The 72,089-nt window shown below is 35.4% G+C and overlaps 4 protein-coding genes across 5 annotated transcripts; 3 read left to right on the forward strand and 1 right to left on the reverse strand.

Moving 5' to 3' along the window:
- Positions 1-6,628: 6,628 nt before the first annotated feature.
- Positions 6,629-19,071, reverse strand: LOC129256837 (YY1-associated factor 2-like). The gene is made up of 4 exons (XM_054895030.2): positions 18,971-19,071; positions 13,891-14,016; positions 11,425-11,547; positions 6,629-8,150 (listed from the first exon to the last, which is right to left on the reverse strand). Exons 1-4 carry the CDS (start codon positions 19,069-19,071, stop codon positions 7,976-7,978), a joined length of 525 nt encoding a protein of 174 aa, XP_054751005.2. The 3' UTR covers positions 6,629-7,975.
- A 12,050-nt stretch (positions 19,072-31,121) lies between these two features.
- Positions 31,122-36,691, forward strand: LOC129256168 (uncharacterized). Its single transcript, XM_054894434.2, has 7 exons — positions 31,122-31,241; positions 32,480-32,620; positions 33,272-33,436; positions 34,289-34,396; positions 34,790-34,845; positions 35,283-35,390; positions 35,714-36,691. The coding sequence occupies exons 1-7, from the start codon at positions 31,122-31,124 to the stop codon at positions 36,651-36,653; spliced, it is 1,638 nt and encodes a 545-aa protein (XP_054750409.2). The 3' UTR covers positions 36,654-36,691.
- Positions 36,692-38,799: 2,108 nt separating this feature from the next.
- LOC129256836 (uncharacterized) lies at positions 38,800-45,858 on the forward strand. 2 transcript variants are annotated; one of them, XM_054895029.2, is made up of 2 exons: positions 38,800-39,061; positions 41,223-45,858. In XM_054895029.2, exon 2 carries the CDS (start codon positions 41,368-41,370, stop codon positions 42,505-42,507), a length of 1,140 nt encoding a protein of 379 aa, XP_054751004.2. In that variant the 5' UTR covers positions 38,800-39,061; positions 41,223-41,367; the 3' UTR covers positions 42,508-45,858. The 2 variants fall into 2 exon arrangements, with proteins under 2 accessions (XP_054751004.2, XP_054751003.2); XM_054895028.2 differs by lacking the exon at positions 38,800-39,061 and adding an exon at positions 40,735-40,872.
- Positions 45,859-50,248: 4,390 nt separating this feature from the next.
- Positions 50,249-50,686, forward strand: LOC129255431 (dynein light chain Tctex-type 5-like). The gene has a single exon (XM_054893784.2). The coding sequence runs from the start codon at positions 50,249-50,251 to the stop codon at positions 50,684-50,686; it is 438 nt and encodes a 145-aa protein (XP_054749759.2).
- The last annotated feature ends 21,403 nt before the right edge of the window (positions 50,687-72,089 follow it).

The raw sequence follows: 72,089 nt of genomic DNA on the forward strand, positions 1-72,089 counted from the left end.
GCATGCGTGTAAGCGTGATAGTGAAGCTAAATAATGATTCCAAACCCCAGGCATCCAGAAGTCTACTTCCTTGCAGTCAGGAATTTCCAAGATTCAATCCTAATCTTCGCCTTCCTTATTCCGCTCGTCCTCTTTTTTTATCTTCTCATCTGCCTTCACTATCTCTGTTTTACCATCTTCCATTATTTTTTATCCACTTATTCTCTCTGATATTTCAGTTTTTATCATTTGTCATTACTCACTTATTCTACCCCATTTGTCTTCCTTTTCTACTTCACCGCTCTTCTACTTTCCGTGTCCGTTCCCTAGGCTTCTACTCTCTATTCTTTTTCTGTATCTGGGTTTACACTTTACCTTTCCTTTGCCCCTCAGCAAAATAAATTCATAAGCAATAGTTTTTCAATCTGTTTTCAGCTTCATGCCCTCATACTGATGATTCATTTTCATTTTATCTATTACTATAGATGGATTGTTATTAATTGAACTGTATCATTGGATTAGTGTAGATTTTTTTTACGCACAACTTTCATTGATGTAGCTATGGACAACTTTTAATAGTATTCATTTTTTGGAACACAGATATTTGTCAATACCTTTAAAATTTTATAACATACATATCATGTAAATGCTTTTTTTCCCATCATAATCACCACCACCATTATAATTTTTATTATCATCATCATCATCACCATCATCATCATCACCATATAAACTGAAATTACTCATTAAAGAATGTGAAAAAAATCGGTGGGGATGATATGCACGAGTTTTGAACATTTTATTCCAATGCTTCACAGATACATATACACTTGTCCAAAATATGAACTGTATAAAAACAGGACAAACGTGACAGGTATGTTATCATGCGTTTTTTTTCTTCTTCATATAAGCATAGATCTAATGGTGAAGAGCAGGCTTCATTCAAATCAGAAAAGATCTCCATAATTATAGATAGAGGAAGAAAACCGGAATATTAGGCTACGAAATTTGCAGAAAATAAACATTAAAATACGTTGATGTAAATGTATAAGTAAGGAACGCGCAGGAAAAACATCAAGAAAATACAATGAAAACAGTGAAGTTTTGAGATAGAAAATTTATAAGCTCTTAGTAGATCAATATTCACAAGGAAACCAATCTAGAAAAAAGTTGTTTTTAAAAGGGAAGAAAAGGGAAAATTACAGAAGCAGAAAGGTGAAAGTTTGAAAGAAATGAAACACGAGCGAGTCACAATTTTTAAGTTGTTTTTAAGAAGTTGTAATCATTATACCCATGGAGATATCAAATTGACTCCATTGATTTAATTGTGATGTAGGGTAAGGGCAACTAATTCATTTGCACTAATGCATGAAATAGCTAAATTGTCATGGTTTAATAGTTTTCCTCTATTACATTTTTCTTGGATGAAGGCATATAATAAAATATAGGCCCCATATGAAAATTGAAGAGTTTTTAAATGTTAAAGTTTATGAATACAAATTCAAATACAGTGTATGCAATAAGTTCCTAGGTTAAATCATATTTGTGTGCATGTAATTTGCTCTGCCTGAGCAAACTTTTATGTGCATTGACAAATTATCAGAATGATAAGTAGGCAAATAAAAAAAAAACCTTTGAATTCTACTTCTTGTATCCCTATAGACCTTGTACAGGGACCATTCAGTTCCAGTAGGCAATGTATGTACTGTATGTATTACTTTTTAGACACATATTGTAATTTGAAATATGGAAGGATGGAACTGGTGACAATATCTACCTCAAGTGTTACCATTAAGTGTTACTGTACTAATACTGAATTGGTCAGGCTATTCAGGAAGAGGTAATTAGTTACCTAAAGAAAAATCAGAACCCAAAAGGCAGTGTCCAATCCATTACGATTTAAACATTAAAAAAAAACTTTATTACCCCCCCAAAAAAAAAATATACATGTCCCAGAAAATGACAAGATACAATGTTGTGAATTCTGTGGTTTATGAGAGACAGAGAAGAGAAAAGATACTAACATGGTGACCATGCCTCGTTAGAGGGCTTTCATGATTACAGATCACATTTAAATAATTTCATACAGAATTCAATTGATTACATGATTTCAATTATTAAAAATACTACTCTGCACATATTTCATAACAAACTCAATATAACAAACATTTAACAAACATACATACATATTCAGATGTCATCGGTATTGGTCATAACTTTGATAGAAAATGATACCCTTGAAACGACAGCTTGTGCAAAAACACAAAAATAAAAGAAATAGATAAACGAAAGTTTGAGAAAATTGAATGAATAATAAGAAAGTAAGCATTTGAAGTTTAGATCATTATTAAAATGTAGATCCTCCTATTGGCAACATGACAAAGATGAGTGACGTCACATGTGAACAACTTCCCCATTATTTTTTTTATATTTTTCACTAAAACTGCAATATCACATCTATCAGTAGATCATGTATTCTTTCTATAGGAGGGCATGTAATGCAGATTTTCAAGCAATACATTATGGATAAAGAGTTTGTATCACCATAAGAGCAAAAATAGACAATTTTGGGGTATTCTATAGTCCATCAATGGGAAAGTTGTTCACATGTGACATCACAAATATTTGTCACATTGCTAATTGGAGGATCTCCATAGTATTAGTGATCGCAATATTCAAATGCTCATAACTTTCGCATTATTTGTCCGATTTTCCTCAAACATGCTTTGATCTAATTCTTTGTTTTTTCAGTTTCCACAAAAGCCAAGTTGTTCCAAAGGTTTCCTTCCCCTTTAAGTATTTTTTTCAACAATAAAAACTAAAATGTTGGCAATGTTAGTCTCGATCAGACCCTTTATAAATTTGTCTTACATTTCTTTTCTATAATAAACATTATTTCTATTGATTTTCAGTGGAGACTTCTACATTTGTGAAACTGTACAACTCAAGAACATCAAATGGTCTGGAAATAGGTTCAGCTCCTACGTTAACCCAAGTTCATCATATGAAATTACTTTGAACGAGCAAAAATAAAAAAAGGACTCCCATTTTATGAATGTCAAACTAATCAGGATATATTGTACATGTATGCTCTTACTAAATACAACAGTTACTGTTATAAAATTTAAAAATATTGAAGAGAAACCTTACACTTTGAAAATTAAATTGACAACTAGCAATGCCACTTAGTCCTCCATTTACTTTTCATTCTATATATAAACCAAAAATATATCAAGCTTCATTAAGAGTAAAATAAAAAAGCAGGCTGGAAATTACATGGTATTCCTGCAGTCATCTTGCTTTTGAGCAAAGTGATGTCATTTTGATGGTTGCAGCAAAACACAAATTATCAAATGTATACCAAAAATTGAGGCATACATGTACATGTTGACCTTTCATCAAACAAAATTCATGACCCAAATGTTTCACATACAAAAAAAATAAACTTCAAAGCTTTTCTACAAGGGAAGTACAAAATCTTGCAGACAATTGAAGTGTTTGTGTATAATTTTTTTTTAAATGTGGGGGGGGGGGGGGGTATGGAGCAGCATAAACAAAACACAAATGTTCAGAAAGCAATTGATATCAAAATATCAGGACAGTACCAGAGCCGTGGTTCTGACTCTCGCCTTGTAAACAGACGGTTGTGTGTTCGAATCCCACTGCGGTCTAGCGCCCTTTGGCAAGGCGTTAATCCACACTTTGCCACTCTCAACCCAGGTGCTAAATGGTCACCCGGTAGGATGCAAAAGTTTTTGTGTGTTAGACTTTGCCAGCACCATTATGAGGCCGCGATAAATGCAAGGAATGCTCCCCAGGGTGTGGAAATTATGCACTTTCCATGCAGCATTGAAATGAATCCAATGAACGGGGTAATAATATGCTGTAAAGTGCTTCGAGCCGTTATGGGAAAAGTGCTGTATAAAAACTAGTTATTATTATTACCAGAAACATTTGCCCACAATCATAATATAGGTGTATTAAAAACATCTATAGTGATAGTCCTGAAAAAAGATTAAACAATGACGACTAGTGTTGATCTCTAAATAAAAATAAAATTTTACAAGAATTGAATATTTGACGAACAAGATATAGTTCGTTCTCATCTAAAGTGTGATCAATGACGTTATTGTGCAAATTAATCATTTGATTTTACTATCAAACTTGCCTCTTAACCTTTGACATAAAAGAACATAACCATCATAGAGTAGCTATTATTCAAGATGAGTGATAACCCTCTGACATTTGTGAACCTGGAAGTCAAAGATCATCACTCATACTCAAAATTAACTTCAATCATATCAACACACTTGAAACAAGCAAAATGAATCAGCAGCAGGCAGTCTAGCAAATTTAGTTATTTACAGCACAAAATAATTCTATATTATATACAAATAAAGAAATATTCATAGTCACAGATGCTCAAATGGATGGTTTAAATGGTATATTAAGTAAAAGTAATTGCAATATTAAAAAAATGAATTACTTTTCACACTAAATCTCATCATATGCATAACATTCAAAATCAAGAAGAACACACATGCATTGAAATGCACATAACTGAACAAAATAGCAAAAAGTATATACAATATAAAAATTCTTTCATAACATGTCATTAGCTAACAGCATTAGTGCAATTCTTTCTACTTATGTATTTCAAGGAATGTAATCAAACTCTCTACAAAATGTTTATCATTTGTACTCATTCTAATGATTTTTAGGTGTAACAGACTGTTCTGTGTATTGAAACAATAAAATTGTCACAAATATCTCTGAAAACGTTCATAAGTTAAATTTCCCAAAGTATGCATTACAAAATTTCATGGCTTCATGACATGCTTAATAGAATTAAAGCAAGATTTGAACCTGTCTTTTCTTTTTAAATTTTAAAGCAATCTGTTAACATGTTATGCCTCTCAGGATCATGTGTACTGCCTTTAACTCCAAGATGAAAGAAAAGCATCTCCCCACTGGATACATCTTTCAGGGGGGGGGGAGCAAAGAGGTAACAATAAAGTGATAATATAGTAATGAAATATGGTGATAATATAGTAATAAAATTTGTATGCATGGCAAAGGAGGGGTTTCTTCTATTACACATTTAATCTGTGCAATTGAACTTGACTAAAATACAGAAAGCAGATATCATGTTAATGTAGAACCATCATCAGCCCCCCCCCCAAAAAAAAAGAGAGAAAAATACATATACATCTAGACAGACCAGAATATATGAAATATATCTTAACTAAAAATCAACTGGCAATTTTTTTTCTTAAAACTATTAACTGATATTGCAAATTTATTTTCAAACAAGATTTGTGAAACAGGCCCAAGATGAGAGCATTTCCTTATAATTTACTTTTACTTTTTTGAAGGGTGGGGGAGGCAGCAAACAAAACTGAAATATTCTATTTTAAAGAAGCTGTCGCAGCTGGACATTTACCTTTTGTTAATAATACAAACAGATTTATTGATTGAAATTAATTTCATGCTTTAAAGTGAATTCAAATGAATCCAGATTCATTGTTATTCAACTTTTCATTTACTTACCACCTCAGAGTTATGATCATTCTACTAATGTTTACATTTTTGTCTATGTTATGTCATAAAATGTCTTTATATTGTTACAGGGCCCTGTTGGAGACCAACATATTGGTGAAAGGCCTTCCCTGTTTTTTTCTTTTACAGTTGAATTAAGAAGGGGGTGAGTTTCCATAAATATAGGTTCTACACACAATATATAGTATACATAAGTTGTTCAAACAGATAGCATGTCACAAAAATCCCCTGCCTTCTCGATATTTTGCTTTGAAAGTCTATGAAATTAGCCACCTGTCAGAGCCCGAGAGACGAGTGTACAGAAAAGTCACTCGGAGTGTGACGTCACCGGGGGGAATTTAGTATAAGAGGTGCCTGAATGTCATACAGAAATGCTATGCAGAGAGAGAAAGATATTTTACAATTTTTTTTCAAAGCAACTCGAATCAAACAAATAGGACTGATATGTACAAATCTTTACTTTCCCTGTATAAAAAACAGTATGAATAACCATCATGAACTCTTCAATAATGATGTAAGATAGCAAACAGTGAGTTATTGAATGATATTTTCACTATTTCTCATTTATTTTATCACGATGTTCAATCAAGTGAGTAGCTGGAAAGTAATTCCGGCGGATAGCTCAGCTCTCGCTCAGCGCGCGCTGAACGCATAATACTATACACACAACACCCAGGCATTGAGTGTACTGTTATGGTCTGGTGGCCGTGCAGCGATCCCCTGGCGTTTTTTCTTCTTTTCTTTTGTCTTTGACTCCACTTTTATATCGATATCCTCTGGATCATTTCCACTCATAGCTCATTCCACAGAACAATCTTGAACCAAACGTATTATTCTTTCTCGGCCTTCTGAGTTGTTTTCTATATTTAATTACGCTAGGGGTCACCGTCACACATACAAACGCAATTCGCAAGTGAGTTGAAGACAGAGAGATATACCGTATAGAATTATAGTAATTAGTATACATCTCTATGGTTGAAGACAACAAGGAAGGTATGCGGTACGGTAGCTCGACAGCTAGCTGCGCCGGAGCGGGCGGCCGGTCGGCACAAAGCAATTCTGCAACCAACTGTGTTTTTTTGCAAGAGCCGCGTCACACGCGGATAAATATGTCATAATAACACGTCTGCTACGTTATCGACTGGTGAGAAGATCTCGATCAAATTTCATATTATTCACCTTGAAATTATTCCTTTAGGGTCTATGGTATCATTCTGAGGGAATTTACATATTTGGAATAATAGTACGGCCACAAATATTTTAATCATTTCCTCTTTGCAAGTTCTATGGCTCGCAGATACAACTTCAACTGCAGTTATTCCATATGAAGGCGTACGTGCATAGTACACAAAGCGGCACTGCCTTGTTTACTACACCGGGACCGAATACCCCCCGGTGACGTCACACTCAAAGAACACCCGTCTCGGTAGGCATTGCAGGAGCGAACTCGGGGAAAATGGGTAGGGATAAATCGTTCAAATTCACTATTTTGAAAAAAGAAAATGGGGGTTCGAATCACCTCTTAGTGTTTGGGGGGTTGTAAGGTTGCTATTAATGTAAATATCTCAATATTTGGAATCGTCTTCTTAATTCAACTTTAATGAAATAAATTTAATAAACATTTTAAGTGTCACATAATGACCAGGTTACAAGCAAATACATTTTGTACTTAGTAAACCTGAATTGAAAAAAATCCTTATGGTATTAATCTCTTTTTTAAGTGTCTGTTATACATCAAATCAAATACTGTTTTACTTCTCGAAAGATACTAATATTTATCATAGACATAATCTTCCTAACAAAAACACCTTGATGCACAGTTATTTTTTTCATTTAGGGTGAAAGGTTAAATAATTTTTGGCAAGAGCTATTTTCTCCTCTTACATTATATACAATTTTCCCCCTTGAAGAGGAATATACACACATAACAGCATAGGATCTGACAATCACACGATAAACTTGATTTTAAGCTTTGAGAATTGACTATCATAAAGCAAGATCTAATCCTCCTAACTGTTTCAAAGATTATCATTCATTCAACTGCAGTGACTCTGACAGCATTTTGATATTGTGACATAAATCCTGATAAACTAACAATATTCAATTCTGAATTATCTACAAATACATAAGAATATAAAACTAGCTTCAGGCAGTGGCACTGGAATGTTCTGGACAGAAAAATGTTTTGAGGGTAGAGCCTTTGTTAAAATGCATTAGCTTGCCCCTCCAAACCTTTAGAGCATCCCATCCCAGTGCCACTAGTTTCAAGCAACAACAATGAGAATCCAGATGACATGTTTACAGCACCATACAAGCTACTTTTCCTTCAAAGTCCACCACTTCATCTCCATTCTTAATGCAGGTAAAGCAGCATATCAAAGTCATAATAACTCCCTTCAGTAGTTTTTTAACCTTTCAGTTACAAATGAATTCAGTCTTAGACTCCATTAATGTTGTTAGTTGTTTGATCTCCTGAAGAGGTATTATCATCTGATTCAGGTGAAACTCTTGTGTGAGCCTTTGCTCTATATTCTGTGATGATCACAGACACATCATTCACCACAACCTGAGTTGATATAGCACTACTTCGGTCAACATTTTTTAATCTTGGTCTGTAGTGAAAGAAAAGGAAGGAAAAAAAATCAATTAAAGAGTACACACAAAAAGAAGTAAAATAAAAAAGTACTAACATAAAAGGGACATGCATTTCAAATTCACTGAATATATGTACTTCTTGAAAATATCCATTGGAAGTAGCGGGTAGAGTACCTGAAGCAATATGTTCATGTAGCATTTTCAGCATCACTTAAGTAAAACTATTCAAGAATTACTCTAAATTCCGAATTCAATTTACACACTCAAGGTGAACCAATGATGCCGGACATTTTTCTTACACTACAGAGTTAAATTACCAGCTATACACATATCTCATTGAAGCCCAGTAGTGGCCTCATCAAGTGCTTCCCACTCTTAATATATCCACTCCTTATCGCATTGAGTCATATGACCAATAAGCCTTATTTTGAGATAGACAAGTAGCATGAAATGTAATTTGGAGCTGGAACATGAGCTTTAACACATGCATTCAGATTTAATACCATGATTCTTTTTTCCTTTACCCACTCCATTCAAATGCCCTAAGGCTAAAAAATATATATGTGAAATGTAGATCAAGTGGAGGGGGTGTCAGAGGAAGGAAAAAAAGAGTCATTATTGGTCATTGAATCATATTTGAATTATTGGGGAAAAATAAAGGAAAAAAAAAATGCCAATATTATATGAGAAAGAAGTAACTATACAACAATGAAATAAGAGGTATTGAGTACAGTCAAAATGATATTCAAACGTCATTTATCTGGCCGATAATCTATAGGTACGAGGAGAAAATTGAACATAACTATAATAATACATAGCATTTTGTGCTGATTATCTAGATGCCTATTCAATGGTGCACTTCATGTATATTGATGCATTGAGATGATGCATGATATTGATTAAGTCATTTTGTTTGTAAAAGATGGCAATAACAAGTGGAACACCTATGGGCAGTCTCGTTTGCATTTTTTAATTCAATATAGCACAATATAGCAGCAGTGCTGACTTTGAAAACAAGTTGCATGATTGAATAAAAAATAAGAGGAAAAAAACTCCATTCATTTGATAAAAAAATCTTTTTTAAATGACTCTGTATGCCAATGACCATCATCATGTTGACCAATAGCTGCATAAAATCTATAATAATGTTTTTATGTGCAGCAATGGCTTTATACAGGAGAAATTTGGAATTGGTTCAATGAAAATTATGAAATAACCAACAAAACCATCATAACCCCCCCCCCTCTCGAGTGCTTTTCTAGAAATCTTACATATCCAGACAAAGGAAATAATAGTTCAAAAACAAAACCGTATGTTAATGAACCATGAAACTTATCAAAACTTATAACAAGGTTATGCTCTTTTGGCACATTTCCTTTAGTTGAATTCCAAAATTGTCTTAAAAAGGAGAAAAAAAAAGTACAAACTACCGCTATAATGACATTCCCAGACAAAGCAAGTTAAATGATTGAACCCTTTGAAATGATTCATTCCATTGTACAAGTGCAAATTGAATTTCTTTGTCTGTAAAGTGGGAATGAGATAATTTTGCCAAAGATTCTGTCACATATTAAATAAAGATCACATGTGCACCATGCTGAATGCAAATTCTTGGTAAAAAATGTGTTATAATCACACTTCTAGCAAATAAAACCCAATAATAATTGACAATAAAACTTAATTCTATTGTTCCATGTAAGTGCATCTGAAGGGACATGCCTAACTATGAGTTACATGCTCTGAAAGAACTAGATAGCACTGGCATTATCAAATACAGTATTCATTGAATTAAATTATGTTCCGAGACATCTTCACCATGCATGCATAACACATTATTTCTTATGTGACCTAGAAAAAAAAACTGAAATGTGTATTTAATTTCCGGTTACCAATGCATTTATTTCTTCTTTTAAAGTGCGAACTACATGTACATGTGTAGTACAATTTTCTGGAGGACAGTGTAAGAACACTTGCACTCGTTAGTGACAAATGACATTGTCGTAAAAGACAATCTTCAAGTAAGGAATTATTTTGTTTATTTTTTTTCTTTCTTTATTGCGACCTTAACAGTTTTATTGAATAAAAAAAAGATTCACAACTTGAGATGAAATAGCTGTTCAAGATGTTGATCGTCAACCAATAAAACTGGCAAGAATTGAATGTGTGCCAATTCATAAAGGGGTGTCTGAAGTTGTTTGGACAGCACTTCTTGTATTAAACTTAAAAGGCAGAATGAATGTAGTTCACAACAACATGATCTATATAAAAAGTTGTGCTTCTAAAGCTGTGATATTTCCTGTCATGTCTGGATAAGTGGGGTTTAAATATAAATATATAAACATTATGAAAGATTTAGCAATGGATTTAGATAAGAAAAATTAAAGTGACAATTCATGCCAGGTTTTATCTCAACTTTTTAACCCATGATGATGTCCTAAAAAAATGAATGACTGCAATTTGCACTGCAATTTTTTTTGTTAGATAAATTGAAACATGACTACATATCACACTATATATAGTAAGAGATCCTGTTGAATGAAATATACATGTAAATGCTTGTAATCATACAGGAAAAGTGCTAATAATTAATCAGAGAAAATCACAATTTAACTTAAAAGCCTGAAAATGACAGAACTTGTAACCTCTATATACAACATGCATCTATAAAATAATATTTTTTTTTGCAAAATAACATACTGCTGCTACTTATAAAATTATACATTTTTTCAAATGAAAAACAATATTCACCATGTAGGAGTAACAGATTAAATGAGAACTCTGACTAACACAACAAAAGATGAGATAAGAGTATCAAGCACTGAAATATACATTTTGTAGGACATCCTCTGCTGGTATCAATTTGATTCAACATCTGAAGCCATGCAGCATTTCGGTCTTTTCGGATATCTTCAAGTGGTACGTTTAAGTATGAACTGGGACATTACTGACTGTGCGCATACAGGATATGAAGATCAGGCCATGTCTCCCGAATCATAACATGAAAACAAGGTACTTTGTAACAATATACATGTACCTTATCCATTACAAATACAACATTGCCACAAGTTAATATACATTTTACAGATTATTATTTGTCATTAAAAGTCAATACGGTGGATCATATAATTTCATCACTTATTCTCACATTTACAAACCAAAAAGGCATATATTATGTTACTTAGAGCTCTGCGAGATCACAGTTTCATAAAAAATAAAGTTCTTGAGGAAGGTTAAAGAAAATAATAAATTGTATGTGGGTTGATATTATCACAGCCCTGGGTAAAATATTACCTGTTTTTCCTTTGATTTAAACCTTGTTTTCTGAGGTGTTTGGGTTGGTGTAGACCAGTTCCAGGGGCCATGAATTGTTGGGCTCTCTGTTGAGCAACTACCTGTGCATTCAAACGTGGCTTACTAGAAAAAAAATGGAATGGTAGTAAGACACACTTTTAATAATAATAATACAAATATCCAGATCTTTTATAGTTCACATCAAGTCATTATCTAATATGTCTATGCACTTCCAAAGGGTCTAAGGATGTGATTACCCTGGTTTTAAATAACTGCCATCACCACCAATGGTACTACATAATGTTTACTTCATTCTATCAAGAGAGGAAAATCAATCTTCAGTATTAGGATATCAAAATACATTTTGTATTATACTGTAAGAATTATACAATATTTAGAGTTTTGCTAATTAGTAATAAGGAGAAGACTCTTCATCAAATCACAATAGGTGACAGAAATGGCAATTCAACATGTTCAGGGAAGAATCTTGTTTCACATTATAATGAGGAAAAAAAAAATCGCAATTCACATAACAAATACAAAAGAAATAGTGAGTGGGTGACACCATTGGTTCTACCATTTGCATATTTACCAGGATATAAATGTTTTGTATAATGAAGCAAAACTTTCAAATTAACTTTAAAAAATGTCAAGACTTTGCTACATTTACTATTTTACAACATCCAATTTTGATGACATTTTAAGTGTTAAATTTGTATGAATTTTCTCTTCCTATTGAAAATATTTTTTTTAGTGCTTTCACTCTTAACAAGAACAAACTTGAAAACCCATAAAATTAAATGATTACAATGTTTTAGAAAACAGTACAGCATTTGTTGTCTGCAAATTAGCCAATTATCACATTTAATCTAATTCTTTTATACCATATTACATGAAACATATTTATATATACAGTCTATCAAAGACTGTAAAGAATTTACATTCAATAATGTAGAACCTACTTTTGAAACAATTGATTGCACAAATGATTTGTTGATGAAACGTGTACAGTTGGCTGCCATCTGAATGACTAAATTTGAATTAATTGAACAGGTCTCATAATCTTGGAAGAAAAAAATTTGCGAAGTTGTTCTGTCAAAAATATTTCATTTCTTAGAAGTAAGAAATGTAGGCTCGAGATGTAATGGTCCACTAGTGATACATGTAGCTGGATAATAATGGTGACCCACTTGATATTTATCAATAACTGTTCTTTTTCTCTGTATTGTTCACACTAACCTAAGGGGGAAATGAGCGAGTTCCCTGCCAAGGGAAATTTAAATCCCTCCCAGGAAGCTGGGGTCTGGCTGACAACACACACAACAGGACACTGCCTTCCTCATTACCTTAACATGAACATAGAGGGCGACATTGATCTATCTACTTGTATCTAGAATTGATCACATCTACTTATTCACAAAGAAATTAAGCACAACTCAATAACTCTAAACACCCAATATTATTTATGTATGTTATTTGTTGTATATGGAAAGGGAAATCATTAGTCAAATATTAAGGTGCATAAGGCAGAACTCTACAATGTATCACAAGTGGAATGCCTCTGGCAGTCTTGCCTGCATTACGCGGTATATAGCAGCAGTGCTGACTTTGAAAATAGCTATTGAATAAATATTAACAAAATGAAACACTCATATGATAATAAAATACTATATCCATTGACCAAAAATGTCCTTTGACCATGATAATATGACCTAAAATAATCAGTCATACTTGATTATGTCTATGTTTTATGAACTACATGTGTAGATCCATGAACTTTCTAAGTTATGATGCCAATTGAATTTAACAAATAACCCCAACATGGCCAAAGTTTGACCTTGAATGACCAGGATGTTCAGGGATACTTAATTGCTCTTATGTCTGAGTTTCATGAACTAGATATGGATATCATGAAAAGCGCTATATAAGACTAAGTTATTATTATTATTAGATCCATAAAATTTCAAAGTTATGATGACATTTCCACAAATACCCCCAACATGGTCAAAGATTGTTGACCCTATAAAGTGACCTTTGACCTTGGTCATATGACCTGAAAATTAGGCAGGGTCTTCAATGATACACGATCACCCTTATACACATGTTTCATGGACTAGGTCCATATACTTTTTAAGTTATGACAACATTTCAAAAACTTAACCTTGGGTAAGATTTCGATATTGATCCCCCCAACATGGTCTAAGTTCATTGACCCTAAATGACGTTTGAACTTGGTCATGTGACCTGAAACCAAGGCAGGATGTTCAATAATACTTGATCACCCTTATGTCCAAGTTTAATGAACTATGTCCATACTATTTAAGTAATGATGTCATTTAAAAAACTTAACCTTAACAATGTTGTCGCCGCTGCCATCGCTGTCGGAAAAGCGGCGCCTATAGTCCCGCTCTGCTATGCAGGCGAGACAAAAACAAAGATATTTGGGAAATTATTAAACTTTCTTACCGAGTAGAAGTACCCTTTCTGACATCACACATCTCACATTTAAAAGCTTCTGATCTATTACGATAGGTGCAGACACTACAGTCCCAGTAGTTGGCTTCTGGAGAGCGAGACACTCGTTTCTGTCTCCTGACAAGATATGAAAAATACATACATTGTATACATCAGGGTGTAACAAGTGCCTGTTATCATGGCGGGGGGGGGGGGGGGGGGGGAGGAGTCATAAAGTCCAAATTTGCTGGAAAACTAAAATAGGCGGGAGTAAATCCTTTTGCTGGTTTTGAGAGGCAAGCTCCAAAAGGGTCCAAGGGATGGATCCCATAAGCATAAATTGCTTTCAAGTGCATTATGAATATCAAAATGTAGTTCACAAATTGCAAGTATCAAAATTTTAAAATTTTTCCCATGAACACATCAAATTTTCCCATCATAAAAGCAACAGGAAAAATAAAATAAAAACATACTTTTAGCACAGAATTAGACAGTGGTCTAACTTAAATCTGATTTCAGAATATGGGCCATAATCTCAGGAGGAACGTGTACCATCAATTAAAATAATATTGTTTCTGTTATACCTAGCAAAATGCTTAAAATCTGGACAAAACATAGGCCCATATTGGGTGACGCATTTAGCCATTAGAGCTTGCACTAATGGGGTAACCATCTGTGTCTGCGGATGGTTTTGTAGAAAAAAAAGGGGTCTCTGGAACTTAAAGGTCAAATCCACCCAAGAAAATGTTGATTTGAATAAATAGAGAAAAATCAAACTAGCATAATGCTGAAAATTTGATCAAAATTGGATGTAAAATAAGAAAGTTATGGCATTTTAAAGTTCCGCTTATTTTTCACAACAGTTATATGCACAACTTATTGACATGAAAATGAAAGAGTCGATGATGTCACTCACTCACTATTTCTTTTGTTTTTTATTGTCTGAATTATACAATTTTTCATTTTTTACAGATTTGACAACAAGGGCCAACTTGACTGACCCATATAGTATTAAAATAATGTTAATTCCACATGTTCAGGGAGGAATTAATCTTTGTTTCACTTGACAATGAGGTGAAAATTAGAATATTCAGTATTTCACACAATAAAATACAAAAGAAATAGTGAGTGGGTGATGTCATCAGTCTCCTCATTTGCATACCGACAAGGATGTTTATTTAACTGTTTTGTGAAATTAAGCAAAACTTTAAAATATCATAACTTTCTTATTTTACATCCAATTTTGATGAAATTTTCAGTGCTATGCTCGTTAGATTTTTCTCTTCTTATTCATATCAACTTTTTGTTAGGGTGGACTTGTCCTTCACACACAGATCTGGGCGTGGGGTTGCATGATCAGCCAATTAGCAGTCAGGGATTTTTCATATAACTTTTAACGGTAAATTTCATATAACTTTCTCTGTATCAATTCAATAAATGTGAGGTATAGCACTGCATTATTCGGGGCAAGTACAATATACTGGATTATATCCCGAGTGCAGGTTTGTTTCACCGAGGCCGAGGTGAAATAGACCTGCACGAGGGAAAATTTTATATTTGGAGTTCATATAGTCCAGTAATATTGTATGATAGCATGTTCACTATTTACCACAGTAAATTGTACAACGCCTACTTGACGTATGCAAGCGAATGGGAGGCTGAATCTCAAACATTCGTACCGTTGCACACGTACCATCCAAAATGTACCTTGCACGGGTCAGGAAAAGGTGACGTCACTATGAAAAGTAAGATTCAACGCATTGCATGCGCTTACATGTAGTAGTGCTGTTGTCGGGAACAAAAATCCATGTCGACATGTCGCTTAAAAATTAATCCCGACATCGACAATGTCGACATGAAAAAGGGACTGTAATTTAGCCTAGGCTCCCTAACAATCATTCGATCGTGGCACATAACACTCTCTCAATCAAATGTGTATTCACCTTGACACAGGTGATATTCCCACACTAGATCTACACAGGCTCAGTTCGGGAAAACATATTTTGACTAAGCTATAGTGAATTCACTTCCAAAATCACTGATTTAATCCACATTTATTCTGGAGAATCAAGTTTTTGTACCACAATCAGGTCTCACAAGCATTGCGCAATAACGCTCGGAGCTAATTTGAGAATCACCGATCGCAACAGTAATCATACACATGTGCTGCAAAGGCAAGCTCCTCAAATTGACAAAAAACAAGGCAAACGCCAAGCGTTGTCTCGCCTGCATATTGCAGTCATGAAGAGACTGCATGTCAAAACTACATGTATGCTATATGACTTAGATGGACCTCTGTTACGAGTTTGGCGATCCCACCTCGAAGCTATAGAAAGTTATTGTGTGTACAACACAGCAGTGCCAGTCATGGAAAGTTCATTGACCATTGACCTTAATCAAATTCAACTCACATTCGAACTTGACCTGCACCTTCAAGAGATGGACCTCCTGTTTGAATTTGGCAATCCTACCTCGAAGATATAAAAAGTTATTATGTGTACATCAAAGCACAGTGCTAGTCATGGAAAGTTCATTGACCTTTGACCTTAATCAAATTCAACTCACATTTGAACTTGACCTGCACCTTCAAAAGATGGACCTCTTGTATGAATTTGGCAATCCTAACTCGAAGATATAGAAAGTTATTGTGTGTACAGCACAGCACAGTGCTAGTCATGGAAAGTTCATTGACCTTTGACCTTATTCAAATTTGGCTCATATTCGAACTTGACCTGTACCTTCAAGAGATGGACGTCTGTTATGAATTTGGCGATCTCACCTCGAAGCTATAGAAAGTTATTGTGTGTACAACACAGCACAGTGCCAGTCATGGAAAGTTCATTGACCTTTGACCTTATTCAAATTCGACTCATATTCAAACTTGACCTGTGCCTTCAGGAGATGGACCTCTGGTATGAATTTGGTGATCCCACCTCGAAGATATAGAAAGTTATTATGTGTACAACACAGCACAGTGCCAGTCATGGAAAGTTCATTGACCTTTAACCTTATTCACATTCGATTAATATTCGAACTTGACCTGTGCCTTCAGGAGATGGACCTCTGGTATGAATTTGGTGATCCCACCTCGAAGATATAGAAAGTTATTATGTGTACAACACAGCACAGTGCCAGTCATGGAAAGTTCATTGACCTTTGACCTTATTCAAATTCGACTCATATTCAAACTTGACCTGTGCCTTCAGGAGATGGACCTCTGGTATGAATTTGATGTTCCCACCTCGAAGATATAGAAAGTTATTATGTGTACATCACAGCACAGTGCCAGTCATGGAAAGTTCATTGACCTTTGACCTTATTCCAATTTGACTCATATTCGAACTTGACCTGTGCCTTCAGGAGATGGACCTCTGTTATGAATTTGGTGATCCCACCTCGAAGCTATAGAAAGTTATTGGGTGTACAAAGTTATTATGTGTACAACACAGCACAGTGCCAGTCATGGAAAGTTCTTTGACCTTTGACCTTATTCCAATTTGACTCATATTCGAACTTGACCTGTGCCTTCAGGAGATGGACCTCTGGTATGAATTTGGTGATCCCACCTCGAAGCTATAGAAAGTTATTGGGTGTACAACACAATTGTTGACGACGACGACACTGACGCCGGAAATAGTGATACCTATGTCTCGCTCCGCTACGCAGGCGAGACAAAAATAATAAAAATTGATCGATAATTTCAGTACCACTTCTGTGGCGATCCGTGCAACGATCTCCAAACGAAGGAAGGTAAGTTTTCTGTGACTTCGTGAAATGAAGTAAGCGCTCAATTACGGCGGTCACAACTTTGACAAAAACACGTGTTTGCTGCTGCTCACGTCTATGTGAAAAATAAAACATTGAGGAGCAGCGTATTATCAAGCATGGTGAATAGTGATGGGTACGGAAATAAAAGGAAAGGGAAGGCTTGTACCCATCCACAATGCACGCACCGAATTGTCGCCAATTCAATGGCCCAGCTTTTTGTTTCAGTTCTTGCTAGTCCCCCAGTGTTGGATCGTACTGTGTCTGCACGCAGCTCGGAATGGCAGTGCAGAATAAGAAAACAGTCCCGAGCAAAGATTCCCTTATTCCATACATTTTTCTATAGTTACAATATTATATTTAGGCCTATCTCTAAAAATTTCAGAATAAGATCCCTGAATTTGTTTGTTTTAAACCTCACCATGATGGAACAAAGAAATTGATTAAAACATGCATCGCTATAATTAAGAAAGGTAATCTCTCTAATGCTCATTTTCTTAAGTGGAGGTTTATTTTTGGAACATTCTCTGTCTATACTCTTTATGCACTGTTGATGTTCTTTGACTACTTTTGGTCGTAACTCTCATGATTTATTTGTATTTTTTGTTGACTATGTTGTTATATTTTCAATAAATACTTAATTGAAAAAAATAAAGTCGCTCAAGCACGTACAAGATATATCACTGCCAATGAATATATCAAGCTAGTATCAACCTGTCTGTGAGTTTAACTGCTACTGAAACAATATTTTGTTTGCTTACAGGCGGGGTTGTCCCTAGATGTGTCTTATTCTGTTTCTGCTTTTATTGGGGGGGGGGGGCAGTTTAATGAGCTAAGTCTGATAGCCGAAGTATGTGTACACTCCTGAACATTTGATAATTGCATTTTGAATATATTATTTATTTACTTACTTAGGGGTTTGGTAAAGTGTCATGTACGTAATATTAAGGACATAAGGGGCATTAACCCGTTTTGAATAGGGGGGGAAAATAATTTTTTAATTTAAAAAAAATTGGTGCCCGCACAACCTTTTCACGCAAAGCAGGCCCAAAATATGGACAATTTTTTCGCTTTTTTTCCAAACATATTTGCATAGCATTTTGGTCTATATGAATAATTTTGAAAATGTAAAAATCAATCATAATCATATATGATAAGGACCCTCGGAAAGATTTTTAGTAGAGGTGCTGAAGTGCACTTGACATGACAAGCAAAAAAAAAAGGTTCACTACAAAATGAAGGTGATTTTGGTCCCGAGAAATTTGACAAGCAAAAAAAAAAGTAATTTTGCTTACATTTCTCAATTTTTCAACACCTACCGGAATACCTGGGGGTACTGCCTATATGGAGAATAATGACACACATGCACCTCCAGGAAAATCTTGAGGGTGCTGAAGCATCCCCGTTATCCCCGCTTCCCAGGGCCATGCTAATTTGTATACGATAAAACGTCTGACAAGTGCTTTTATGAAATGCTACCGATCTTAAATTCAACATAACAGCCAAGTAGGCCTGTAGTGAGAAAACTATAACCTTTACTTTAGCCACAACCCAGTGGCTGATCTACCCCAACCCCTTAATTGGGCTGCCAAGTAAAAAAAAAAAAAAAAAAAAAGTAATGACCTATTTTGGATCCTTGATTTTATGGTAAATTTTTTTTTAGTTTGCTTGTAATTCGGTACCAAAATAACCTTCATTTGGATAATCAGGGCTATTTGTTCCTCTTAAACATCGCCAGTCCACCCTCATTATCTTCCCTTCTCTCTTCCTGCTGTTTTTAAAGCATGTTCATAATTTTTTTTTCTCTCTCTGTAACAAATTGATGATACTAATGAGTTAAATTAAAGTATTTTCCCTTCATGTTCTCATCTTTATTTTGTCTTGTGTGCGTCTCTAATCTGCAATTTCGATATTACCATTTTTTATATCTATTGAATCAAAATATTGTACTATTGTATAATTTGTGTTTTCTTACTTGTCGAATATTAAAATGCAGGCCCTTTATATTTTGCAAGATGAAAATAAACCAAACTGAAACACGAACACTTTCTGCAGTATGCGGGACTACACTTTTTTTCAGTTTTTCCAAATGACATTCTAGAAAATTTGTCTCATTTACAGAAAAGTTGAGTATTTAACACCTAATGTGAAGTCTTTCCACATCATTTCCGTTGTATATTAATGCAGTTAAATGCAAAATAAACAGATATACTTCTGTTTCGTGTAAACTATTTCATGCAGCAAATGACATGAAATCGCACTCATTCGCATTGCAGATGAACGCTAAAGGGACTAGCAAGATGACGGAAGTCACGTGACTACGTACGATCGCGGGCAACACTTCTTCACGCACGATCAGCTTTCCCCTTCCTTTTATTTCCGTATGCATGTTACGCTCGCTTGACGCTAGCGAGCTGCATATATGGAGAAGTCTATCAAATGATCGTCGGGCTAGGATCCAGCACTGACGTATTTCTGCTGCCGCTCAGCTCGCAGGCATTCTTTCTTAATTCAATGCGCTGTTAAGCTGAATAAACCTTTTAATTGCGCCAATTACTGTGGATAAATGCTTCTAACTTTTCAGGTAAGCTTTACACTCGTGACTTGAGGCTAGACCCCTTTTTATTTCATGTTTACTTGTATATCGATGTGGGTGCGTGCCCCGGGGGGGGGGGGGGGCACTCAGTATATAATGCATAGTGGGTATGTGCCGCGGAGGGGACCCCCATTTTTACACTCAAATTTCCATTCCAGTACATAGCATTTTCATCTTATTGAGAAAAATAACTAAGAAAGCCGCTCCGAAGCATAGCATTTTCTCCTTATCGAGAGAAAAGAAATCCGCTCCAAACTTCCAAAGCTTCGCATATTTTTCGTTACGCCGTTCCGGTCGTATTGATCCGCCACAATGAGCTGCAATTTTGGTGAAAAGCGGCCGCAGAGCGCTGTCCAACCATCACCTCTGCACGAGCGCACCCGGCACCCGTGCTGCTGGGCTAGCTGCATACACGTATGCATGCTCCATAGGGATGCACACGCAGGCGACCAGTTCCAAGGACCCCCGTTTTCACAAACATTTGTAGTTCCGAAGCCCGTTCCTCGGACCCTCCTTTTTACAATAAGTCCGCTCCAAGACCCCCGGTTTTTGTCTCGCCCGCAGCACATACCTACCACGTTTTTGGTCGAGTACCCCCCCCCCCCCCCGGGTGCGTGCATGTCGACATGTCGGAAACATTGAAAATCCTTCGTTATGTTGACATCAATGTCGATTTGAGGCCTATCGACAACAGCACTAACATGTAGTAAATGCAGATGCACAGGGCTTTCTGGTTTAATGCCCATTGCCATCAATCAATATTCTCCCCATTCATTTAAGTTTTAACACAGGTTTTAACCTCCAAAAATCAAAAGTTATAATGTACATGAACAATATAACAATATAACTTTTTGAAGAGAGGTCATGTGGTACCAATCTAGCCAATCACAGCTCGTATTTTACAACCACTATTTACTATATAATATATATATATATATACATATATATATATAAGCCGATATTATGACTAATTTAGTCTCAAAGAGTAGGCCTACAGTGGATTTATTTTTCTGACTATGCAATTGGGAATTGCACACTCAAAATTTGATGGAATAAAACCATATTTTGGTATTATTCAACTTTTCCTACCTAATCTTTTTGATTTTATTATTAATATTATACAAATAATGCATGCAGCCGAGTGCGTTAGTGGAAATGCAGAGCACGCGAGGTTTCTTTAGATAGGTGCCGCACTGTGCACAAGCCACTGGCGGCGAGTGCCCAGTGTGCACCATCTGAAGAAACCGAGCTTTCTCTGCATTTACTTTTACGCACGACAGAGCAAGTGCATTATTTGTTTTATAAAATAGCAACACAGAAACAAATTCTTGAAAAGTTACAGTACAGTTTTGTTGGACTTCTCACAAGACTTCTACCGCACTGGTTTGCTTGAGTGTGCAATGTCAATTTTCGTTGCGCACCTTTTGCACTGCTGTGCAGTGCACCAAAAAAGTTGGATGTCATGTGATGCGTATTGGCCAATCGCGATGCTTGAAATAATACACCTATTTTATAATATTACTTATTCAGCATTTCAAAACAAAAAAAGAAATTGCAGAGCTAGCTAACGGCCCCCTTTTCGATCCCAGAATGTATTGCAGTTCTGATTAGCGATTATGAAATCAACATTGAGCCAAAATACAGCTGTTCCCGATCACTCACACGTATTGCGAGGTTAGTATTCTATACAAACCTCGCACCGTGTACGTGATTACAGTATGGATTTTAGAGTTGTCGGTAAACATCGCTTCATAACACGAATGTTAGCCAAAACTCATTCCGTTACTCACCAGGGCTTTTTCTGGTGAAAAGTGTTCCATTTTCAATTTTATTCATTGTATGCACAATTCCACCCATGGCTACATCTCTGCCGCCGACTACAGAATAATTGAAGGCACGGCGCATTCACCAAATAACGTTATTTTCCGAAAAATGAATACGAGGACTTACAGAATGAAGTCCTCCTACGAAACTTACCAAACGATGTGAAGTCAATTCCTCATAATTTGATGAATATCCCTCAAAATGCGTCATTTAAGCGTTGATTTTTCTTCTCGTTGACAAAATACGAAAGTCACCTTTCTAGCTCTCAAATTTTTCGTCTAATGAGCGACAGAGGGCGCGCGATTTATCTTCATATCAAAGACACTACAAGGGAAAGACTAGACACAAAAATTATCTTACATGTAAATCGATGCAAAGTCGGCAAAGTGTTCAATCTTTTTACAGTAAAGACTTTGGTGGAACGTTAATTGACAAACGAACGGTAGCACTTGCGGGCTTTGTTCAAGGTACATAGAATTTTCTATATTTTTTGTTTAATTTGTCATCGTTTTGAATATTTTCCAAAAAGTATTATCGTCAGCAAAAATAATAAAAAAGTACGTTTTTTAAGTTATTGCATTTATTGGGGTCTCTATTTTATCAAACAATTATTGGAATTGCGCATACAACGAATCATGAATCTAGTTAAAAAAAAACCACCAAGCTGAATTAAGGTTGTGAACTGTATTAGCGCCACCAACGATCTCCTTTTTATTTCCGTGGAAGAGACGTGTGAAGCCACTTTCCAGGCGGAGGTAAGCGATTTTGCTCTTTTTTGTGTCCTTTTAAATTAAAAAAATATGTTAAAAATTGAAAATGGAACGCTTTATACCATAAAAAGCCCTGGTGAGTAGCGGAATGGGATTCGGCTAACATCATTCACGTTATGAAGCGATGTTAACGACAACTCTAAAATCCACTACAAAAACACGATGGTTGTGCGAGGTTCGTATAGAATATAAACCTCGCAATAGTGTGAGTGGCACAATTCTAATGATTGTTTGATAAAATAGAGACACCAATAAATGCAATAACTTAAAAAACATACTTTTTATATTATTTTTGCTGACGATAATACTTTTTAGAAAATATTCAAAGCGATGACAAATTAAACAAAAAATATAGAAAATTCTACGTACCTTCAACGAAGCCCCGTAAGTGCTACCGTTCATTTGTCAATTAACGTTCCACCAACAGTAGAGGCGCACGGCCAATATGGGAGACTCTCTCCAATAGGGGAGACAATCTCCCACATTGGAGACTTGCTTTGCAAAAGGACAAAAGAAACAACACCAACAAAAGCATGATTTTTTCCACGTTAAATTTTGTATCACTGAGGTCAGAAGCCCATTTGTTTTGTGTGTGATTGACAACAAAATTCCTTATCAAAACAAAAGTAGACGGTAAATTTTTAAAGTAGAAGGTGAAAAGGGGTAATTTTTCATGAGGAATCTGCTTATCACATTTTTATTTGCCGCCAAGGTAATCCTTTTGCAGCAAATGTAAACAAAGGAAATTGGTCTCCAAAACTGGAGACTGTCTCTGAAATTGGATACCCAAATTCTTTACAAAAGTCTCTGATATTGGAGATAATCTCCCACAATGGAGACAGTCTCCAATATTGGCCTTGCACCTCTACTGACCAAAGTCTTTACAGTAAAAAGATTGGACATTTTGCCAACTTCGCGTAAAGCTTTGCATCGATTTCCGTGTTAAATAGTTTTTGTGCCTAGTCTTTCCCTTGTAGTGTCTTTGATATTAAGATAAATCGCGCGCCCTCGGCCCACTTTAGCTCATTGACATTAGTAGTATGGCAGTGTATCCTATTGCCGGACACCTTTATTTCAGTGCTTTAAAAATGACAACTAGAGGAAATACAATCAAGAAAAATTCACACTTGCTATTCCAAATATTCTGAAAATCATGAATATGGTAAAATTATTTTATATTTACCAACCATTTTCTTTGCATCGCACTTGCCGCATACCCCTCCACGAAAAACAGTTATTTTCGTGCGTGACAAATTACATCATGATTCCGGACGCGCGCCGGACAGGTAAAGATATTCTTGATTATAATGATGTTAGAACAAGTTTGTGTGATTTTTTCTTCTTATATCATATCATGAGTAAATTCTAAGTTTTTGTTTGCTGTTTTTATATCGATTCTGAGCAGATGTTGGTAATAAATTCGTGTTTGATAACTTATTTTATTTTTTCTTGTTAGCTGCATGTTTCATTGAACTTTCCAATATTATGCTCGTTCGTATCGTGACGCTCATCAAGTTCTATCGATGCGCTGCCGATCGTCGACGACTATACTCACGGTAAACCTCGCGCACGGGTACCTTGAGAACTAGCCGTCGACGATCACCCACAATACACCACACCTCATCATTCGATCGAAGGAGCGGACGAGATTGAAATTCGGCAGATCAGACCCATATTTCCGTTAGAAAATATATCAATTGTTAATGCAAAACTATGTTATTTGATATTTCAAGCATTTTCTGTCATTTTAGAGATAAATAAGGTAAAAGTTGGATTTTTTCGCCTTGTTTGCAATCCTGTTCTATGTATTGCTCTGTGAAATTGAATTGCGGAAGTCTTACGGTACGAAATTGTTTTCGAACGCAGTAATATGCGCGTCCGGAATCATAATAGTGTCCGGTAATACAAAGTCAATACGTGACTATATTATTAGACGAAAAATTTGGGAGATGGTAGCAGGGTCCGTATTTTGTCAACAAGAAGAAAAAATCAATGCTATTTGAGGGATATTCATCATATTAGGGGGAATTGACTTCACATCGTTTGGTAAGTTTCTTATAAGTACTTAGTTTTACAATTTTTTGGGGGAAATTCGCAGGAGTTTGATTCAATTTTCCTGTAGGCTGTAGTCTTTTGACTTTGTAGACGGCGGCAATAATCATGGACCCATGGGTGGTTCCCGATTGTTTGAAATATAAAAAAAAAACGGTGGGCATATATTGACCTTGAAAATGAAAAACTTGCTACGAGTATGACATTTGCGAACGATACTAGTGGGGAAATTGGCCCGAAGTCGGCCGGTGCGAAACTGCATTAGCGCCGAACTTGCCTCGGCTCGAGTACCTATCGGATACTGTACCTCGCGCCACGGTACGGGCAGGCGCAACGGACTGCTCCCCACTGCACAGAATTTAGATGAGAGATGGGGTCCTAATGCAGATACACGGCAGACAGGGGCCTCGACTCAAACTTTACCATTTCATCACTCCATTCAGGGCAAAATGTGAAAATAACCATGTACATACAACGGAAAATTATATTCAAATAAATACATTACCCTGAAGATGAACGTTTTCCCTCCATGACCACAATTTCTGGGCAAAAATTTTACCCAAATACAACGCTGGCTTCTGATTGAACTTTTGCCTTTTGGTGCTGTTTAACTAGCCTACATTTCAGCACCTGAGCATGTATTTTTTGTGTGGAAGAGTGCTGTGGGATTCTCGATAAACTGCTCAATAAAAGTTCTATGTTATAAAACGAATGTACATTTTATCATATTTTGGTCATGAATGGGGATAAGATTATAACTGTTGAACCATATTGACATTGTTTGACAATGTTTGTAATTTCTGTTTTATTCTGTAAATTGTATCCAGCACATGATAAATTTACAAATTTTTTTTTTTATGTGTGTGTGTATTTGAGTTTTGTCAGTTTTGTCTTCTTTCCTTGGTCTTGATGGCATCATGGACCTATGATGGCATCCGGTCAGAATTCGCACAGCTTTTAAAGTGAATTTAATAGCTTCTATTGATTTATTATTTTTTAAAATTAATTCTTGGTTAGGCCTATTCTATTTCAAAACCAAATATGTTTTAATTTATATAATATCGGAGAGGCTCGAGGGTGTTGAGAGGAATGGGGGAATGGGAGGGGGGAGGGAGGAGGGGGGGGGGGCGGGGAGGGGTCTGTAGAAAGGGCATTTGAGCTGCGTCATCCACTAACACGAATTCAAATGTTGTGTGAGTTTCTATTTTTATTGTCATTTTCAGGCAATTTTAAACATGAAAAACATCTCTGAAATTTAATTATTTTTTTAACGAAAATCTGCTTTTACATGCATATAGTCCTATACATGTCTCTCATTAAAGATGAGAAGATAATAAGCCTGTTCACGGTTGTAAACTGCGCACGAGCAGAAAAAGGTCATTTGAGATAAACCATGAAGGTGGCTTTCAAATTCACTGACATAGGCATTTGTGATTAGATGATTATTCATGTATTCCTTTCAAAATATTCATTTTATCACATCCAAGCTGAAGAGTAATAAATAGAGCCTTCATAATCACTGGTATTTGACAGTAGCCTAAACAATAGCCAAGATGTGCCAAAGGCAGACAATAAAACAGATTTCCAAACTTTATCCCTGATGTACTATTCTAGTCACCTGGTCTATACAATGCCTTTTGTTCTTAGAATTTGAATACTCTACCGGTAAAGCTTACGGAACATCTACATTTGAAAATGATAGTGCTTATCCTAATGAAAAATCACAAAGGTCATTTGAGAAAAGTTGATCATGAGCTAACCGTAAACTGGCTTATTATGAGTCCGGTCGTAGCTATGATCCCACACATTCATGATAAAGGCCTACACACTGGCACACTTCCTCCACTCCCTGAGTGATATTCCAGCACTGGAAGCTTGAATCGCTAAGTATATATGGGCCTAAAAATAGGCCTACATTGGCTTTCGCAACTATCGGTTATAATATACCTATCAAACACCTGTAGGTAAAGATCAGAAAAAAGTGTAACTGGACGTCTAATACTTGTAGGGATTCGAACGTCTGTCTGATTAAAAGTGATAGTTACAAAACCTTTTCACCACCATTATCTGTCACGTTTTTACGTTTTATTAGGCCTATAATCTTTTTTTTTTGGGGGGGGGGGTGCGCGCTACTCACATTTCTATCATTGTGTCAGAAACATCTGTCAGGAGCCATGATTTATCAACTGGTTTCTGTCCAATCAAATCAGTGATATGCCTATTTACACGATTCAAATAAATTATATTGTAAAATGGGCTAAATTCTGAGTGTTATTTTATCCCTGAGTAGCCAGTTAGGAAGCTACCAGCATGCCCCACATAACAGTTGTTATTACCATTTTCATATTTCAATGCTTCCGCGCCTAGCAAGAAGGCAGAAGGTCCCATCGGCCAGGGATCGATCACATGTCCTCCCGTTCATGAGGTGGGTGCTCTATCAGTGAACCACCATGCCCGGTGTTGAACACATGCAGAAATCCTACAACAATTAAAGTACTAATCTTAGTACTAGAGAATATGGTCATCATGGGTGTCCGGGGGGGGGGGGGGGTGACTGACACAAGTTTTGTTGTCTGTGAATGATTTTTTTTTAGTCACTTAGGGAGGGGGTCAGTAGCTTAGTGATTCTTAAATGTTTACGGTGCCAGACATGGCGCAAAGGGAAAAGGATTTATAAAAAAGGTTTAATTTCTACAAAAAGACTATAGGTACAAGATCAATAATGCTATAGCGCGAAGGGCGAGATGAGATTTAAAAAAAAGACCTGAAAATGAGCAATTTTAAGGAATTCATGTTGGTATTCATGGTTATTTCCCTTTAAGTTAATATACTCTCTTCTGAAATTCAATTATCGTTTCTTATGTATGTTCCTCACTTATTTCAAATCATGAATCGGGATAAAGAGTATACTATTAAACAAAACTGAAGTGCACATTCAAAAGGGTGGTATAATAAACGGGGCACCCGCCATGCGCTTGGTTGCAGAGAGGGGTAAATTTAAACAAGATAATGTCTTCTATAAAAACATGAAGATGATCATGTTATTCTGTTTCATCCTGGATTTTTTTCTTTCCCCATCTATCTGTTTCTAACAATATCTGGAAGGAATGGTTTCATTCAATAAGAATACAAATCACGAGATAAAATTGACGGCGGTTTTGCTTAATATAATAATTCTATACATGATCATCATGTACTCTCTCCTTAAGACCTTATGACCATGCTTGTCATATGATGATTCATCCTAAATATTGTGATGTTCGACTGTAAATTATTGGGGGGATATTAACACACGTCATTCCCCACCTTAAATAAGGGGGGGGGAGTGTGTATTTGAGTTTTGTCAGACGTGTATCAATCAGATATGATTATTTACGTCTGGGACCGACCTTTAACGTCACCATCCGAAAGACGTGACCAGGGCTCGAACCTCGAACCTCTGCATCAATTTGTAACTTCCCCACATAGCTTGGATTACAGGCGCACGCCACAACGCCCAGACTCCCCCCCCCCCCAGGGGGGGGGGGGAGTCATCTGCCCCCTCGTTTAATCAACAACAATGGTGGTTATGCGAAAGGTAAAGGTTTATCAAATCTGCATGTTGTCACATTAATTTTAGCCCGAGATGTCATTAGGCCTAAAATGTACTATTCATAGAGATGTATAGTTTTGTGACTGATTCATCCCCCCATGTTTGTCCGCACTTTGACCCTGTAGCAAATTGTAGTCAGAAATATAAGAATAAGATGTTATATTAGTAGACCTACTGCATGGCTGATGACCATCGATTATCGACGCTGGTGACGTGAGTGACGTAACAATCAAATTAAAGCGCAACGAAAACACATGCGCAGAACGTGCCGGGGGCGTGTCATAGGCATCATTAAAGTCTTTCATTGGCTTAAAGTTTTGACTACGTCATCGCATAGTCATGTGGGATCTGTTTGCAAGTGAAGTCGACTTGGCCATGACAACGATCTAGCCGGGCTCTCTATATAATATCTGCATGCACTTAGAAAAAGCAGTCAGAAACAAATCCATAGCAGATGAGTTGCATATTATGATAGAATGGATTATGCGGGTAAATATTTTTTCTTTTGATATTCATGAATCAGTAATTTGGTCAATGTTTGCTTTGCGAAAATGTTACCTAATTCCTTAGATGATTCGACTATAATATGGGTGTTGGTCTAACTAATATTGATGTTGTTGGTATTCTAAACCAGTGCAATAGGGCATAGGCCCATTCATTAAAACATTATTTTGTGTGTCTGAACAGGTTTATTTGAGGATGAAATTACAAAAAAATCAATTCAATTTTTTTTAATAAACATATATACATGCACCATGATAGTGTCTTATGTACCGTATGGGTACTAGTATTCAACCCGGCATAATTCAAAGATTTTGACATATTCCCCAAAATATTTAGAAATAGGGAATTTATCTTAATTTCATACCTTTGTTATTTCCAGGGTAATCTGTTGTCGGTATTTTCTTTGTCAATCTGTCGACTGTATGCGCGGAGGATCGAATTATGCGGCGATGGCCTTTTGCACTGAATGGCACTAGTATTCAACCTAGTGAGGATTGATAGCAAATCTCAAAAGGGTTTAGATTGCTAAATTAGATCTAGATCTATGTAAGTCTCTGGCTTTGACTAATTCCCTGTTTGGTCTCATCTCAAATGGTCTAGTCCATAGTCGGATGGGACAAGGGCAGATTGAGAGACAGGGCCATCTTTCATCGCTAGGTTGAATACTAGTGCCGACGGGTTGAATACTAGTACCAAAATCTGTCGCCGTATAATTCGATCGCCCGCGCACACAGTCAACTGGTTGAAGAAAAAAATAACGGAAAAAGAATAACCAGCATTTGCTCTTTGAAATAAGACGGGTCTGAAATTCAGGTAAATTCTATATTTCTATATATTTGAGGAAACTCTCCAAACGGGTTGAATACTAGTGCTCTTACGGTATGGTAGTTCTTTATGAATGAAAAGTGATGTAGGGTCTACCACTTTAGCTATGATTATTGTTTATAAGACTTTATTTTATCATACTTGTTATTAAAATTTCAGGGGCGCACATTACATGTAGGACTATTTGAATTAAATTTGACAAGAAACTAAACAATACCTCATGCAGTCTTATCCCCTTAAAAATGAAAAAAAAAAATCAATGAAATAAGCAGGCGCGGATCAAGCGGGGGGGGGGGGGGGTGGGGGTTGTGGTCCTAAAATTTGAAAATACCCCTTAAAATGAACGATTACCTTTTTCATTTCCTTGTAAATCTTTTGGGCAAACACGCATACCGTAAAAGTCCGACTATAGATCTACACCTGCAAAAAACAACAACACATTTTATGTAGTTTAGACATCATTCGTAAAATAACACACTGATTCATATTAACATTTACAGCACACCATTAGAACAGAAAAATGAAAACAGAATTTTAAGGTGTAATTATGGATGAAGTTTTGACCTGGAATCAACACATAACACCATGTTACAATGTGCGTTTCAAAAAGTATTGGGATAATTTCCAAGTTGAAATTTCTTCTTCCTCATAAAACTTTATTCTTATCATACAATCCTTTATTCAAGTATATCAACAATCAACTTCCTCCACCATTTGATAACATGTTTAGGTTTAACAGGTCTGTCTACTCCTACCCAACCCGCATATCTGGAAACATCCATCTCAATAACCCCAATTTATTAATAACCAATGAATCTATTTGACATTATGGTCCCGATATTTGGAACAATTTTCAAGACAATATTAAATCATGCTCAACAATATACTCCTTGAAAGCTAATCTTAAAAGTTAAAAGATACATTTTCCCATCTTATGCATCACACTCTTCAAATCAAAACCTCAACTGCTCCCTGCAGCACCTGCATCTGCATTGCACCCACTTGATCAATGTAGAAACACATGTACCTTTTACGAGGCCGCCATCATTATCAAGCCTAATCCATTGTAATCGCTCACGATGGCGGTCTTCTGCATTCCTCTAAATTATAATTTCGTTAAATGGACAATATGTTTGTTATTCATCTTAATTGCTTATGTTACGACCACAGTATTGTTGATTTGTTATATATTTACCATGTGTATTACCTCTGTATTAAAATCAAATCAAAGAGTACAAGTATATAGGGGCATACGTGGATAAATGCGAAAATATCTGTGGCAGAATAATGGCACATGATGTACAAATATTTCAGAATGGCTGAAACGAGAGAAACAAACACAAACGTACAGCAAACGGACTTGTCACCTTCAACAAAGAAACAGGTTTTTCTTTCAGAGGATGCCAGCGAAAATAGGCCTAGAGCAACAGAATCAGTAAGTACTCAACTGAAAACTGATTTATCGGTGGAAATACTAAAAGTTTTTATTTTATCAATCTTATGTCCTTGGCTTCTAATATCTTATTCGAGCCTGACCATAGCAGCGGCGAAATGAGTAAAAAAAATGAAGAGGCTGGCTATTAGTAGGCCTACGATGCATAATATCATGATATTTCAATGCAGTCAAGTAAGACCATAACATGACCGTCAAGTTGGGTATATATGCAATTATTTTGCTGAAAGTTGTTGTGTTGGGTGTCTACCTCAAGAATCCGACGAGTGCCACTTGGGCACCTTTGGGAATTTTTTAAAATTGACGTCATAGTGCAAGCCCACCTTTTTTACATGCCTCTTAAATATGACTTTCATATTTTACGACATAAACATGTCATGTTTGGTATCAAATTAAAGGTAGTAATAAAAAATCAAATGCAAATATATGGATCACTGTGAATTTAAATCACGCAAATATCAATTAAAGGTCATTTAAGGTCATAAAAGGTCAATTTGCATTACATATGTAAGTAATACATATAAAAAATAAGATTCCTCAAGATGACAAGGTCACACCCATCAGACTCTTAATATGCACACCCTCAACTTAACTTTAAGCAAAAAATGCATATAATACATAACTTGTTTGTATTCAAAACATGATATTTTCACCTTATATGTATTACTTACATTTGTAATGCAATTTGACCTTTTATGACCTTAAATGACCTTTAAATGACATTTGCGTAATTCAAATGCACATTGATTCATATATTTGCATTTGATGTTTCATTAGCTTTAATATGATATCAAACATGACATGTTTATTTCGTAAAATATGAAAGTCATATTTAAGAGGTATGTAAAAAGTGGGCGTGGCACCCGTCGGATTCTTGAAGTAGACACTCTATACTACAACTTTCAGCAAAAAAATGGATATATACCCAACGTGACGGTCATGCAATAATTTCATATCTACCCGACTAATAAGTATTTATTCTGTAATAACTTTGTCATGTAAAGATGATAATACAGCCAGATATTCAAAGAAATTCGGCATTAATTCTTCCCATAATTTAATTTTTATTTGCATTACTAAGATATACTCCACTTGTTGTGCCATTGCACATCATGGAAAATGCCTGAAATAGGGAGTGAGTGTTTGAGAGAGGGAATGACGAAGGGGGTGGGAATTGGGAACAGTTGAACTCTCTAGCTCTCTACTTTTCATTTGTATAGGACTACGCTAAATTAGTTGACGCGGTTCGAGAAATAGTACCTTGCCCACTTGACAGCAATGTCGATACTGTCATTTACCAATTACACACTACTTGGAGGAGACAAGAAGCTACTCGAATAGTCATGAAGAGGAAGCTCGATGTGAGTTCCATGAAGAAAGTTTTAAAAATAAAGACGATCGGAAGTAGTTGGTTTGCCAATCACGACTTTACTATATGCATGTGATTATATACTGGCTCCAAACTTCGCTTTCTTTATGAGTAAACTTTGGACTCAATGACTTTTTGCAAAATTATTTGAAATTATTTTCAACCATCTGAAAATTCAAAAAGATTAACAGAAACATTTACTTTTTATATGTAAAAACGGATAGCTCATAATAATCCTCGCTAGAGTTGTAACAACCCTTTGGTTGTTTTCATCTTCTTATTATACTTGGCATGCTTGGTGTTAGCAAAAGCTATGTATATTTTTAATGGAAATTCCAGGATGGCATCTTGCTGATTTAAGCACATTCTTTTTGGAAATATGTTTATGATATCAATAAATATATATATTTATGTCAATGATTAATGCTTGTATGCCGGAACAGTAGTGATCATTCACAAATGAATCTGTCCCTTATATCATTATTCCTAGACAAAACATACTATTGTACTCGATTCATTTCCTGTGTACACTAGACTTTTGTAATTTGTTTCTTTTCTAAAAGTTCTTTGGTATTTATACTTTTTGCCTACTTTGCTACCATTATTATCTGTGTATTTTGATGAAATATATATTTTTATGCAGAAGATCAAAGAGAAGCTTACGTCCAAAGGGAATTGTGCACATCATTGTGGTCTTGTCAATGAGAATGCAGCCCTTCGAAAGCAATATGGCGAGATAAACAAAAGATTCGAACAACTTTTACAAGACTATAGACGAGTTTTAAAGGAAAATAGTACCAATAATCAGGTAAGAAATATCATCATGGTAAATGTATTTACTCAATACTGGACTAAGGCAATGACAAATTTAGGGTGTCAGAGTCTTTTGCGAGCGAATAGAGCGAGTTAGCCCAAATCAACATATTGTACAAAATATACAATTATTTCCTTTCATACATTTGACCTCTAAAATCAAAATTGCCAGAAGGAAATTGATGGAAATGGTTGAAAAATACATTATAATGATAACAACATGTATCATCCTCATTAATATAGCGAACAGCGTCTATTGCCCCTGTCATAGGATCCTGGCATGCCCGCACACAATGTATGCACTCACTGGAGAGCAGTCCAATAAGAGTTGCTTGGCTTACTCCATATATGCTTTCGTTTCCACACCTGCGTGGAGAGTACATGGCAAGGTATGGATTTACTCCTTGCCAGAGGACGCTAGGCCTCGATAGGATTCGAATACACGACCCTCTGTTTACGAGTCAATAGTCAGAATCGCTACACCACGACGTGTCGTCGTGACGCTTCCACATTATGATGATTAGGCCGAAAATGCCACTTCTGAGATTTTTATTTATTTATTTTCTTTTGATTTATTTTTTAATTATTTATTTATTATTATTATTATTATTATTGTTATTATTATTTTTTTTTTTTGGGGGGGGGGCATCCAAGTCCCCATCAATAATTTCACTCCTCTCCCTTTAACGCTATCCCTTTTAGCCTAGGATTGTCAAAAATTGATTTTTTTTTTTTATTGAAGCACCAAACACAATATCTTGTTCTTCAAACGATTTCGAGGATATTATCTTCATGTACTTCTAGTGAGCATCTGTTTCTCCAGAAATGATATGTCACCATTTTACAGGTAGTACGTGAAGGAGAAGGGGAAAAGGATACCGACTCAGCTAATAATATAACCGATGTGAACAAACCATGTGGAGAGACAGTGGCAAGTTTAAAAGTCATCACCAAGGTGATTTTTAATCTCAAAGATTATTATAATGTAAAGTCAAGATATTTTTTTATATTACATTAACATTTGTTATTATCCAATGAGCTCTAGGATAAACATTGGTTTCACACACTTGCATGAAGTCAGTGATAAATCGTTAAAAATTAAAATATTATTATCGTGGGAGTGTTTATAAGTAAGTAAATACACACACACATATATATAATTGCATGATGAGTAAAGAAGATCTTTCTCAGAAAAAAATATGTACAGCTGCTATATAGTCTTCTCGGTATTTTACTTTGGACAAAAGGTTATTTTCTCGATGATATGGGATTACGAGGTATGCTTTGCTCTATTTATTTTCACTGTGTAGTTTCTCTTTTATACCGGTCACCGTCATTCTCTTCACAGGTTGACAACCATGATACTCACATAGGAAATCACAACACTGCTATCAAATCAGAGAGGTAAGAATCCTTTAATTAAATGTCATTTGTTTAGCACTGAAATTATCGCACCACATCAAAGTGCTTGATTAATTTGCATAAACCAACTTTCGACAGACACTTTCAATATATGTTTGTACAATAATTGGGAGAAATGAAAGAAAATTTTGTCTCTGTAAATTGAAAAACATTCAATAAAATCTTATTCGAATCGTTTTACCCATAATTGCATATTCCCCTTCTTAGAGTAATTCATCTTGTGGTTAATCTTTGACTGTGATTGAAACAAAATGGACAAACGACCTGTGATACACTATAAGAATTTTATTGCTTCTTTATTGCCTCAAAAGTTAATAAGGTTCTTGTGCATAGAACGAGATGCAGGGACACGGTTTATGCCCTTTCTTTTTTTGCATTTAGCAACTTAAAAAATCTATTTAAATTTGTATTTCACTCAGAAATTCAGATGAGCCTAATTGTAGAATAAGAGAAGAGCTAGCATGTCTTCATTTTGAGAACGATAACAACAAGATCATGGTGGATCGTCTGCGCCATATGCTTTCATCGTAAGTCTGATCTTTATATACTGTTTCCAATGATTCCAGATTGTCAAAAGATTTCGTTTCAATTTGTATGTATTGCTTGGTTTGATGAATCAAATAAATTCAAACTGCATAAATGCTTTTGTTCAACTGTGTTTACTCCATAGAGATGTATACTAATATACATCTCTATGGTTTACTCCTTAAAACCACTCACTTTCAATACATAAGTCTATTAAAACTATTTTACAAAAAAATGTCAAATGGAAGGTTCAGCGCTTGTGTTCCTTTATTGCTTGTTTGTAATTCTAAAGTCAGTATTACTCTTTTTAAAATTACCATTTCAGATTTCACAAGAATATAATTATCAGCAGTGGTACACTGCAAGTGTCTCCTATTTCGAAGACTGACCAAGCTGTTCTTGCCACTTTCGCGAAGATTCCAGTTAAGCGTCTTGATCCCAAAATGCTTCAACTCTGGAAGAACAAATCCAATGATACAGGGGAGGAAATCTTGATAGGCAAGGGTGCTTTCGGGAAGGTGAATCTCATGCGCTATATCCCAACAAACATGCCAGTTGCTGTCAAGATCCAAGAAAAGAAAAATCGTGGTATAAGTGAAGAAGAGATGAAGAACAAACTCATCTCTAGATCAATGAAGGAGGCAGTCATGCAACATGTGATGTCGGATAACCCTTCATTCCCTGGATTGCTTGGTATTGTTGAGATCGATGATAATCTTGGCGTGGTGTTAGAATTCATTGGGGACAAACGATTTGCCATCATCCATCCATTGTGTGATGTTCTTTTTGAAAAACGTCCTGGATTAAGTCGACTGGAATGGATAGACATCGCACTCGATATCATCCAGGGTCTAGCTTCCCTCCACGACAAGGGACTCCTCCATAATGACCTCAAGAAAAATAATATCCTCATGCAACGAAGAGGTGAGCGATGGCGAGCATACATTATTGATTTTGGACATGGCAGTACAATCACAATGCCTTTGAAATTCCCAACATTCACGCTTGAAGAAGAACGGGAATATCTAGAAGGACTCCTCTATCATCATCTCGCTCCAGAAATTATAAGAGATCAGGAGCCTACCTCGGTATACACGGATATATATTCTTTAGGAAAGGTCCTTCTTGATATTGGCAGAGTTTCTGGTGATCGGGATCTTAGGCATGTTGCGGAGATGTGTACCAGGGAAAAACCTTATCGAAGGCCTGCAATGTCAAATGTCGAACTTTCTGTAATACGTGCAAAAGAAAAATCACAGAAATGAGCGTTCTTTATTCCATGACTTATCTCTGAAATTAAGGTATTATAATTATAAGTTAAAAATTAGTAATCACTTTCCCGAAATACATGTAGGATGGACAGTATAATCCTGGACGTCCATAAAAAAAGGGGATATGGTACTTTACTTTTTGTTGAAACTATTGAACATTTGTGCGTGTGAGGTAATTAACTAAATTGAACACGTTGAATGACGGGAATCTAGTGTAAAATAACATCGTGTATTTCTGATCATTTTTTGTTTTTTGAATCGTGAAAAGGGTCTTTGTAGGGGATAGCTTGCATGAAGCATGGACATATTACGAATAGGTCCATGCATGAAGGCATTGGGATCACCGTATTATCATAGTAGAACTACATTGAAACTAACAACAATACAATACATCCCGCAAAAAGGAACAACATGCCATTGATTGTGAACCTGATATTGATGGAGTTATTTTGTCTCTTTAATCATCAACATTAAATTAGTTCAGTAGCTGGAATTAAGTTTTATAACAAGTTTATAACCAACAAATTTTGCTGAAAAATAAGAATATCCCACAAAGTGTCCTACACTGCATGCGTTCACAGTATGTTCACACTGTGGGAATAAAGTGAAATCATCTTTTCACACTGTTAATATGCTCAAATTTAACATTGTGAATATGCCAATCAACAAATTTTGCTGAAAAATAAGAATATCCCACAAAGTGTCCTACACTGCATGCGTTCACAGTATGTTCACACTGTGGGAATAAAGTGAAATCATCTTTTCACACTGTTAATATGCTCAAATTTAACATTGTGAATATGACAATCGAGTCCACGTGTGAACACACTTTAAATACTCATATTATACATAGAGGTGTCCACACGGCTTCGAATTATTTTCACATTTCATAAGAGTGTGAATTACATTTACAATGTGAACACGCCGATAACACACTGTGGGGTCGTTATCTTTTCATGCACGGAAAGCATATTAATATAGGGATCGATCTGGTATTGATTTACTTCTTTTGTTTCTGGAATCAACAACTTAGCTTGGGTAATTTAACATGCGGAACACCAAACACTATCCACGACACGATTATTGAATGGGGAAAACCCATGCATGCATGATTATTAAAGAGACACTACCATTCCCACCATTCATTTACAGAATCAGTTTAAATCATTAGTTCCTACATACACTCTACAAAATGTTAAATGATTCCTTGTCAATGATTTTTAAAAGCATTTTCTAGATTTTACAGAATTGAGCAGGTTTTTCTCACGATCTTCAAGTGTTTCCACAAAATCAAACAAGATGACACACACGCACACCCACGCGCAAAAACATGAAATGAAGACATAGACTGGTAACAAAATTGATCTTAGACCGCAGAATTTTGTCGGGAAATTACATACTTTGTATATTCACATGTATATATACACATGCCACGCAACCTAAATCATAATGAGCAATTAGTGTTTTATCAACGCATTGCAACATTCATAGTATATTTGTTATGTCTTTGTAATCTTTATCCTTTTGATTGGCTCATTTATTCTTTATTCATTTTTTTGTTTATCTATGTATTTATTCATTTTATTCGACTAATTCACTTGATTATTTCTCCCCGATTTTTTAAATTTTAATTAATTTATATTTTCACTTATTTTTGTTCAATTTATTTTGTTTTACTATCATTTATTTTACTATTCGTTGTAGGGAGGGTGTGTTATCAAAATGTAACTGCAATGTGAATTCACTTTGTACGCCAACTCGGTATTTATAGTGTATGATAAAATGATCGGAAGTATAGTTGTACCTTTAAAGGACTTGCTTGCCAATCATACCGCTAAATATTTTTTGGTCGTAGGCATGCTATGGTATGTCAGTGTTAGTCTGATTATACGAACCTCTTTACGACATTAGTATTTAGCGATTTAATTAAGAAGCAGTGTTAAAATCAAGTATCATAGTTTGCACGTTTGTATATATATATTTTTTCTGAAAATGAAGCTAATTTATTCATGATATTTGTGTAATTTTAATAAATACGTTTGTTTTTAAATCGGACAACCAGTTTCATTTATAAGACTGATCAGTTCGATGCTGGTGATGTTATCAATATTAATTGCAATATACAGTTGTGACAACCTTTACTCACTGCGAGATGTTGCAATGGTAGCCTGTATCCGCCAAGTATATCGGTAATAGTTTTTAATCAGTGAATGGAAAACCCCGGGATGGAAATGACGAAGATATAAGAATTCGAAACATCGAGTTCTCTCGGCGGATGACGAGATAGTTATGTTGAATTCCGAGTAAATGTCAGTTACTACTAGTACATGATAACAGGGACGTGAGAGGGAGAAAGGATGTATAGGCCTATCGAATATAACGATGGATCTTCTTATGAGCATGTAAGTATGACAAAAGGTCAGGTTTACGAATCATTACTTGTAAACAAAGTCCAATGTACGCTTTAAGTGCAAATTTGAATAAGAATTGCAACAATAATCAGGGTTTCATCGTGCAAAGATTGTATTTGTTTGCAGCCGGGATGTAATTTTAATGTTCAACAATGCACCTTAAAGGGTCTAAAGCAGGCGGGCGATTTGTAAACGGCATGCTGAATTGAGGTGATTTTGATGTGGAAAAAATGACAAGCCCCCCCCCCCCCCAAAAAAAAAAAAAAATCAAACAGCAGACCAACCTAATTTTCAGGGTGCTGCATATGGTGTGCTTCAGCACCCCCATTTCACACAGCCATGGTCTAAAGGGACGCGAAGTTCCATCTTCTCAAGACCAAATTACAATAAGGGTATAAGATATAGTTCATTGCACTCTCTTATAGCGTATAGGGGAAGGCGGGGTAAGTTGTGACACTTTTTGCATTTTGCATGTTAGAATTCATATGAATAATAATATTGTAGAAATAAGTACCTTGCCTTTAAGTTTGATTCTTGGGAAATAGTTTTCACCTATATATAACTTTCTACCCCCACACTGAAAGTCATTGTGACTTAAAAAAAAAAAACGAAGTCAAATGGCCCAACTTGCCCCATCTGTGGGGTAAGTGGTGCCACCTTCTGGGGTAAGTTGAGCCACAAAAACTATGTACAAAATGTATGTGGGAAGAACCAGCATGTTAATTTTTTATTTAAAGTCTTTTCACTTGCTAATTCTCTATAAATACTAACATCCTCTAAAAGTAAAATAACCGTCACGTGGTTTTGCTCCTTTCTGCCTGCATATCAATGGCTTTTAAAAGATTTATTTTATTTTATTATACATTACCATAAGAATTACCATGGCTCAACTTGCCCCATGTTGGTTGGCTCAACTTACCCCAGTCCGAACTTCATGCGATATTTTCACATCCACACATTTCTTATGCATCCATCATGTAAAAGACTATGACAAGAATGAGAATCCATACCTGGACTAACAATATTGTTCTTATTTCTTTATCATATTTAAAGACATGTGTGGGTAAAAAGTACTGATCTATTTCACACCCTTTTCTACTTTTTGGGCTGAAATTTGTATTTTTCCTTCTAAAAAAGTACTTTTTGTTTCAAAGTTGAAAACAATGTGGTGGGGTTAAGGGTTATGTAATGGGTCATCATTACATGACACCACCATAATGTCTGGCTCATTCATTATTGGCCTGGGGCTGGTGGCTCAACTTGCCCCTGTGCTCAACTTACCCCGCCTTCCCCTACCGTTTCTTTGTGAACTAAGTCGCTACTATTTCAAATCAAATCATTGTTTTGAAGGGTAGGTTAGAGAGAGATTTCAATTGAGGATTATAACTCATAAGGATCTACCCGCGCCCGCTTCTATACCATGTATATTGGCCGCCCTTGGCCGGACACTGACAGCCTCGTCCAATTAATTCACTAACCGTAATAACAAGTTCAGGTAGTCAGTCATGTGAAGACTTTGATGAATGATCCTCAAAATGATGAATAGTATTTAGATTCTGTTAACAAAGCGAAGAAACCCTTATGTCGGACGCAGTGAAGGATGAAGGGTATATAGAGACGATTCCAAGAGGTTTTCATCTTCACAAATACACTGAGAAAATCACTTTTAAATTTCGGTCCGTCATCTTCAAGACTATACTAAGGCTTTGTGTTCTAATTTCCTTCTACAAATTCGGGAGTAATTAGCTATGATTCGCTTTTACGGGACTTTTGATGTAGATGCCTTTTTTCTAATTAGTTGGGTATGTTGTTTCTAACTAACTCGACCCAATTTCTTGTAAAGGCTGCAGTGGCTCTTCAAGAAACTTAAAAAAAAACGTTACGCCAGTGTTAAAACATTCTCACAAGATCTATGAAATATCACACAGATTTTTTATGAAATGACTGATCTTTATGGTCAAATTTGTCTTCATTTTAATTTTTTCTGTATATCTTGTAATACCTGGGAAAACAATCCCCTGGTTATAATGCATAAGTTTGCTTCAATTTGTAAATTACGTTATTCGTATTCAATATCAGTTCTCGGGAAACGTTAAATATTTCTGCTTAATTGTGTTTGTTTTTCCTTTTACTCTCTTTGTAACGTTTACAGCTTTGTATATGACATGTTATAATACAAGACAACGAATGGTCCACTGAATTCCAAAGTAACATTGTTGCCACCGAACCGTGAAGTTTCATGCAAGAGAAGGGAGAAAGGGGTATCGAGGTGATAATTTGAAATACACATATCTATAATGCCCAACCATCAAAACTGTTGTATAGCAACTATGGAGGATCTTTGTCTAATTATTGCTAAGGAAACTCGATGTCCATCTTGCCAGAAGGAGTTGCAGGACCCCAAGGTATTATCATGCTCCCATACTATTTGCCTTCAATGCTTAGAACAAACCATCCAATCTGCAGAAAGTGCTTTCAAGATCACATGTCCAAAGTGCAAGAAAGATACTTTACTTCCATCAGATGGACTCCAAGGTATTCCAACAAACGATGTCATGGTGTCTTTATTGTCTGCAGTCAGTATATTCAAGGTAGAACACGGACTTTCAAAGAAAATGGATTTATGGAAGTTTAGTGTGAAGGAAATAGACCTTCCTTCCAAGGATTGCGCAAACGGACTTTCAGCCACGCAGGACAACAGAGTGGGCCTTGTTGATCGATTCGGAGGCATCCACCTATATTTCCCAAATGGATCCATGGAAACGATTCTCCCCGATGTACAGAAGATACAAGGGGCAGTATTTTTCAAGAGTGGTCGATTTGCAGCTTTGTTTAATGACAACTCTCTCCGTCTTTACAATTCATGTAGCCGAAGTCTTGGCGAGAGATTTGAGACGATGAGTGTTGAAGATGGCGGCAGTAGTGTACTAGCCGGCGAAGAAAAGGGAAACATATTTGTCGGCTATAATGGCATGGGAAAGGGTAAGATCCAAGTTTTCACACGAGAAGGCGGTAAACCTGTCAAAGAGATACCTTGCGTTGGATTTAAAGTCAAGAAGCTACTATCGTTATCTTCGGAGAATTTATTGGTTGCTGATATTTGCTACAATGGAGGATATATTCGTTCCTCCAAAGTCATCCTTATCGATGAGGCTGGAAGAAAAAAGTGGTCAAAAGAGAGACAGGATGTCCAAGTTCAGATTGCCAGTGGTCAAGATGATACTATCTTGATCTCGTGGCTCAAGTCTGACATCGAAAATAAGGGACTACTGACGATTGAGCAATATTCAAAGGACATGAAAAGTAAGAAGATTTTAATATCAGATTATGAAGTTGTGACCTCTACCTGCCCTTCGTACCATCTACAACAATACTTATCTGGAGAATTGGCATTTTGTACAGCAGATAAGCTGTATATATTAACAAGAATCGCATAATAATATTTAAGAAATCTGCTAGCACCTAGCCAAGCACAACTTTTAATAGCAGTATAGCACCCCTTTTCATATTTATTTCGGTCTGTGGTTGTGTGTGCTTCATCTACCTTTATTGTTTTACATCTAAATTTGATGACATTTTAAGTGATATGCTTGTCTGATTTTTCTTCAAATCGACTTGTTGAGGGTTGGACTTTGTAGTTTTATTACACGTTTAAACTGACTTGGCATGTATCATATCTAACATAAACTCGAAAGTGATTTCACTGTACATGCATTTTGATGTTATACGCATGTAATTAATTTAAAGTTAAATTTTATAATTTGAAGTTCCCGACCTTTCGTTGGAGAACGCGAACGCTTATTTGCGACGGTATTGATTTTGGAAGAGACTTTTGGGCCCGTCGTCATGGTCGTAAAACTCTGTCCTGCGATGCAAATTGTGTGACATTAGATTTTTTTTCGTTTCGCATCTGGAACGGAAAGATTCAATCTGCGTTCGTGTGCAAAAATCTGGTTGCTACTATGGTAACAGCGATATATCCGATTTAGGACGACTTTCCAATACTTGAAGGGTTTCACAAGCTACATACTTGTTAAGAGATGCATTTTCATACTCTGGAAAAGACTTGCTTCCCTTGTTTGTTTACTCCTACACAAACGATATGCCTCTAGCACACAATGTATAGGCCTACTGCATATGCTGTGTACATATCAACGCATGCGAAATGGTTTCGGCTGGAAGGGTGATCTGACCCATGGAATTAATTGCCAGTGATCCACCAATAATCAACATTAAATGCAATATCGATTCGATGGACTGTAATGATCTATATCTAAGCCTTAATTCAGTAACCTTTTCCTCAATCAATATGTACTCGATTTGTTTGAAAAACCACTTTCTTATCCATGTCATAATCTATTGTAGGTCCTGCATTTCGAATATCTCCAGCCATCAGTCGTAATGTACATGCATGTATGGTGCGGGTGTCGCGGGAAAGAATTTTGCACACGAAAAGCAGATATGTAGGGCCTGTAACCCCCCTGTAACACAAAGCTTAGCATTGATTGTAGAGCAATTTTTACGTTTGATTCTATTGACTATAATGTACAATCAATCTTAAAAATCAAGTATATGATTAAGCGTTAACTTTTGTGTTAGGGGACCCTAATATTAGCGTCCGTGAGGATTGCGAAAGGTCCCAATTTACAGTGCATGCCTACAGGATCATCATGGGCAGTGGTAGTTTAATTTTATCTGTTGTGATTTTTTTAAAGTTCAACCTGCAAAGAAAAATCTTTTGTAACGTATGAGGTATAATGGATTTAAACGATTTAAACACTTCAAATTTCAATACTCAATGCATGATATTTATCCCTTAATATGTCTACAATAGATGCTTTCACAGGTCTTTGGAGAAGAATAATATATCTGTAAAGCGCTTAGACACGTCGTTCCGATGTACTAAACGCTATATAAAAGCTGATCATTATTAATAGAAGAAGAAAAATCAGACGAAAACAGTGTTGATGGGCAAAAGGGTTATACCAATATTTACAAAGAGAAAGAGAGAAAATATGTTAAATTGATTTCAAGTCCTGTATCGGCCGCACAGAAACGCTGTTAGCGTAACATTGCGCCAACACTGCGCTCACAAAGGGCCCTGTTACAACCGGTGATCTCGCCGCAATGGCTAATGTCAAAGTAATGCATTAAGCATTATTTACATCTGGGATCAACGCTTGACATCACAATCTGTATATCATTATTCATTAACAATCAGCTACTATCAACATGGGTAGAATGATCGCACAGAAGGCACAGAAAGCACTGTTAGGGCACCGTTTGGCGCGAGTGTTGTTAGGGGATTTGATTTAGGCAAAATCTATAATTTGTGCGAAGTGATCTAGATTTAACTTTAGATTTAGTTATGATTATTTGCACATCCTACAAGTTTTAAATCTTGTCTAGGAAATGGTAAAGGAATGTAATTTATTGTTATATAGGCCTACAAAAATGTCCTTATTATTACATTTTAAACATGAAATGACAGCAAGTAGTAAATATCTATTTACTAATTTAGTTTTTAAAAAATATCGAATAAGCTTTAAAAAGATAAAGAAAATTAGCATATCATGATATTACGATGGAGATTCTGTACCAAAAGAAAATGCAATCCCACTTTTCATCAGTTTCTTTTGTTTGAAAATGCTCTTCACAGACTTCACTCATCATGCTCATGATAGAGTATTTGCCAAGGATGATTGTCGTGCGATAAATTTCATCAGCTATTGTTCTTCTTTCTAATGTAGGGTCTATTCTTAAAAATGTCTTCAAACACTGGAAGAAAAAAATATTGGCACTAATCGTCATCCCCCGCTATATACCCATTCTTAAAGGGGTACTCGAGGCTGAAGAAAATAATTCGGTTTGAACAGTAAAGTGAGACAAACAAAACACTGACAAATTGATAAAAATTGAAAATGAATACAAAAAATTATGCTATCTTAAAATTTTGCATTAGGCCCTATTTCGGTGAAATTTATATTCATGTCTTCAGGAATATGCAATGAGGGTCTGTTGTGTCATACAAAATCAGGTTTATTTAAATTTTGGCCACCCAGAATATTGCTTCAAAGATCATCATTTTGTTACTCGGGTGACATACACACATTTGAGACAATTACGAGTTCATTTCAATAAAATCAGAAAAAGTGGAAAGAGCTAGAGGATATGACATCATCGTTCCATTTATTGCATTTTCATGGCCACATGCTGCCCAGTAATATCCTTTGCAAAATACAGTGTTAAATTTTTAATATTCAAGAATTTTGTTATTTTTTATCAGATTTTGATGAAATTTACAGTAATTTGCTCATCTAATTTTACTCCATTTATTCATATATTGTTGTTTTGGCCCGGAATACCCCTTTTATTCGGTCGATGTCTATTTTAAATTACTTGGTATAAGTAAGGGAGACAAGTTTTAAAGGGAGAAATTATTCACTAACATCGTCACTATTGGTGCCCTCGGCACTGATAGCGATTTGTATTAACATTAGCGCCACTATTAGCTTCTGCTGGGCCTTTTATTGTTAGATTATTAGGAATTCGGCTAAGCTTCTGTGAGTTTATCGATACCGATAGACCTACTGTTAGTGCTCTGTTGGTGAAAACAATGCGACTAGGCGGTGGTCGCCCGTGAACGGTGTGACTGGACATATATACTGTTAGCGTTCTGTTACGCTAACAACGCTTCTGTGCGGCCGGCACTGCTGATGAATTGTAATGAATTACAATGTAAAATTTCCTCATTTCGTAATTTCACGCAGTAAATTTCATGTTTTGATATTGAGGGGGGGGGGGGGGTGTGGACCTGGCCACAGAGGATTATCTATTGTTACTGGGGGTGATGTGACAATGCTCAGCACCCCCAGTAACAAAAGACGAATCCTCCTTGGATAGGTCCCCGGGGGAGGGGGTCTTTAATCCGCACATGTGAGTCGAATCAAAAGTCGTTTTGATGGAATTTGAAAGGAAACTGTTAAATTTGCTTGCTTGTAATATCATTAAATGGAAATGAATTAATGATTTCAATTTTGTTACCTTTCAATGTTGTCAATATACTTGTTTTACGTGATTTATCTATGCATTTTTATTTTGTAATTTTATTTTTAAAAAAATATTTGTTATCTTAAATAGTTTATCGACACTCATTTTCTCAGTGCTACTTTAAAATGATGAATGTACAAAAAATATTTTCTTTCATCAAGTATTTCTCTAGTTTTGGTTTAAACTTGTATATGTGATTTTTTAAATCTTATGGAAGCAACATTTACTCGCGTCATTGGCGAGGAGGTTTACATGCAGCCATGGCTACTGCATGTACAAGGCTTTTATTTGTGCAAATCTGTCGCCAATTTGTCTCTATTCTCTCTCAATTTTAAATAATACATTTTTTCCCCTTCTTTCAAATAATGTGACGGGTGCACCATGGTAAGGAGTGAGTTAAAGGGATGATCCGGGCTGAAAATATTTATATATAAATACATAAAGTAAAATTCACAAAGCAAAATGCTGAAGTTATTGATTTTTAAGTTTATCAATATTTTGCAAAAACAGTTATATACACATCGTCATGAATATTCTTTAGGGGGCTAATGATGTCACATCTCCACTTTCCTTTTTCTTATATTATTACATGAAATCATAAATGTTCAATTTTTGTCTAACATGTGTAAATGATGTGTCTCCATTATAATGAAATAAGTTGCAGCAATTAATAAATGATGCACTTAACCATTTGTCAATCCCAATGTTTTAGTTCTTGGTTTTTTGAATAAACCTAATTTCATATAATAAAATACCAAAGAACAAGTGGGGATATGACATCATCAGCCCACCTAATGAATATTCATAAAGACCTGCCTAGAACTGTTTCACCGGAATAATGCAGATCTTTATTATTTGTTATCCGATTTTGATCAAATTTTCAGCATTTTGCTTTGTAAATTTTACTCTATTGAGATATAATATTTCCAGCCTGGACCATCCCTTAAACGGTGATGCTTATAGGCCTGTTATATGCTACTTTTAAATGTATATGAATTTATTTACATTAAAAATTATATTCATGTAATTAGATATGTTTGATAAAAAGGTCCATTTAATACTACACATTAGTCCATATTCTATATGAAACATGAATTGAGACAAGAAATTAATACATTTGCATAGTATTCACAAAGGAGAAAAAATAGGAAGTTGGAATTTTATAGACCCCAAGCATAGTTTTGTAATGAAAAGTGGAGCGTAACATTATTATGTTGATGCATTCATTTTGTTTGTAAGAAAACACAATGCCATTTAGCTTTAGCATACTCAGATACATCATTTTTCAAAGTGTTTTTGCAAAGGAAAGTTTGACTGCCATAAATTCCATTTGACGCATGAATTTTATTATTTGTTGAGGTATAATAAAATGGTTTGTTTTCAAGTATTAACCTATTTTGTATTGCTACATTGAGAGAGACATATTTCTTCATCACAAAAAGAGTCGTTTATTAAATTGCTTAACGTAATGAGCCAAAGAATCATTTCCTTGTCATTTGATTTGGAGTTTATTATGATCCTTTCAAATTTGAAATTTTAAGAACTGGCAGAATAATTGGGCCAAAGATCGATTTGTTCTTTACCCTAAAATGTTTAATCATATTGTGTCATTCCGTGATGCTGTTTCAGAACAACACTAGGGAGTTGTCGCAAAGAGAATTCAAGAACATTGTCAAATGCTCGTATTGACAAAGAACAACAAAGACGTCTTTGTCGAAAATTGATGGATCAAAACAGCAGTTTGGTCATTGAGACTGAACAAACAGCATATGTTCAATCTTCTTCTTCTTATTCATCATCGTTTTTGTCTTTCTTCTTGAAGTAGAATGCAATAAAAATCATAAATACTTGTTCTTTTAAACAATAGAAAGTTAATCTGTATTCTTGTTGCTATTTTCTGTTTGTAAATGGGAGGGCTTCGTTGTAAGGCAGTTTTATAACTGAACCGAACTACCCTCCACCTTATTGTATCATTTGTAATAAATAAAACATGAATAAATAAATAAATGAATTTTCAAAATGCAACGTAAAGGTTCGATTGAATCACTGAGTGGGAAGACCGTTCACCATGTTGGTAACCCTTAAAAGGATTTTTGGGATTATGGAATGAAGAGAAATTGAATAATAACAAAAATGAAAGAGACTGACTGGAAATTTAGAGGCGAGAAAATAAAATGCTCAGTGGGAGAGCAGAAAGATTGTTTTTGTGATGGGATGATGTCCTTAGTTATGACCATGAGATATGAAGTAATGAAGCAAGCCTGATTTTCAATCATCAGGACTTCAGGAGGTGCCATTTATATAAACAGAAAATGAATTGTGGGCCTTTTCTATATAATGTAACAAAAATAAATGAGTGCCCGAGCATGGATATTCTATACATCCACTTTATCCAACAACTAAGATACAATAGTGCTGTGTAGAGATAATCAGATTGAGTTCTGCAATTTGAAAAGTCATATACCCCTCCATGCCATCATTGACATGATTGAAACATCTTGAAATGGATATTCTCTGAGTCTGGCTCTGTGTTGATTAAATACCTGGATCATATAGCTTTACTTCTTTTATTTCGAAAGTACTTTAACGTGCAAAAAATTATTATGATTCAATTATTTAGAAAAAAGCACAGGAACAAAGAATAAATATGTATAGCATTTTCTCCTTCAGCGGTGTTAAGATCAAATTTTACAAATATCGCAATACTAATATGGTATGGGAGGGTATTCAAGTTGGACATGCTAATCGGAATATCTGACCAGCCATCACAGCTCTGCCATGTTCTTCTTATTGATATACAACACAATCATGTAAATAGCTTGTTAATGCGTTGATTCATATCGTGATTTATATTGCTTAAAATGATCGAAAATAATATAATTGAAGCAGATACATGGAATATTCTGTGCCCAGACACTTCGTGATAAAGAAACAATTTTCTTAAAATGCCACATTGGGTAAGTAAATGGCCACTGCCAATCAACTGGAAAGGCTACACAACGAACGTCACTACGTACAATCAATTAAGTAGTTCTATCATTAGCACCATCCATCTAATAACAATTCATTCTTGCCTACCTGACACTTATGAGCAGTGATTTCAACGCGGTTGATATTCTATTCCAGTCGGCATAATACACTGTTCTATATGTAAATAGAAAAGTGGACAAGAATGGCGGAAATCATGGAACATAATACGAATTCTGTGTTAGAATTTTTATATAAAATATAGGTAGGACTGGGTCAACGTAGTTGAGACAGGAAAATATTGTGTAATTCATTTAACGGTATAATCGGAGAGACAGTCAATGTGAGATGAAAATGAGGAGATAGAGTATTTCAAGCATTATCCACGAATGAACTATAGTGTTTAGAGCTCTTAATTAAGAACTAGTACTCTGCGAATCGGATACAAAAGACCACATCGGTTTGGAGCAAATCACCATGGGTGCAATATTGGTTGACTTTCTCCACAGCACCCGTTCTAATATTTGCAGAAAGGTTTTAATTCATTCAGTTTCGCTCTGTGTTCTTCTGTTTATCTCGTTTTCTATTCATTACCCTCACTGTATACTGAGAGCTCTGTTAACAAATCACACTCTCGTATTTTCTTTGAGACATCATTAGACCCTGGTGGATTCGCAAACGACAAAAATACACTTCTCATTTCATCTGAAACTTTCGATTAGAAAGGGTCTTTATCGTTGATAGATTGTAATCATCTTCCAGACGATATTTTGCCAAGTTCCAAAAGCTCGTGAGAAAAAGAAAAGTAATGATAGCCTGTTAGCAATTTTCTTATCAAGAGACATGCACATGTCTGGACTGGAGCATCGAAATGCGCAGTTAGATCAATGTTATCCTCTTCTGATATTTCATGCAAGACATCGTATAGTGACGAAATATATATACGGTCAAGTTTGGAGTGATCAGGAAGTACTAAAACTATTCTAAACAGAAGACTGCAAGTTGGAGTCAGGAAGAGTAGTTTTTAGGTGTTAAAATAATACTTGTCAAATGAAATGGGACTGTGATACATAATCTTTCCAGGCTTTCGGAGGACCAAGCTTGCTGTTTTCTTAATTAACGGACTGAAACAAGAGGAGATAAATTCTTCTTTTAATCATCATGTCTGACCGATCCAAAGCTCCAGCTGGAGCTGGTAGTGAAGATGCCTTCTTGACGGAGCCTGCTTCACGACCATCCACTGCAATGGAGCCATCATATCGAATGGAGCCAGCCAGGAAGTTTCGAACTTTGAATATTGAGCAAACCACTGAGAATATCTTAGAGAAACACCTATCTCAAGAAAATTATGATCCTAAGCAGTGTCGTCTTCTGTCTCGGGATATCGCAGGCATTATCATGGAGGAACTGAAGAGAATGATGTATCCTCGATATAAGTTCGTCGTCGTCGTCAACATCGGGAGTAAGAAAGAGAAACCCGGAGTGCAGCTTGGTAGTCGATGTCTTTGGAATGACAGTACCGATTCAATGACCACTGTACATTACAGTAACGGATCATTGTTCGCAGTAGTTATGGTTTATGGACTGTATCAGGAATAAAAAAAAATAATGTTCATAAAATATACAGCAGATATTCTCTTCGAAAATAACCCCAAATCAACTCTACAAGTTTCTTTCCTGCATACATTTGGTGATCGATTACCAAATCTATCAATCGTGAGTTTGATGTTACACGTCTACTAATTTCAGTCATCGCTTGGGTCTTTCTGGTCTTCCTTTCCATCTTTCAGACTGTGCATAGAGTCTTCATATACTTGCATTAGTAAATCGTGTTTATGTTTACCCATGATATTACTGCTAAAGTACTACGGTATATGGACTAAGCTTAATAATTAATACGACGTCAAACCCACAACTTTACTATATTTGGATTTGAGCAGAAAATACGATTCATTAAAATGTGTGTATACGCCATGTGTTCAGTCGTTACACAAACTACAGTGAACAACAAAATAGAAAGAAAAATATAAATACATGTGTAAATAACAATATTGGGAAGTATCAGAAGATTCCACTTTTCTTGGAACAATAATTTTTTGAAATGCATATTATTCTGCGTGAATTTGCTGTTATTGCAGTGATGTTCCTTGCATGTTACATTCTTATAAATATATAATTTTTCTTTGATTCAATTGTGTTGCTACTACAAACAAATTTAGGAATGAATCCGCATAAATATAAGTATGGTTTCTTGTTTAATATGTAAAAAAAAATGATATGAAAATCATTTTCATACAGATTTTAAGTGGGAAGACTCCGGTGCCATATATTGATCTTCTCGAAAGTCACGACGATCTGATGTGTTCTTGATGAATTCAAATTGAACGTGTATCCATGTCCATGGATTTATTTCAAGGAGTGCTAAATCGATTTTATGTACCCCATTCTCTAATGTTTTCCTGCTGGATAGAAGACAGTGTCCCACAATATGTTCACAATGTGTTCACACTGTTCCATTGTATATCCACAGTGTGTTTCACATTATCCATCAGTATATCTAGTGTGTTTCACACTGTTTCGTAGTTTCTTTCACACTATCAATCAGTATATCCAATGTGTTAAACACTGTCCCACAGTAGGTCCACAGTGTGTTTAACACTACCCCACGGTGAGTTCACACTGTTCCATAGTATATTTGCAGTGTGTTTCACTCTGTTCCACAGTCTGTCCACTGTGTGGTTCACACTGTCACACAGCATGTTCACAATGTGTTTCGCACTTTTAAAATTCTCAAAGTGCAATATGTGAACACATTGTGAGCACTCCCAATATGTAGATCTCCACAGTGTGAAATCATCTCCACAGTTTTTTGTCAAATTTGATCATTTTAACATTGTGAATAACATGCATCTTTATGATAGTCCATCGTATATGATAGCACACTGCGAACATACGTTCCAGCAGGGAGAGACCAAACTATGATATATAATTATGAACGAAAAGCATTATGTCATTATACGAAGATTGTGTGATTAGTACGAATTATTGTATTTTTCAAATAGAGGAATAAAAAAAACCGAATTGAATAAAATAGACAAGGGCTAAATTTTTACCATTCACAAAATTGAAAAATTTAATGTATTTTCGTGAGCTGTACTAATCAGAGGCGTCGATCCTGGGGAGCGATCGCCCCACCAATGAAAATATTGGGGGGCAAACATATCGTTTTGCCCCCCCCCCCCAATAATTCCGGATGTGCAAAAATAAAATAAGATTGTAATGTTACACAGAAATCGGCAAGCGAGAATAAGATACACAACTCGTTCTTTATTTAGAATCGTGCTCAAATTGTCCTTTTTTCAGAGTGGAATGTAAAAATTTCAGCTGGCGCTTCGCGCCCGCATTTCTTTAGCGAAAAAACCCTTACTTTTCATTAATAATAGGTGAATAGACTGTTCCGTTTTCAGGTCTAAACCTCAAAAGAATTCCCGCTTCGATTAGCAACAATTTTTTGTTGGATATATATCCTGTTCTTTATTAAAAAGTCCATTAAGCTGTCATTTTTTTTCAGATCGAAATATCAAAATTTTCAGCTCGCCCGCTTTGTGCTCGCATTTATTGTCCTTTTAGATACCCATCTTAATCATTGTTACCAAGAATGCTTAGAATATCAAGCTTTCAGGTCAGAATATAAAGGAATTTCAGCTTGCTCTCGGCCCTCGCATTATCTGTGTAGTGAGATATGTATCCTCCTCATGAGTTACTACAAACAGTCCTAACAGGTACCTTTTTCCTGTTTTCAGGTCAGTATACTAAAAAATTTCAGCTCGCGCTTCGCGCTCACATTATAATTTGTAGGTGGGATAAGTGTATCTTTCTCATGAGTCATATATATATATATATATATATATATATATACATAAATACTTATATTTATATTATATAGGCGTGTGTGTGAGTTGTGTGATGGAGCGCCTTTGGAACGTTGATTCATGATTTTGCCCCCCCCCCAATCTGAAAAATGGATCGACGCCCCTGGACTACTAATTGTTGTATAAAATAGTGGTGTATAAGAATAATTATCGGAAACAGACTTCAAAGTCCGGGGTTTATTTATTCATCGCTATCTGATCTACAAAGAAATAGGCAAGAATTAAAACAAAACCACTTTTTAATGAAATACAAAAATAGCTCTCGATATATATCTTTCCCATAAGCATATTGACAATAATCTTTTCTCAGAAAAAATAAAAGAATAAAATAGACTTGTAAAATCTTCAATGGATTTAGCGTACACTCTTAAAAATGTTGGGCAATATATACTGTCCACACAACAATTGGTTTAAACTTTGTCCAATTCTGGGTAGTTTTAAACTAATAATGTGTGTTTTGGGTGAAAACTACACAGTATTGGTTGAAAACTACCCATAGTTGGATAAATTTTAAAACCAATTGTGTGGACAGTATATTGCCCAACATTTTAAGAGTGTATGAACTGATTTTCAATCAATCTATAGATCAAGATGAATTTCATTCACATGGCAAATTCATAATTCATTCTATCTAGGTCATAAAACTACTTTATTATATTTCTTTCATATATTATAATTGTGAATTAGTCATATCATTTTGGGTAAGAGTTGTATTTCACAAATATATAGATTTCACGTATAATTCATGTGATTCTTGAATTTTGTCATTTATTTATTTATTTATTTAAAAATCTTTATACAGGATAAGCATGTTCAGATAATATATACACTGTTTTTCAACATGGTCCTGTTGACATAGTAAACATCTAACAATGTACAGAAAAAAATGCATTAAACAATTTAAATTCAGACATAGTAAATAGTAAAAAAAATGAGTGACATCGGTATTAACAAACATAGATATATAAAAAACAAAAGATATATGTGCACTGGGTGATGAATACTAAATTGAAAGTTGAAAACATAAACCGGCATAAAGATGAATAGAATGAAGAGCGGAGAGAGTGTTACGCGAAGTGTGTTTTCTTATATTTCCTTTTAAAAGTATCAATTGAAGTTGCATTCTGAAGTTCTGAATCTAAACTATTCCATACATTTCCTCCTGCATATCTTAAACTATTCTTAAAAAACTCAATGTTCGGTTTAGGTATAACAACGTTGAGCGAGTTGGCATATCTTGTATTCATTGGATGTCTATCAAAAACCATATCAACGTACCGGAGCATATCCATAGACACAGTTATACATAATACATGCAAGGAAATAATTTCGTCTGTTTTCTAAACATTCTATTCTTGTTCTCTGACAAATAAATACTTGAGGGAAATTTCTCCAGCAACCAGTGTCTCGAGATTCTTTTTGAACAAAGAAACCGAATTATGTAAGAAATTAGATGAATGGAACTTGTAATAACATTCTAGCTTCTCTTTAAAGTTTAGAATGTAAAACAATTTTTACTGTGTCTTTTATTTCAAAACGAAATAAATACCGCTTTCGACTGTAAGGTGAATACACCAGTTTAGTTTTGGAACACTCCATAACACTTCATGAAACTTTTATACTTTATGGAACTGGGAATCGTGAACAAATATTTCAATACGTCAAGATGTGTGTTTGAAGCCTGTATTGTCTCAGTGTTGAATCTTGATAAATGAATAGAGAAAGATCAAACAAGCATAAAACTTCCAGTGGAAATTAAGATTGACTTTTAGTGTCAATTTTATTTCACAAAACAATTAGATTTACAAGTTGGCCAGTATGCAAATCGAAAGACATTGATTCCTGTTGTATTTTATCATTTGAAATATCAAACACATCATACACGTAGATGTACTAGGAGAGGTTGCAAAGCTGGTATCAAGAGAAGAAAACAGATTCCCCAAGGTCCTATTCCTGTACAAATTGGTTATGGAACATTTTCACTATTTCCCACAAGAGGTAATCTGCCTGGGAGGACATCTACATGTAAGAAGAACACTGTCCAGCTTTAGCACAGACGAATAAAGAGACAAAATAGAAGAGAATCTACCACATCATTCTGTATGATCAATGCTGGGTCCCTAAATAATAAGGCCAGCGAATTTGTGGTGCACAACAACCTTGATTTTGTTGGCCTGTTTGCGAGACCATGCTGACGATGATGCTGTGATAACAGGACTCAACCCTGGTGGATACACTTTCAAGCACTTACCAAGAACGGGAAAACATGGAGGTGGAGTTGGCCTTCTCTATCGTAGTTCTCTCAATGTTAAAATCCACCAGTCTGTCCAGAACGTCAAGTCCTTTGAAATGACTCAAATGGATGTCATAGAGAACTCGAATGCTGTACGCCTGGCTGTTTTCTACAGACCGTCAGCTTCATCAGTTCCTTTCAGGTGTTTCCTTGATGAGTTCTCAAACGCACTAAATGATTATCTCTTTAAGCAAGCCAGTATAATCATCTCGGGAGACTTCAACATTCACGTTGACACAACTTCAGCAAAAGCCAGAGGGTTCATGGATCTTCTTAAATCGTATTACCTTGGACAACACACCCAGCAGCCAACGCATGAACATTGGCATATACCCTGGACCTGTTGATATCAAGGTCACAGAAAGAAGACTTCCAAGAAAGTGCTCTCTGGCATCACGTAATATCCGCTTTATTGAGGATTTGAAAAAAAGTCCCATGCACTGATTAAGAAATACATAACTAACAGCTTGGAGATTGCTGTCAGCTAGCAATTACAACTCAATTCTGATGGCTACTCTAAATCAACATGTTCCAGTCAAGAAGCGTGCAGTGACTGTTCGTTCAAACACTCAGCGGTATACACCGAAAATCTCAATAGTTGCAGAAAGAGTTGCAATCAATCGCAACTCAAAAAATCATGCGCAATTTGATTTTCGACCAATCAACAATGCGCATTTGGGACTTACGCATGATTTTTAGAGTTGCGATTGATTGCAACTCTTTCTGCAACGGGCCCCAGGTCTCATTTATTACATATCAAACCCACATAAAAATTACAGGCTATTACAAAAAACAAACACACTGCATACAATAATTTAAGGAAAAAATACAGATTGTCGGAATACGATGACAACAATGAATTGATTAAAAAGGAATTACGATCCTCCGAGGACCCTTTTCCACAACTCAATATTTATCTCTTTATTTGTTTTGCTTTTGTTTGTTTCTACCTCTATACGATCTCTCAACAATAAAGACAAATATTTTTTCAAAATATTATGTGTTGCATTTTTATTTCCTATATGTATACTTGCGGCTCTATAAATGGAAAAAGGTGCGTAGTTAATGAATAATCTTATATCATTGATATTTTATGTCTTTGTAACTATGTTAAATACGGCAAACTGAGGTGAAAACACAACATTCTTACAACAGCTGTTACGTATAACCATTTCTACAGTATTTAAAAATGATTTAACTGAATAACAAAAGAAACATACACGCATTAAATCCCCCTTTTGGTCACAATAATTACAAATATCAGACTCTTTCAATTTCCATTTAAACAATTTGGATGGAACTGGCAAAATATTGTACATAAACTTAAAAATAAATTGAATGAGAGTATTATCACGAACATATTTTAACTTATATAACCAAAGCGATTTCCAATTAATCGCAGGATTTGGGTTTGAAAATTTAATTCCAATAACAACTTGCTCTAGACGTCTTCTTTTTCAAAGTCAAGAGATCATTATAAATTTGTTTCAATTTACCATACTCAATACAAGTCTTGATACTGGAGTTGTTCCTGAGAACCTGAAGGCGGCGATTGTTCGTCCAACTTTGAAGAAATCTGGAATGGATGCCGAGTCTCTTCAGAGCTACCGTCCCATATCCAATCTGCCATATCTTTCAAAGGTTATGAAGCGCGTAGCATGCTTCCGCCTTCTTCAGGAAACACGCTTATTGATAATTACCAATCAGACTACCGACCTTATCACAGCGTGGAAACACTTCTAACCAACCTAACTGATGATGTCCTGCGACAGGTGGACAAAGGCAACATCACAGCTCTTGTCCTTCTTGATATGTCGTCAGCGTTTGATACGATATCGACCACGGAATACTCATTGACCAGCAGCGATCCCTTAGCGTCGATGGTACCGCTTTATGTTGGTTCAGGTCCTATCTGATGAATCGTTCTCAGTGTGTGCAGATTGGTGAAGCTAAGTCTGAAGTTACTCCTCTGACATACGGCGTCCCCCAATGGTCATTATGCTGCCCGCTCTTTTCAGCATAAATATATGTGCATCATCATCATCATCAAGAAACATTACCTAAAACATCACTGCTGTGCACATGACATTCAATTATTGTGTCATTTCTTCCCAATTGTGCAGCATGCAATGTCATTGACTGCAATGCAGTTAGAGACTTGCATCAAGGATATCAACAGGTGGATGGATGTGTCTGGTGTAAAATTCAATCATCAAAAGTCAGAGTTGATTACTTTTGGATCAAGACAAATGTTCAACAAAATACCCACAGAGGACTTTTGTATCCATGTTTTGAAAAGTGTTATTTACCCATCCTCCAAAGTTCGCAACCTTGGTGTGATCTTTGACATAAACATGTCCTTCGATGATCATGTATCCAATATATCAAGATCTGTGAGATATCAACAACCTCAGCTTTGTTTGTAAGTTCCTGACCCGAGACACAACTGAACAACTAGTCCACGCCCTCGTTTCTTCTCGTCGTCGATTTCTGCAACTCCCTGTCTTTCCCAACAACAGCTATCCAAACTTCAACGCCTTCAGAATTATGCAGCTAGACTGGTGGCCCTCACCAAGAATGTCACATAACCCCTGTTCTGCAGTCCCTTTACTGGTTCCAATCGATAAGCGCATCATCTTCATGCTCATGTTGCTGACTTACCACACAGTCCATGGCTCATCACCAATTTATCTGCAGAACTCAACACAGGCACACTAACCCTCTCGTGTTCTACGATCATCAGACTCTTCCATACTCAAAGTTCCTAGATCCATGCATTCCTGGGGTGACCATAGCTCTTCCCACGCAGCCCCTTCTCTGTAGAACAGTCCTCCTCTTCCTCTCCATCAGGCTTCTTCCGTATCATCTTTTAAACAATTACTTAAAACACATCTTTTCACCATGTAATTTATCCTTCACTGGTATTAACTGTATTATCTTTAAATAATATGTTGTATTTTATCCATTTAAGTCATTGAAGTGGCTTAGATCATAGATGTTTATGTTATATTAATCAATCATTATTATCTTTGTTATTTGATTAAAAAATATGTTTTATGTTAATCAAATTAAGTTAGGCCTATATCTGTGTAAAATTTCCTTCAGTGTTTACTTCCGTATCATTAAATTTAAAAGTTTGTATACTTAATTATAAGGTGTAAGACAATCTATGTCTTGATTTTTTATAATCGTACATAGCGCCATGAGCGTCATGCCTGACGGATGTGTGCGCTTTAAAAGAATCCACAATTTTTTGTGTTTTTCAAAATAGCATCAGCAATCACTAACCTGAAATCCTTGATTCTGATTGGCAGATCAACATTGTAACCATTGGACGACAAAATTACTATACTAGTATCTTTTATGCAACGGGGTCGAGGTCTATTTCACCACAATGGTTATCTATCGCGGAATAGTTTATAGAAATGAAATTGATTTTTTGAAAAAGAGCCATGCTACAATAGACATTGATGAATCAGTGTAGCCAGGGGCGAAACCAGGATTTTCCAGGGGGGGGGGGGGGCGGCACAGTTTCCCGATGAAAATCTGACAAGCAAAAAAGAAAAAACAAGTTTTTGCCCAAAATTGAAGGCCATTTCGTCCGTGGAAAATTTGACAAAAAAAAAAGGTTTCACCTAAGATTTAAGTTAATTTCGTCCGTGAAAAAAATTGACAAATAAAAAAAGGTTCTCACTTTCAAAAAGGGGGGGGGGGGCACACTTGGTAAAAACGGCTTATCTACATTATAACTTTTGATTAGGGCTCTCAAGGGGGGGGGGGCACGGGCCGGCTGTGCCCCCCACTGGATCTGCCAGTGAGTACAACCTATATCCTACACATTTTGTATACCAGTATATCTTGTCGTGATACACATCGATCTGTATATTTCATTTAGTTTGAGGCCGGGAAAGGCCGGGTCAAGTTCGTATTGTGTATTGTTCAGCTTATTGTGTCGATGGAATCATTTTTCATGTGATCGACATATAAAACGACATTGGGCAGGAAAATGTAATGTTATCCACTTAAAAAAAAAACATGTGATATCATCTTTTTCATCGAGAATATTATTGGCAGCAAAATGAGCATCATACATGGTAAGTACTTACTATTTTAAATTAAGCTATTCTCGATGTGTACACATCATGATACATGATATTACTACAGTGGAAATTATTATAACTGCGACAACATTATCGATGATATCAATGATGTAATAGTTGTGTGTGTTTTAGATTAATGTTATCTAGTTTACTCCAATTTTAGTGTGCTCACTTTTAAATCTTATTCTTGAAGAACAGCCACCATTTTGACCAAAGAGAGTGTTTCATCCGGAAGTTTTAGGAGAAACCAATATGATCAATAGGAATCACCATCGTAGCAGCATACTCCTCAGTATTTCAAAATGTTCTCGCTGTCGATTGATTAAATTCAGATGGGTAATTTGTTCATGTTTCATCGTTTAATTTTATACATTCTCTCTTTCTCTCCACACATAATCATGAAATATTTCATTGCTGATATAAGTGATGGAAATATATCAAAAAGTACGAATAAAAGTGAGTAAACCATTGATAACATAATAATTATCCATGCAATCCCATGAAGGCGTACGAGAATAAAGAACTAAAGCTGGAGGAAAAAACTTGAGAGGAAAATGTCTGACCAGGAGAACAGAGTATCACGAGGAGAAATAGATGAATCATGGTGGGGAGACTCATCTTCATACACCCGGTGAGCTAACTTCTTGTGAGAGAAAATTAATAAAGCTGTAATGTATCTCAATGATGAACTGATTAGGCCAAAAGAACTAATTTTCCGTGTGATGATACACACATGGTCTATACGTCTTTATTCCAGTGGCGAACGCACAGAAGCGTTGTTAGCGTACCAGAACGCTAACATTAGGGACAGTCACACCTTTCACGGGCGACCACCGCTAGACGCATTGTTTTCATTAATAGAGCATGAAAAGTAGGTCTATCGGTATCGATAAACTCACAGAAGCTTAGTCGAATTCCTTATAATCTAACAATAAAAGGCTTAGCAGAAGCTAACAGTGGCGCTAATGTTAATACAAATCACTAACAGTGCCAAGGGCACCAATAGTGATGATGTTAGTGAATAATTTCTCTCTTTAAAACTTCCTCCCTTTCTTATACAAAGTAATTTATGATATACCTCGACCAAATTAAAGGGGTATTCTGGGCCCAACAATATATGAATAAATTGAGTAAATTGATGAAAATTCATCAAAATCTGATAAAAAATAACAAAATTCTTGAATATTAGAAATGAAACACTGTATTTTGCAACTGATATTACTGAGCAGCATGCGGCCATGAATATGCAATAAATGGAACGATAATGCCATATCCTCAAGCTCTTTCCCTTTTTTCTGATTTTATCGAGAATTTGAAATGAACTCGTAATTGTCTCAAATGTATATATTTCGCCCGAGTAACAAAATGATGATCTTTGAAGCAATATTCTGTGTGGACAAAATTTAAATAAACCTAATTTTGTATGATACAACAGACCCTCCTAGCATATTCCTGGAGACAAGGATATAAATTTAACCGAAAAAGGGCCTAATAGTAGAGCGGATTAGCCGAACAATTGTGCAAATTTTGACTAAAGCATGAAACTTTCACAAGTATAAGTATATGCCCTAAGATTTATTTTAAAGATGGGAGGTAAATTTTAAAATGCCATTTTCGGCCGTTGCCATGGCAACGGATTAATTTCTCAAAAATGACATACATTCCCATGTAAATGCTAAATAAACATGATATAGATGACCAAAATGATAATTTTTAAGCTCCCAAATGAATATATATAAAATTTAGAAACATTCAAAATTAACAAGATAGTTCCAATTGGTCCGTTGCCATGGCAACGACTTGTTTTTCCCCAGAAAAATAAAAAAACTGATTAAAAAAACGTTGTAGAATAGGATTTATCTTTAATTTCCCCTAATTTTACAGTGTTGAACAATGATATTTTGGTTGCTCAATGTATAAACTACATCTCAAGCCGTTGCCATGGCAACCAAATAACATCAATTTACACAAATTAAATGGTAAACTAGACAATGGACAGGTGGAAAATACAACTGGAAATGACTTAATCTGTATGCTTAAGTTTTGACCCCCTCATTTGAAAAAAAAATACAGAAAGTGTTCTGCAGGAGTTCTTTATAAAGATAAAACATTATGTTGCCTTGGTAATGCTTGAATTAAATTTAAAAAACAAATGTTGCAAAGATCCCGTTGCCATGGCAACAGCATATTTCCCTCTAGAAAGGTAAAAATATTGATAAAAATGTAGAATACGATCATCATTCCATTTTCAATATTTTTAAGGAACTAATAAAAATATATGTTTGTGACTGCATTTATAAATATAACATCTTAAGCCATTGCCATGGCAACCAAATAACATCTAATTAAAAAAAATCAATGACAGGGATGACAGGGTTATGGATAGGTGAAAAATCCAATGAAAATAACTTTTATGCATAAGTTTTGACCTACTCAATTAATTTAGGGGAAACAGTATACAGTGAGTGTTCTTCATGAACTAATTAGAATGATAAACATTGATGTTACCTTAGTAACACTTGAATTCAACGATAAATATCAATGTTGCAAATGACCTGTTGCCATAGCAACGGCTCATTTACGCAAAAAAGTTCTAGTTTTGATTAGAAAAAGGACTTTGGACTCTGATTTTTCTTTCATTTCCCCTAATTTAATGGTAAGAATTAATATGTTTCCTGTTAACATTCAAATTATAGCTTAAGCCATTGTCATGGCAACCAAATAACATCTAATTTGAAAAAAATAACATGGTTGACATGATAATGGACAGGTGGAAAATGCAATCCATTAACTCAAGGTTTGACCCAGTCAATTAATTTTGAACAAAGATTACAGTGGTTCGCATTAGTTCATTAGAATGATAAAATTTGAGGTTGCCTTGGTAATGCTTGAATTTAATGATAAATATCACTGTTCCATATAGCCCGTTGCCATGGCAATGACTCCTTTTTTTCCGAATAAAGTACCAAATTTGATCGAAAAACAGTTTAGAATCTGCATTTTGTCATAAATTTCCCCTAATTTTAGAGTGCAAAGCATTATGTTTGCTGTTGATATACAAATAACTTATGCCATTGCCATGACAACCAAATTACATCTAATTCCAGTGGCTTAATGTGGTTTATATGCAATGGTTTTAAGGGTGAAGTAGTATATTGTGACTAGTTACAAGGACAGCCAGTGGTCTGATGTGTCCAAGACCCTGAGACAGCTTCCAAAAATGGAGTTTGAAATGGCTGTTGATATATAAATGGACATAGCTTATTTCATATCCGTCTGGGATATATGATTTGGTGTCTAGACCATGGTTTCAATGGTCAAGTAATACACTATGACAAGTTACACGGACAGTCAGTTGTCCAGTATATTTAAAAAATCCAAGATGGCTTTGAAAATAGAGTCTAAAATTGTTGTTGCTGCATTAAAAAAACGTAGATTGTTTAATAGCCTGGAATAAGTTTATGCCATGGTGAAATGTGTCAAACTATACATTAGGACAAGTTACAAGAACACTCAGTGGTCAAGTATGTCAAAAATCCAAGGTGGCTTCAAAAAATGGATTATAGAATAGCCCTGTTACTAAAGAATTGACATATTTCGTGTAATATCTGCCAAGGGCATATTATTTTGATATCTAAACCATGGTTTTAAAAGTCAGTAAATACATCATGACATGGAACAAGTTACAAGGACAGTGAGTAATCCAATATGTCTAAACATCTAAGATGGCTTCAAACAATCGGGGTTTAATTGGAGTCTGTTGCTTAAAAATTGACATAGTTCATTGAAAGTCAACCAAGGAAAAATGATTTTGGTGTTCAAACTTTGGTTTAAAGTTTCGAAAAATACGTTTAGACTTGTTACAATGATATCCAGTTGTCCAAATTGCCTAAAAATCCAAGAGGGTGACCAAAATGGAATCTAAAATGACTTCTATCACTCAAAAATTATCAGAGTTCATACAACCTGTGAGAAACATCTTTGGTGTCTACACTGTGGTATGAAGGGTCCACTATTACATTAGGACAAGTAACAAGGATGGTTAATTTTCAATTTTGTCCAAAATCCAAGGTAGATTCTCACAAGTGGATATCATATCCACTTCAACGTAACAGTCGTCATTTTTTAACCCATTCATTGATGCCATCTTGGATTTTCAGGCAAAATGGACATCTATACATCATTGTAACCAGTCCCAACGTATCATTTGATCCTTGAAATTCTAATGTAGACACCAAAATAACATCCCCAGGAGTATTTTTTGATGTACTATGTCCACTTTTAAGTAACATTAAAACCCCCATTTTTCAAACAATCTTTGAATTTTTGGACACAATATTGACACCTGACTGTCCATTCAACTTGACACAATGTACAGTATTAGTTGACCCCTGAAACACTAGTGTAGACACCAAAATCATACCCCCAATGTGCATTATTAATGAATTATATGTCCATTTCGAAGTAACAACAGTCAATTTAGACCCCATTTTGGAGGCCATCTTTGATTTTTTTTAACATACCAGTCCATTGGTTGTCCTTGTAACTTGTTCTAATGCATTAAACCATGGTTTTATGATGATGGTTTAGACATCAAAATCATATTCCCCAGACAGATATTGAACAAACTATGTCCTAATTTATTATTTCACTTTTGAAACTATGGTTTAGACACCAAAATCATATCTCACAGGTAAATATAAAAGGAGTTATTCCACTTTTAAGTATCAGCAGCCATTTTAGAATAGTTTTTGGAAGCCATATTGGATTTTCGAATACACCCGACTGTCATTGTAACTTGTACTAATATTGTTAGACTCTTGAAACCAATGATTTACTCTTGAAACCAATGATTTAGACACCAAAATATTATCCTCCAGGCCAATATGAAATGAGCTATGTCCGCTTTAGGTATAAGCAACCATTTTAGATTAAATTTTTTGAAGCCATCTTGGATTTTTGGACATTCCAGACCACTGGCTTTCCCTGTAACTTGGTCCAATGTACTACTTGATCCTTAAAACCAATGAATAGAAACCAAATTAAAGCCATTTTATCAAGTAATGGATGAATTGTGGATTTTTAGCCTATGGCACCCACTGAGGGCACCATCTTGGAATACCCTTGCTTAAATTATTTTTAACCTTTCAACCAGTAAAGGTATTTTTTTTTTATTTGACGAGTCTACTTTTCATGTAAAATAACCAGTGAATAGATTACACTTGGCGTTGAATAGATTCATGTTACTTTAAAAATTATCACAGTATTACAAAATTTTCTTCTTCAAAATCAGCAGTGCAATTTTGAGGGGGCCAGATATGACATATCAAGCAAAATTTACTTTAAAATGTTCTCACCGAGCCAGCGACAGAGCAAAAATTTCCAAATTTTTCCTTTTTGGTATATTATTCATAAAATAATAATATTTTATCCATCTCTCTTTCACTTTCTCTGTATTCTTTCTTGATAATGATTTTTTTTCTTTTTTGGGAGGGGGGGGGGAGACGGGTTGCGAATTCCCGGGAATTTTCTTGATGGAAACTTTCCATGGGAATAAACGTGACTTTTGTGGGAATTTTTTTTTAATTTTCGGCAATTTTCATGAATTTTTAAAGAAATTATGGGAATTTTCACAAAGTAACGATTTTCTGACATTTGTATGCAGGAATTAAAAGGTGTATCCTGGCAGATGATGCCTAATAGTGCTTTGCTATCATATTTCAAGCCAAGTATGCTAAAACAGTCGAACAAGGAAGGATTTCATGATTTCATGATCTCCATGTAAAAGTTGATTTACTGTATTTACCTTGATTAGGATATCAAGACCATGTCTACTCCTCAAATAGACTTAAGATTTTGATTCATCAACCCCTATAATCCCCTTAGATATTGATATGATGAACAGCTTTAAAACACAAATCACCCCAAAACGCTCTCTTCAAAATGGCCGCCTGCGAATACTTTGAACGTAATTGTCCAGCATCAAAATTAGAGTTTCGGGAATTTATTTGAGCCCAAAAAAGTCTGATGTGATTTTTGTAGGTCTTATTTCGATGCCATGTATAATGAAATAAGATGGTGCTTATCATGTAGCATATTTATGTTCAGCAACCTCCTATAAGGGAAAAGGAAATAAATAAACATATTTTTATCAAAATTTGTACTTTTCTGGAGCCATTTGTAACATTGATATTCATCATTATGTTCAAGTATTACCAAAACAAAAGTAATTTTTGTCATCCTAATGAAATCATGCATAACACTTAATGTAACTTTTGTTCAAAATTAAAAGAGTAGGTCAAACCTTACGCATATTCAGTTAATTTTACTGTATTTTCCTTCGGTCCATTATCTTGTCAGCTATGTTTTTTTTGTAAATGAAATGTTATGTTATTGTCATTTCAACGCCTTAAAATGTTATTTATACATTTAACAACAAACATGTACGTGTATGTTTGACACCCTAACCTTACTGGAAATGAATGAAAAATAAGATTCTACTAGGTATTTTTTTAATCAAAGATGGTATTTTCTGGGGGAAAAACGATCCGTCACACATTTGCAAAAAAATGATATTAAATTCAACCATTACCAAGGCAGCATCAGTTTTTATCATGCTATTGTACTCATGCAGAACACTTACTGTAATTTTTGTTCAAAACTTAAAGGAGAATGAAACCTTTGGAACAAGATAGCTTGTGTGAAAACAGAAAAATCTAAGAAACAGATCAATGAAAGTTTGAGAAAAATCGGACAAATAATGAGAAAGTTATGAGCTTTTGAATATTGCGATCACTAATGCTATGGAGATCCTCACATTGGCAATGCGACAAAGATGTGTGATGTCACTCTTGAACAACTCTCCCCATTACTTTAGTATATATTTCACTTAAATTGCCTCTTTTATTACATCTATCAGTAGAACATGTATTCTTTCTATAGGAGGGCATGTAATTTTTTAAAGATTTTTAAAGAATACATCATGGATAAAGACTTTGTATCACCATACGAAAAAGCAAAAAGACACATTTTCAGGGTCCATCAAAGGGAAAGTTGTTCATGTGTGACATCACACATCCTTGTAGCGTTGCCAATGGGAGGATCTCCATAGCATTAGAGATTGCAATATTCAAATGCTCATAACTTTCTTATTATTTGTCTGATTTTTCTCAAACTTTCTTTGTTCTTATTCTTTGATTTTTCTGTTTCGACACAAGCCTACTTGTTCCAAAGGTTTCATTCCCCTTTAATGACTGGTCAAACATTATGGAGCTTTTAAAAGTAAACCTTTATTTTACATCCCACCTGACCATTATCATTTCAACAGTAATTTTTTTTTGTATTTATAAATTACATCTTGATTGGTTGCCAAGGCAATGGCTGAAGATGTTATCTACATATTAACCGCAAACATATATTTTCTAACACCCTTAACTTAAGGGAAATGAAAGAAAAATCAGATTTTATCATGTTTTTATTTATCAAAGCTGCTGATACTTTTCTGGGGGAAATGAGCTGTTGCCATGGCAACAGAACATTTGAATTATTAATATTTATCATTTAATTCAAGAATTACCAAGGCAACATCAATTTATTATTCTAATGAACTCATGCAGAATACTTAGTGAATTTTTTGTTTAAAATTAAATGACTAGCCAAACCTTTCGCATATTGAGTTATATTTGTATTTTCCACCTGTCCATGATCTTGTCATCCAAATTATTATTTTTTTGTGAATTAGATATTATTTGGTTGCCATGGCAATAGCATTAGATTTTTTTAAAACAATTTGCATCAAACATATCTATGTTTAACACACTAAGATTGGGGGAAATGCAAGAAAAACCAGATTCTATAGTCCTTTTTTAATAAAAACTGGTACTAAATGATCCGTTGCTATGGCAACAGGCAATTTGCAACATTGATATTTATCGTTGAATTCAAGTATTACCAAGGCAACATCAATCTGTATCATTCCAATTAGTTCATGCAGAACACTCACTGTATTATTTCCCCTAAATTAATTGAGTAGGTCAAACCTTATGCATATACATAAGTTAATTTTCATTGTACTTTTCACCTATCCATAACCTTGTCATCCCTGCTGTTGTTTTTTAAATTAGATGTTATCTGGTTGCCATGGCAATGGCTTAAGATGTTATATTTATAAATGTAGTCACAATCATATTTTGATTAGTTCCTTAAAAATATTGAAAATGGAATGATGATCATACATGTATTCTATATTTTTATCAATATTTTTACCTTTCTAGAGGGAAATAAACTGTTGCCATGGCAACGGGATCTTTGCAACATTCGTTTTTTTAATTTAATTCAAGCATTACCAAGGCAACATAATGTTTTATCTTTATAAAGAACTCCTGCAGAACACATTCTGTATTTTTTGTTCAAATGAGGGGGTTAAAACTTAAGCATACAGATTAAGTCATTTCCAGTTGTATTTTCCACCTGTCCATTGTCTAGTTTACCATGTTATTTTTGTAAATTAGATGTTATTTGGTTGCCATGGTAATGGCTTGAGATGTAGTTTATACATTGAGCAACCAAAATATCGTTGTTTTACACTGTAAAATTAGGGGAAATTAAAGATAAATCCTATTGTACAACGTTTTTTTAATCAGTTTTTTTATTTTTCTGGGGAAAAACAAGCCGTTGCCATGGCAACGGACCAATTGGAACTATCTTGTTAATTTTGAATGTTTCTAAATTTTATATATAATCAATTGGGAACTTGAAAATTATCATTTTGGTCATCTATGTCATGTTTATTTACCATTTACATGGGAATGTATGTCATTTTTGAGAAATTAATCCGTTGCCATGGCAACGGCCGAAAATGGCATTTTGAAATTTACCTCCCACCTTTAAAATAAATCTTACGGCATATACTAATACTTGTGAAAGTTTCATGCTTTAGTCAAAATTTGCACAATTGTTGTGATTTTTGGAGCTAATCCGCTCTACTATAATGCACAATTTTAAGAAACCATATTTTTTATACTCATTTCTTATTTTTATCAATTTGTCAGTGTTTTGTTTTTCTAACTTTACTGCTCGAACCGTATTATTTTCTTCAGCCTGGAGTACCCCTTTAGGAACAGGTATATAGCGGGGATGTTGATTCGTGCCAAGATATATGATCATTTTCAAAGATTTTTTCTTCCAAGATATATCATTTATTCAGATATTTGAAGACATTTCTATGAATAAACCCTATGATTAGAAAGAAATTTATCGCATGATAACCATCATTGGCAAATACTCCATCATGAGGATGATGAGTGAAGTCTGTGAAGAGCATTTTCAAACAAAAAAAAACTGATGAAAAGTGGTGTCAATCGTTGATCTCAGATGTAAATAATGCATTATAGCCATCGCAGCGAGATTACCGGTTGTAACAGGGGCATTTTGTTAGCGCAGTGTTAGTGAAATGTTAAGCCCCTTTCACAATTGACGTACGACCTGTTTACGACCACCTGCAACAGTTTTTTCTTGTTGTTGCACGATCGATCCCTTGGTGTCTTGCGAGCACTCGCAGTCGTTGTAGACGATCGCACAAACTCGAGGTGGTCGGAGGTGATCGTGACTGGTCGCATCTGAACTTTGAACATGTTCAAAATCCAAACGCGATCAAATACGATTGATTTACTCGCAACAGGTCGTACCATCGGTCGGGCGATCATCGTGCGAGTGTCGTTCAACGTTGTACGACTTGGTGCGAGAGGTGGCACAACTAAGTAGTCGCATTTACTTGACTGGAGGTCGTGCAACACTTGCACATGTGCAAGCGACCTACATGTACAGAGACCTGTCTTGCGACTGGTTGCGATAATAATATGGGCCATAAGACTGTTGCAAGACCGATCGCAACGGCTTACAACATTGCACTACCGTTTCATTCGCATGTATGCGACCGTTCCACTCGCAATCCCTCGTGCAACACTCGCATGTGATCGCACGAGCACAATAAGAGTATATGCGACTTACTCGTGCATCGGGGTTTACTGGTTGTTTTGTTGTACGACAGCTGTTGCAACTGTGAAAGCCTCTGTGCGATCTTATGAGATGACTAGCGATTGATGCCTGTTGCAGCCTGTCGCACGACCAAAAGGTCGCAAATGGTCGTACGTCAATTGTGAAAGGGGCTTTAGCTAACAGCGTTTCAGTGCGGTCGATACAGATCATTACTATTATGATTATGTTGATAAGAACAACAACAGTAATGATAATGGTGATAATAGTAATAATAATAAATTTCGACTAATAAACAAGAAACACCTGGAAATAAAATTTGTGGAGGCACATAATAATAATGACTAAATTTTATTTTTCTTAATCTGCTTTAGTAGGTAAAATCAAATCCAATACCATGAAAAAGGTATAGGAAAAACCTGAATTTGGAGTAAAAAATACTATACAAAATGGTACTGCCTGATATTCCTGATAAATATGTAGTAGTGAATTCTTCATCCTTGACTTCAAGTACAAGACTAAGTGCACTTCAGAATCTGAAATATAAGTAACATGGGGCATATGGCTGAGAGTATTATAAGGCTTACATTGCCGTATATACGAGTATATACGAAAAGGTTTATGGAATATGGAATACAGTCAATAGAAATGACACATTCTGCAGAAATTATGACATATCGGACACATTAACATATTAAATAACAATCTTAAATCTTACCTGGTATAGACCTATACTGGTTGATTCATGACTAATTTTCTAGGTAAATCTGCTGGATATTTGATTTTAAAGGATATGTTCATTCTTGATTTGCGCTACTTCTGCTACTACTACCATCACGTCTAAGATATTAAAGACTGTTGTTGTAAGCATTAATGTATTCCAATGACCGGGGTAATGATATGCGCTGTAAAGCGCTTTGAGCCGTTATGGAAAAAGAGCTATATAACAAATAGCTGTTATTATTATTATTATTGTTTTGTTTATTTGACACAAGTCTGTTCTCTCTTTCTTAAAGCCCCATGGCGTTTTTCGACTACGTTCTTCTAGTTATCGCTGGTTTCATCATCATGATGATTATCATCTGTATTTTTCGAGAATGTTCATGCGATTTCATCAAGCGTGGAATCTCCGATACCGAGCCTAGGAACGATAGCACAGACGATCTTCGAATAATTCAGGATGATTATCAACCTGAAACATGTTCGTCGGTCGACCTTCATCATCTAAGCCATCATAACTTCAGAGTGTTGGAGGAATACTCACAGCGTATTGCACAGGTCATGCAAGGACCACCACCGTCATATGATGAGGCTATCAAGGATCGACCTCCCGCTTGTCGTCCTGATGGTATGGTTGACGATAGAATTGTATCGATGACCTACTCACATTCACAACACCCGTTTGAACAAGATGATGGAGATGATATTTCTCTCTTGTCAAGAAACTGAATTATATATATATTTATATCCAAATATATCCATATAATTCCGAATATATGGAGGACAACACAATGGACTAGTATACAAATAATGAATGTTTATGAGTGTAATGGATAGAATACTTCATGAGGTGAAAGATGAAATGATCCATTCAACGAGGCGTAGCCGAGTTAAATGGATCAGTCATTTCATCTTTCACCGAATGAAATATTCTGTCAATTGCACGAATGATGATAACATTCATTATTTGGTTTATATGACACCTACAAATAGATTCTTTTCATATGAAATCTATGAATTTCGATACAAAATATGCTCGGTCTGTTGATTGTCGCGTACATACAACATGCGCGCGTGCAATGGACAAAATCGCAGGGGCTGCGGAACCGGGGGGGGGGGGGGGCTGGGGGGGGGGGCTTCAGCCCCCCCCCACCTTTTTCCAAAACCGTGTACAAAAATGTAAAAATGACCATATGATTGTGATTTTTGGCATGGTCAGCCCCAATTGCACGATGAATGGATCTAAAATTGCACGGATGATGACGTCATTGTAAAATTGGCATAAAGACCGATATCAAACAACCAATCAAATGACAAGAATCTATCAAGGTGTCATATAAATTTCAACAAAATGATATCACGAAATAAAAATATTAATGTTTAAAAAATAGGTGGGGAGAAATAAGAAGTGATTGTGGCAAAAAGTAGTGGAAGTGGGTGAGTACAAGTGATAGATTTATGAATACTTGAAATTACGAAAGCTTTGAAAGGAAAAAAAAGATACAGACTGTTTAATGTAGCAAAGCATACCAAATATCTGCGTCATGGTGGCGTATATCGTCTTATGAGTGCATTCTGGGGTTGGATAAGTGGAGATCTGTACATGTTGCAGTAAGATAAGTGAGATAAATGAACGAATTATAAAATATTAACAATGACTTTTGTGATAGAAAATATACAAAGTGCAAAGTATTACTATACTAAAAGTAAATGATGTTGCACCGAAACCCTAATGTTTCATCCGTAATGCTATTTTGAAATTATTTTGGTAATGTATATAAACCAATTTCGTTTAATTAGTTAAATTAGTTATATAATGTTCAGTTCGGTTCGTCTGATTTCCACTTAGTTAGCTTTTTCCCTTTTCAAATGATTTTTTTTTAATAAGTGGATATATATTAGATAAATAAAAAATGAATATAATCTATAAAACTTGATATCTGACCAAATGGTTGGTAGACGAA

This window comes from Lytechinus pictus, chromosome 3 (assembly GCF_037042905.1).
Source record: "Lytechinus pictus isolate F3 Inbred chromosome 3, Lp3.0, whole genome shotgun sequence".
Taxonomy (NCBI): Eukaryota; Metazoa; Echinodermata; class Echinoidea; order Temnopleuroida; family Toxopneustidae; genus Lytechinus; species Lytechinus pictus.

Excerpts from the sequence above, each read along its gene's own strand:
- LOC129256836 (XM_054895029.2), top strand. The coding sequence starts at position 41,368 with ATGCCCAACCATCAAAACTGTTGTATAGCAACTATGGAGGATCTTTGT.
- LOC129256837 (XM_054895030.2), bottom strand. The coding sequence starts at position 19,071 with ATGGCCCTGGGAAGCGGGGATAACGGGGATGCTTCAGCACCCTCAAGA. Across the intron at positions 14,017-18,970 it reads CATATAGGCAGTACCCCCAG|GAGACAGAAACGAGTGTCTC; the intron begins GTATTCCGGTAG and ends ATATCTTGTCAG. Across the intron at positions 11,548-13,890 it reads AGAAAGGGTACTTCTACTCG|TAAGCCACGTTTGAATGCAC; the intron begins GTAAGAAAGTTT and ends TTTTTTTTCTAG.
- LOC129255431 (XM_054893784.2), top strand. The coding sequence starts at position 50,249 with ATGTCTGACCGATCCAAAGCTCCAGCTGGAGCTGGTAGTGAAGATGCC.
- LOC129256168 (XM_054894434.2), top strand. The coding sequence starts at position 31,122 with ATGGCTGAAACGAGAGAAACAAACACAAACGTACAGCAAACGGACTTG. Across the intron at positions 31,242-32,479 it reads GGCCTAGAGCAACAGAATCA|GACTACGCTAAATTAGTTGA; the intron begins GTAAGTACTCAA and ends TCATTTGTATAG. Across the intron at positions 35,391-35,713 it reads CTGCGCCATATGCTTTCATC|ATTTCACAAGAATATAATTA; the intron begins GTAAGTCTGATC and ends TTACCATTTCAG.